Source organism: Mytilus californianus, unplaced genomic scaffold, assembly GCF_021869535.1.
Source record: "Mytilus californianus isolate M0D057914Y unplaced genomic scaffold, xbMytCali1.0.p SCAF_5, whole genome shotgun sequence".
In the NCBI taxonomy this organism is placed as follows: domain Eukaryota; kingdom Metazoa; phylum Mollusca; class Bivalvia; order Mytilida; family Mytilidae; genus Mytilus; species Mytilus californianus.
This window is the reverse complement of record NW_026262701.1, coordinates 19,360,004-19,432,092: the sequence shown is the minus strand read 5'-3', so window position 1 is coordinate 19,432,092 and position 72,089 is coordinate 19,360,004. Positions and strand designations below refer to the sequence as shown.

At 31.7% G+C, this 72,089-nt stretch overlaps 1 protein-coding gene across 1 annotated transcript; it reads right to left on the bottom strand.

Annotated features, from left to right (window-relative positions):
- Window positions 1-13,453: 13,453 nt before the first annotated feature.
- LOC127701880 (coadhesin-like) lies at window positions 13,454-59,753 on the bottom strand. Its single transcript, XM_052205852.1, has 7 exons — window positions 59,749-59,753; window positions 59,140-59,147; window positions 54,463-54,606; window positions 48,951-49,115; window positions 20,602-20,766; window positions 19,422-19,586; window positions 13,454-14,055 (listed from the first exon to the last, which is right to left on the bottom strand). The coding sequence occupies exons 1-7, from the start codon at window positions 59,751-59,753 to the stop codon at window positions 13,757-13,759; spliced, it is 951 nt and encodes a 316-aa protein (XP_052061812.1). The 3' UTR covers window positions 13,454-13,756.
- Window positions 59,754-72,089: the final 12,336 nt, after the last annotated feature.

Below are 72,089 nucleotides of genomic sequence, written 5' to 3'. Positions count from 1 at the left end.
TATTTGTGTTCTTTTTTTTTCTTAATCAGATGTTGATTCTATACATGAATGATTTAGGTAGCCATGCATAAAAAAACATTAGAAGTAATTATTACTACGGAAAGATGTTAATTCATTATGTTATTAACGCAAGATAAGATTTGAATGATATATTGATATTGGTCAATGAGACAGTTACCCAACGACACCAATAACAAAATAAAGCTGGAAGTCAATATTCTGTCTTTGCATCAAAAGACAGATGTCTCAACAATATGTTAACATGCAAAGTCTTAAAAATCAAAATTGAGACGTTATCAAGATAAAAATTCTCCCGATGACAAAATCATTATAATAACACATGTACACTACCGACGAGGTTTTTGACTTGGAGACTGACAGATCTCAAAGATAGTGTATAAAAGATTTATTATGAAGCAAATAAAAAAATTGAAATCAAATGAAGAAAATAGATAACGAAGTTATTTCAGACAATGGCTATTGTTATTGTAATATTTCAAGTGATGAAATTACACATATAAAGATATTGGTAATTTACCAGGAAATTATTTATATAAAGATATTGGTAGTTTAATACAAAAATAACTGTAACATCACCGGGATCACAGAAGTTTGTGTTCTAAAGCATGAAAGAGTTTTTAAAAAATACGAATTTTGTAGAATATGAAAAAAAGAGGCGATAGATATCAAACGGGTATTCAAACTCACAAGTCGAGAACAAACTGGCATTGCCTTGGCAAAAAAAAACAACAGACAAAACGATAAAAAGACATACAGCAGTACACAAAAAACAAAATAGAAAACTAAAGACTGAGCAACCCAAACCCCAACAAAAACTTGATCTCAGGGTCTCTAAAATGGTAAGCAGATCCTGCTCTACATGTGGAACCCTTTTTACTCTATGGAAATATACCATTCCGTAGATATTGTTTATTTGGTGTGAATAAAAGACGCGAAGTATATTTAAATGTGACAGCAACCCAGATATTGTGCTTGACCAGTTTGCCAGACTGACAATTCTCTGTGGATGTTGTAATAAGCAAGGTTTACAAAAATAACACAATAATTTCTTATGACGATTCTGAAAAACTGAGAAATTCTTTTAGGAAGAATCATTTATTGAATTAAACTTTCTTATCGTAATAAAATGCGTGTCAATCAAAGTTTTCGACAAAATGTACCAATTCAAACTCTTTATGTCTGTTGTTTACTTTGAAATTTTTCATATGTTCGAAGATCTTTCTTTTTTTTAGAATCTCGTTAAAGTTTTGAATTATTCTAAATTCTCCTGTTTTCTAGAGTTTTCAAATGGACTGCACAATTACAATATTTCACCTCTTTGTGAAGTCAAAATAAAAAAATCCTTTCACTTCTATGTGTCATTTTTTAACGTGTAATAGCAATAGTCATAGATCAAAACAATACAAAGCGAACTTTCTATCTAAACTTTTCTTTCTCTGTGTTTTCTTCGTGAGAGTTTCCAATTATTAAGCTATTACATTTTATTAGGGATGTCAACTCGGTGAACAATTACTAATCGAGTACTCGTTGGTTTTATCGAGCGATACTCGAGTAATCGCTCGGGAATATATCTACAACACGGAAACACCAAAATACATATTTTAATTACATTCTGTGGTTTGTTGTTCAACGGACGAAAAGCCATCTACATAAGTATCTAGGACAAAGAATTACACACCATCATTAATAGCTAATTACCTACAAGTACTAAGTATGTGAAAACAATACTCTAATCAATATAATTTAATGAATACCTATTTGAAAATTATAACACGGAAAAACCACACCAAACAATAGTATTGGGTAATCGTTAAGAAAAACATATTTAATGTTTACAAAGGATTAAGGATTAAAAGTTTAACTATTCACTGACGGTCGACCTAGGATGCAATGTTGTTTTTTTTATTTGGAAACAGTTTCTTGTCAACTATTATTTTGGACAGTTGGTTTTGCAACTTTGTAAATTACAGTCTTGCAGACATGTTTAGTTTAAAGTGGTAGCCTAGGTATAGCACACTTACTTTTGGAGAATTTTTAATGACAGTTTAACACAAGCATTCGAAACAAAATGTATTTTATTTACTAGTTTGATTAATCAGTGATGCCTATTTAATTTTCCGAAAGAAGATCAATTTCATTTAAAGAAGACGGCAATATTTTACGGGAAACCGAGTAGTCGAGTATCGTTTTGGTATTCGATACGTGGTACTACCGAGCGATTCTTGAATACTCGAGTACTCGTTGACATCCCTACATTATATGGTCATATGCTCAGGATTTCTTGCAGTTTACTGTCACCTCTTACTCATGTCCAACTCAAAAGACGGGGACACTTTTTGTGACGGATTTATATACTCGGTGGTGTTGATACTAACGCCTTTCTCTGAATTACCAAAAATTAATTTATCATTGCGGTTGGTCGTACATTTTTAGATACGTAAAAGGACAACAATTTAAAGACTTCATTTTCAATGTTTTTTTCCATTTACCTTTTTGCTGTGCATTTCTGATATTGTAGCCAAATAAGTGCAAGGTTTCTCTATTTTCAAGGAAATGGCCATTTACAACTTTTGTCAAATATTTTGAAATGTTATTTCGCATCTCGCTAAAAAGTGGTTGCTTTGATATGAAACAGAAAAGTTTCAAGAATAAAGTGTCTCATGATAATAGGTCTGGTTAGCCTTGATCCTTTTATCATTTATATCATACTTATATCACCAGTTTTCTAGTCGATATGACCACTAACCGCGTTAATCCTCATAAAGATTATCTATCTTCTGAATAGACTGTAATAAGATATGGAACAAACAATATTAATACAAATACTAGGCAATAGGATGAACGGACATGGAGCACAACATACTTATCCTTAAAGATTTTCTTTTTTTCTGAATAAGTTGTTGTTCTGTTTGCATCTTATGGTGCAAGAAATGGAACAGGACAGGACTAACCGTCAGGGGCAACTGTTTTACCCATAGTTTGATTGGTATGAGTATTGCTTTGAATCTTTATTCTAATACTCAAACTGACACTCTCAAGATGTGTTATTGATATATATGTGCGTTCACACAAGGAAGCAATGGAACATGGGTATATTTACACATGTTGCGAAGAAAACAAAAGTACAAAACAAGTAATTCAAAATTCACAGAAGTTGTTTGTTTTGTTATGTCTTTTACTTTTGTTCCTAATTGATGGAATTGTTTGTCTTTATTCTACTAAAGGTCTTGTATTGGACTCAATTGGTATCTTCTTGACTTTTATGAATTATCTTCCATGAAGGTGCATAGCTTGTCTACTTAAATTTTAACACTCTGTTTTTCGAACTTGCGAAATATAGTTGAGGATGTCACTTCCTAACCTACTAACTGGTAGTCGTTGTATTATAGTGACAATATAAATTTTGTGGTAGATCGCATTACACGACAGTCATAAACGAGGCAAAATTGACATGCGTGCTGCTAGAACAAATTGAAACTAGTAGTGTTCATCTATAAAACAGGTATTCCGTTTTGTTATGCTGTTGCTCGTAAAATTGTAGAAGAGATGATTGCAGTTTATCCATCAAGCAGTATTGGTTATACATTTTTTATTGAAAGCAGCTACCTTCTTGCAATGCATCACTAACATAAAAAACAAGCTCTTTATTATCTCATCTTAGAGATATAAACTACTGAAGTATGATTTGAAAAGAAGTTCTAAGATAGCAGCTTAAAGGCATTCAAATTTTTTTCATCTCCTATGAGTCTCTGTTTTCTACTCACACATATTTTGTCAAGTATCTTTTTAGAAATTTAACTAAGAATAAAAGAAATGTTAAGTAAACGTAAATGTAACAGTAGCATACACAGCCTATACATATACAAAAAAAGAAAGGGTATATAAAACATGTTTAAATATGGATGTGTACTAAGGATCCCATGAGCCATAAAAGTTGAAGTATTAAAAAATGAGGAAGTTGTTATGAAAAGATATAACTGATAAGTGTCTGGATATACCTATAACTTTATTTTCTACTAAAAATTACAAAAAATGTAAATTTTTACACATTTTGGTGAATCGGAAAGATTGAGCACATTATGGTCTCAAGTACATATCTATATTTTATTTATTTTATATGAAGAGGTGTTATTCTTGTAGACAAAAGATATAGTAAATTATTAAGTTGGTACTCTCATGTGAGCTATATTTGCGGCTCAGACAAATATTTGAAAATTAAAATGAATGCGTGTTCACAATGAATGCGTTGCATAGAAGGACTTTTTCAAACACCACCACTACATCTATTGCGACGACATGTATCGTATAGTATATGTCTTTTTATGTAGTATGTCCTCGTTTTAAAAAAGCATGTACATGTAACTGGATAATAAACTCATCATAGATACAATGATTAAAATTGTGTACGCCAAACGCGCGTTTCGTCTACAAAAGACTCATCAGTGACGCTCGTGAATTTTATTTTAAAGTGGCAAAAAATAGTACGAAGTTAAAGAGCATTGATGACTGAAAAATCCAAAATGTTTTGCCAAATACAGCTAAGGTAGATAATATGGATTAAAAGTTCAAATTTCAGTGACCTAAGAAGGTTTATAGTAAAACATTTAAGTGGAATCATTAAAAGTTTATCAGATGATACTATTTTGTATGAATTTTTCAATCACTGGAACACCACGACCGCTCTAATTATTATTAAAAAAAGGAGGGGGGGGGGGGGGGGGGGGGTTCCAACAACATCCGGACCCCCTTGGATCTGCCAATGATGTATTGATTGAGTAAACTATACTTGAGGCCACGATATAAATGAGGAAACTAGCATCTTTGAAAAATATATATTACAATGTTTAATAGTTTTATAGGACAACGAAAAACACAGTCAATTTATGTACACATTTCAAATTACATGAGTTAGGTTTTGGACAAATAATTTGAATAAAGATATTACAAATTGCATGAGGAAAAAATGTCCGAATTTTCATATTCAGTATCTATGATAAATATTTACAGCTTTGTTTTCTGGTTGTAATAAACATCTGCACAAAAAATCGTTCAAGGGATGTCTCTCCTTTATGAGTTCCTATATTGCGATTCAGGATTCTTGTTGTGGTAAAAATTGGTTAAAAGACAACATTTTGCTCATTTTTTTCCAATTGAGGATTTGCTATTTACACAGATTTCCTTTTACAAACTTTTCTGTAAATATTTGCTACTACGGCAAAAAACATTGAAGCGTCAAAACTAATAATCATTACCAATGGAATCAATAGCAGAGCGACACCTACATAACCTACAAATGCAGCAGACGGTCTATCGTCAAGTGCTGATATGCGTTTTCTGATATTAGCAGACATGTTTCCTGATTCGATTGTTAAGTTGGTCTTCATTTCATTCAACTCTTCCTTCATCATTTCTTTAAGATCATCCTTTGTTAAGTTTAGCTCTTTCAAATGTCCCCATTTATAAACTGAATGAAAAATGTATCTTGTAGATTCGATTTCAGGCTGGTTAAAATTATAGTAAATATCTAAGATTCATTAATATACAATATAATAATCTTCTAGCATTCATTCAAACATCTGCTTTATATCATAAACATAAACTCGCCAGAGAGCAATTTTTATTGTTGTCGTGAAGCATCCAAACAAGAACTTTGATACCCTACGAAAGGCTTAATGTAATATACTTGACAAAACAATGGTTATGTATAAAAATATTACCAAAAATACCAACTCCAAGGTAAATTCAAAAAGGGGAAGTCTATTAAAACTGACAAAATCAAACTTAAGACTATATCAACCAACAAAACAAATGGAAAACAATTGTGATATTCCTGACTTGGTACTGGCATTTCCGAAGAAAATTGTGGTTTAAGCCTTATTTTATTGCTAGCTAAACCTCCAACTTGTTTAACAGTCGTTAATAATTCCGTTATATTGACAAAATTGGATGAGCAACCTAAAAAGACATAATTGGTTAATGTAACAATAATTGGAATCCAGCAGCTAAAACTATGTAAAAATACGTCACAGATATACAACACAACTAACAAAACAATTAAAACAAACATACAAATAAATCCGACAAAGACACAAAAAAAAGTTTTGGTAGTTGATACGACATGATATATAAATAACTTATAGCTGGCAGGGTGATAGAGCAGATTGTTACCCCGAGAAAACATTGTCAACCGCAGCAAAGACAAATTATCGCAAACTGGAAGGGGTTTTATAAGAAAAGTGGGACTAGAATATTTGTTGGACGAACGGACGAGTTGTTTGTAATATAGCCCCAAATTTTAGGTATTGGTTTAAAATATCGCGATTCAAATGTACAAGTAGTTTTACTTTTTCCGTTTGGATTTCTTTCCTGTTAATTAAGTTATTGACGATTTGTACGTTTAGTATTTCTGAATGGCCAGTTGTAATTTTTGTCAGAAAGTAAATGTTATTGTCCTCTGTTTCAGACTTGTAAACATATATCTATAAGTCTATAAAATAGACCAAACACCTAATTTTATATATACCGGACCGTCTAGAATAGTCGATTTTGCCCAGATAAGGAAAACATTTTAAAAATCGTAAGATTTGTGAAACGGTACTGATATAAAATAGTAAAATAGGAAGAAAATTTGATGAAATCGAATTCAATTTGAAGAATGTTTTTGCACAGAAAAAAGCAGTGTCAATGTCTCTATCAAATGTGAAACAAAACTTGGTGTTTATGTTTGTAAATAGCTCAGTAATACAGGTAAATTTAGAACTATTGATTTAATCCGAAATCATGTACTTCATAACACAGATTGTATTTTGTGCCATACCATTCGGGTCTGCTTCAGACATTTACAAATCCTTTTGAAGTGAGTAATATGACTTTGAACAAAAACAAAATAATGTGATGTTAAACCGAAATATAAAAATATTATAATGGTGTGTATCGTTCCCAACTTGTTCGCTATGTCTGTGGTCACGTTTTAAATTACAATGAACGTAATCTATGTATATATAGTAAATCATCAAGTCAGGGATTTTGTTACCACAAATTACTTTACAATTTTACTAAATGTTTTCATCGATACAAATATTAGGTTTGGAATATTGACTGTACATGTACCTTAAGATGATGTCTTATTGAAAACTGGATATCACATCATAATGTTCACGTTGGTATTGTTTATATAGCCCACAAATCAAAATACAATCCATGTAAACTTGTTGATCTTTTGAATAAACTTATCATATATTAAGTTTACCCATTTAACACCGTAGTAAGATATTTGAATATTGTTTAATCAACATTACTAATAAATTTAAACACAACTTTTTATTTATTGCTATACAATTATGAAAATGTATGGTCCCGCATCCTAATTATTCTATTCACTGATATTTCGGAATGTAACAAGGTCATATTCTTGCACACCTGTTTTTGACATCTTGACACTATTTTAGTTAGATGTGTACTGATTTATATTTTAGTCATGAGGAACATAATGTATTCATTAGTTATGATTTGCGTCCAATATGTTAATTTTTTCTAAGATCAGTTCTTCGTGCTTTTTGTTTTTTTATGTTTGTATGTAAGTTGTTTTTTGTGCATCGTATTAATCTTCTGATTTTTACGGGGTAGGGGAGTAATGAGCACTCACAAATATATATACCCCGCCACATTCTGAATAGATATGTCTCAAAGTAGAAGCCTGTTATTCAGTGGTTGTTTTCTGTCATTTGTCAGTCGTAAGTTTCCTGTCTAAACTACCCCGGCAAAACATTTTTGGACTCAATAGTATTTAATATCCGGTACGGTGACCGACCATCAACAGACATAGAGAAGGTAGGATTTCTGTTTATTTAATTGTTGTTTATATGATATTGAAGAATATCAATACACATATAACTATTTTCGATAGTAAGATGGTATATTTTCTATATTCGTTCTAGATAAATGGAGAAATAAGTAAAAAGGCACGCCAAAATGATGAATTGAGCGTACTTTGCATCGAATTTGTTTAATTTCTCGTTGAATTTTGCACATTGTACGGAAAAAATGTTACGGAAAAAATATATTATAGCATGGAGATTGCAATACATGTCACTTTGAGCACCTCAATATTTGTATTTCTGTACATAGAACGAAAGAAATGGGTCATGGATTATTTTGATTGGTCCTTTTTTCATCCGAGTGAGTTTTGGGCAGAACACATGCGTATCCGCTTTTATCCTGAAACGTTTTTCAAAATTCAATCAACTTTTTCAGAATATTCACCATACAATGGCAAAGTGCACCTTTTTGTGTTTTGGATCGAATTTTTTTGGGGTTTTTCCAAAGCAGATCAAGGACCTTGCCAATAATTTATCCAAGAGTATCCTGTTTGTATCCCCATCTACTCCTAAACCTGTTATAAGAATTCATTGACTGTGCCTTTACCATATAATGCCATTGGGCACCAACTACTTCGCCCCTTAGCAAATCATAGAATTTGTCATTCCTGTAGGTGAGCGAGAGTGTATTGCTATGATGACATTGCTCAAACTACCCCTCAATATTTGTGTTCTTTTTTTTTCTTAATCAGATGTTGATTCTATGCATGAATGATTTAGGTAGCCATGCATAAAAAAACATTAGAAGTAATTATTACTACGGAAAGATGTTAATTCATTATGTTATTAACGCAAGATAAGATTTGAATGATATATTGATATTGGTCAATGAGACAGTTACCCAACGACACCAATAACAAAATAAAGCTGGAAGTCAATATTCTGTCTTTGCATCAAAAGACAGATGTCTCAACAATATGTTAACATGCAAAGTCTTAAAAATCAAAATTGAGACGTTATCAAGATAAAAATTCTCCCGATGACAAAATCATTATAATAACACATGTACACTACCGACGAGGTTTTTGACTTGGAGACTGACAGATCTCAAAGATAGTGTATAAAAGATTTATTATGAAGCAAATAAAAAAATTGAAATCAAATGAAGAAAATAGATAACGAAGTTATTTCAGACAATGGCTATTGTTATTGTAATATTTCAAGTGATGAAAATTACACATATAAAGATATTGGTAATTTACCAGGAAATTATTTATATAAAGATATTGGTAGTTTAATACAAAAATAACTGTAACATCACCGGGATCACAGAACTTTGTGTTCTAAAGCATGAAAGAGTTTTTAAAAAATACGAATTTTGTAGAATATGAAAAAAAGAGGCGATAGATATCAAACGGGTATTCAAACTCACAAGTCGAGAACAAACTGGCATTGCCTTGGCAAAAAAAACCCCAGACAAAACGATAAAAAGACATACAGCAGTACACAAAAAACAAAATAGAAAACTAAAGACTGAGCAACCCAAACCCCAACAAAAACTTGATCTCAGGGTCTCTAAAATGGTAAGCAGATCCTGCTCTACATGTGGAACCCTTTTTACTCTATGGAAATATACCATTCCGTAGATATTGTTTATTTGGTGTGAATAAAAGACGCGAAGTATATTTAAATGTGACAGCAACCCAGATATTGTGCTTGACCAGTTTGCCAGACTGACAATTCTCTGTGGATGTTGTAATAAGCAAGGTTTACAAAAATGACACAATAATTTCTTATGACGATTCTGAAAAACTGAGAAATTCTTTTAGGAAGAATCATTTATTGAATTAAACTTTCTTATCGTAATAAAATGCGTGTCAATCAAAGTTTTCGACAAAATGTACCAATTCAAACTCTTTATGTCTGTTGTTTACTTTGAAATTTTTTATATGTTCGAAGATCTTTCTTTTTTTTAGAATCTCGTTAAAGTTTTGAATTATTCTAAATTCTCCTGTTTTCTAGAGTTTTCAAATGGACTGCACAATTACAATATTTCACCTCTTTGTGAAGTCAAAATAAAAAAATCCTTTCACTTCTATGTGTCATTTTTTAACGTGTAATAGCAATAGTCATAGATCAAAACAATACAAAGCGAACTTTCTATCTAAACTTTTCTTTCTCTGTGTTTTCTTCGTGAGAGTTTCCAATTATTAAGCTATTACATTTTATTAGGGATGTCAACTCGGTGAACAATTACTAATCGAGTACTCGTTGGTTTTATCGAGCGATACTCGAGTAATCGCTCGGGAATATATCTACAACACGGAAACACCAAAATACATATTTTAATTACATTCTGTGGTTTGTTGTTCAACGGACGAAAAGCCATCTACATAAGTATCTAGGACAAAGAATTACACACCATCATTAATAGCTAATTACCTACAAGTACTAAGTATGTGAAAACAATACTCTAATCAATATAATTTAATGAATACCTATTTGAAAATTATAACACGGAAAAACCACACCAAACAATAGTATTGGGTAATCGTTAAGAAAAACATATTTAATGTTTACAAAGGATTAAGGATTAAAAGTTTAACTATTCACTGACGGTCGACCTAGGATGCAATGTTGTTTTTTTTATTTGGAAACATTTTCTTGTCAACTATTATTTTGGACAGTTGGTTTTGCAACTTTGTAAATTACAGTCTTGCAGACATGTTTAGTTTAAAGTGGTAGCCTAGGTATAGCACACTTACTTTCGGAGAATTTTTAATGACAGTTTAACACAAGCATTCGAAACAAAATGTATTTTATTTACTAGTTTGATTAATCAGTGATGCCTATTTAATTTTCCGAAAGAAGATCAATTTCATTTAAAGAAGACGGCAATATTTTACGGGAAACCGAGTAGTCGAGTATCGTTTTGGTATTCGATACGTGGTACTACCGAGCGACTCTTGAATACTCGAGTACTCGTTGACATCCCTACATTATATGGTCATATGCTCAGGATTTCTTGCAGTTTACTGTCACCTCTTACTCATGTCCAACTCAAAAGACGGGGACACTTTTTGTGACGGATTTATATACTCGGTGGTGTTGATACTAACGCCTTTCTCTGAATTACCAAAAATTAATTTATCATTGCGGTTGGTCGTACATTTTTAGATACGTAAAAGGACAACAATTTAAAGACTTCATTTTCAATGTTTTTTTCCATTTACCTTTTTGCTGTGCATTTCTGATATTGTAGCCAAATAAGTGCAAGGTTTCTCTATTTTCAAGGAAATGGCCATTTACAACTTTTGTCAAATATTTTGAAATGTTATTTCGCATCTCGCTAAAAAGTGGTTGCTTTGATATGAAACAGAAAAAAGAATAAAGTGTCTCATGATAATAGGTCTGGTTAGCCTTGATCCTTTTATCATTTATATCATACTTATATCACCAGTTTTCTAGTCGATATGACCACTAACCGCGTTAATCCTCATAAAGATTATCTATCTTCTGAATAGACTGTAATAAGATATGGAACAAACAATATTAATACAAATACTAGGCAATAGGATGAACGGACATGGAGCACAACATACTTATCCTTAAAGATTTTCTTTTTTTCTGAATAAGTTGTTGTTCTGTTTGCATCTTATGGTGCAAGAAATGGAACAGGACAGGACTAACCGTCAGGGGCAACTGTTTTACCCATAGTTTGATTGGTATGAGTATTGCTTTGAATCTTTATTCTAATACTCAAACTGACACTCTCAAGATGTGTTATTGATATATATGTGCGTACACACAAGGAAGCAATGGAACATGGGTATATTTACACATGTTGCGAAGAAAACAAAAGTACAAAACAAGTAATTCAAAATTCACAGAAGTTGTTTGTTTTGTTATGTCTTTTACTTTTGTTCCTAATTGATGGAATTGTTTGTCTTTATTCTACTAAAGGTCTTGTATTGGACTCAATTGGTATCTTCTTGACTTTTATGAATTATCTTCCATGAAGGTGCATAGCTTGTCTACTTAAATTTTGACACTCTGTTTTTCGAACTTGCGAAATATAGTTGAGGATGTCACTTCCTAACCTACTAACTGGTAGTCGTTGTATTATAGTGACAATATAAATTTTGTGGTAGATCGCATTACACGACAGTCATAAACGAGGCAAAATTGACATGCGTGCTGCTAGAACAAATTGAAACTAGTAGTGTTCATCTATAAAACAGGTATTCCGTAACGGACAATCATGTTATGCTGTTGCTCGTAAAATTGTAGAAGAGATGATTGCAGTTTATCCATCAAGCAGTATTGGTTATACATTTTTTATTGAAAGCAGCTACCTTCTTGCAATGCATCACTAACATAAAAAACAAGCTCTTTATTATCTCATCTTAGAGATATAAACTACTGAAGTATGATTTGAAAAGAAGTTCTAAGATAGCAGCTTAAAGGCATTCAAATTTTTTTCATCTCCTATGAGTCTCTGTTTTCTACTCACACATATTTTGTCAAGTATCTTTTTAGAAATTTAACTAAGAATAAAAGAAATGTTAAGTAAACGTAAATGTAACAGTAGCATACACAGCCTATACATATACAAAAAAAGAAAGGGTATATAAAACATGTTTAAATATGGATGTGTACTAAGGATCCCATGAGCCATAAAAGTTGAAGTATTAAAAAATGAGGAAGTTGTTATGAAAAGATATAACTGATAAGTGTCTGGATATACCTATAACTTTATTTTCTACTAAAAATTACAAAAAATGTAAATTTTTACACATTTTGGTGAATCGGAAAGATTGAGCACATTATGGTCTCAAGTACATATCTATATTTTATTTATTTTATATGAAGAGGTGTTATTCTTGTAGACAAAAGATATAGTAAATTATTAAGTTGGTACTCTCATGTGAGCTATATTTGCGGCTCAAACAAATATTTGAAAATTAAAATGAATGCGTGTTCACAATGAATGCGTTGCATAGAAGGACTTTTTCAAACACCACCACTACATCTATTGCGACGACATGTATCGTATAGTATATGTCTTTTTATGTAGTATGTCCTCGTTTTAAAAAAGCATGTACATGTAACTGGATAATAAACTCATCATAGATACAATGATTAAAATTGTGTACGCCAAACGCGCGTTTCGTCTACAAAAGACTCATCAGTGACGCTCGTGAATTTTATTTTAAAGTGGCAAAAAATAGTACGAAGTTAAAGAGCATTGATGACTGAAAAATCCAAAATGTTTTGCCAAATACAGCTAAGGTAGATAATATGGGTTAAAAGTTCAAATTTCAGTGACCTAAGAAGGTTTATAGTAAAACATTTAAGTGGAATCATTAAAAGTTTATCAGATGATACTATTTTGTATGAATTTTTCAATCACTGGAACACCACGACCGCTCTAATTATTATTAAAAAAAGGAGGGGGGGGGGGGGGGGGGGGGGGGTTCCAACAACATCCGGACCCCCTTGGATCTGCCAATGATGTATTGATTGAGTAAACTATACTTGAGGCCACGATATAAATGAGGAAACTAGCATCTTTGAAAAATATATATTACAATGTTTAATAGTTTTATAGGACAACGAAAAACACAGTCAATTTATGTACACATTTCAAATTACATGAGTTAGGTTTTGGACAAATAATTTGAATAAAGATATTACAAATTGCATGAGGAAAAAATGTCCGAATTTTCATATTCAGTATCTATGATAAATATTTACAGCTTTGTTTTCTGGTTGTAATAAACATCTGCACAAAAAAATCGTTCGAGGGATGTCTCTCCTTTATGAGTTCCTATATTGCGATTCAGGATTCTTGTTGTGGTAGAAATTGGTTAAAAGACAACATTTTGCTCATTTTTTTCCAATTGAGGATTTGCTATTTACACAGATTTCCTTTTACAAACTTTTCTGTAAATATTTGCTACTACGGCAAAAAACATTGAAGCGTCAAAACTAATAATCATTACCAATGGAATCAATAGCAGAGCGACACCTACATAACCTACAAATGCAGCAGACGGTCTATCGTCAAGTGCTGATATGCGTTTTCTGATATTAGCAGACATGTTTCCTGATTCGATTGTTAAGTTGGTCTTCATTTCATTCAACTCTTCCTTCATCATTTCTTTAAGATCATCCTTTGTTAAGTTTAGCTCTTTCAAATGTCCCCATTTATAAACTGAATGAAAAATGTATCTTGTAGATTCGATTTCAGGCTGGTTAAAATTATAGTAAATATCTAAGATTCATTAATATACAATATAATAATCTTCTAGCATTCATTCAAACATCTGCTTTATATCATAAACATAAACTCGCCAGAGAGCAATTTTTATTGTTGTCGTGAAGCATCCAAACAAGAACTTTGATACCCTACGAAAGGCTTAATGTAATATACTTGACAAAACAATGGTTATGTATAAAAATATTACCAAAAATACCAACTCCAAGGTAAATTCAAAAAGGGGAAGTCTATTAAAACTGACAAAATCAAACGTAAGACTATATCAACCAACAAAACAAATGGAAAACAATTGTGATATTCCTGACTTGGTACTGGCATTTCCGAAGAAAATTGTGGTTTAAGCCTTATTTTATTGCTAGCTAAACCTCCAACTTGTTTAACAGTCGTTAATAATTCCGTTATATTGACAAAATTGGATGAGCAACCTAAAAAGACATAATTGGTTAATGTAACAATAATTGGAATCCAGCAGCTAAAACTATGTAAAAATACGTCACAGATATACAACACAACTAACAAAACAATTAAAACAAACATACAAATAAATCCGACAAAGACACAAAAAAAAGTTTTGGTAGTTGATACGACATGATATATAAATAACTTATAGCTGGCAGGGTGATAGAGCAGATTGTTACCCCGAGAAAACATTGTCAACCGCAGCAAAGACAAGGTTGAAAATGTCTTTTCAAGGGGTAACAATTTGCACTATCACCCTCTGAGCTATGTGTTATTCAATTTATATGTTATTACTGTCATATAAATTTCATAAACTATAACGTCTTATACATAACAACCATCCGTATTTAATAAAGCTCACTATGTGGTTAGACATCCTAGTACTCGGTCTAGTAAGAGCAACCCAAAAAAGTAAAATCAAACATATAATCAGTGCAATTTAGGGGGAAAATTTACTGTTTTCCGATAATACTGTCGTGTATAGAAAACATAATACAGGCAATTTTCTCCCTTAATTGTACCGATTGTAAGCGTGATTTTACTTCTTTAAGCTGCTCTTACTTGACCGAGTACCAGATCATTGACAATTGATTAAGCGTCTCCGTCAATGGTAATAGAGCATTTGGCATGGGATAGAGTATATTGTCTCCTTCGTAATAACCAATCAAAATTTCGCATTTTGACTTGAAGTATGATAAAACATAATGCCATTCTAGTATACACTTTCCAGATAAACTACAAATTAAGTAATATATACTCGACAAAACAATCGATGGACGAAATGATGGCGCATTGATGTATTCCTGACGTGATTGGCTGATAATATTACCTTCATCGAGCCGACGACTCGTTGAAGGAAGTTTTATTTTACCTAACATTGCACTTGTATGACAACTTAAACTACTTCGAAAGCCATCTCAGTTGAACAGAAAACGTCAGACACAAAGGAGACATAGCTGAAACCCAAAGAAAACAAATACTTAAGATTCTATGTAACATCATGATTAACACAAAATTAATCATTTCAATCTGGACATAACATACACTATATGACAGAATTTAAAAAAAAATATAAATCGATGTTAGATAATACATCAAATGCAACAATGTACCACTGATAGAACTCAAAAAATGGTTCTGCCCAGTGCTCTCAGAAAACAGTTCATTAAACTTCATCTTCTGAAGTCCCAGCCACCAGAGCCCAAATGACTTAGAAGTTCACAAGTATAAGTCCCCGTTTAGCCTTCAATCATGACAAAACCCATGTCGTATAGTAAGCTGAAAAGATCCAAAAAAACGACAAATTTTAAGCAATTTAAACGAGATAACGCTATGAATTTTATATCTGTTCAGTAATGCGGAGACCATACATGGATGTTTAAAACGGAAGTAGATAGGTCTGAAATCTGAAATTGTCTCATACTTGGTAACTTACAAATTTTTAGGTCGGTACAAAATATCAAGAAGCTCGGTTTTGTAGATGCGGTGAATAATTCAAAATGAAAGTGTTGTTGATGGATGGGATAACCTACTTTTCTGATCAAATTTATTGTTCACAGTTTATATTTTTATATTTTGTTACCCTTAAAAAAACAACTGGATAAAAATCGTCGTTTATAGGCAACAACTACAATAAAGATTCTGCTTGTCAGTGCATTGTTTTCATTATTTAAATCATTCCAAGGAATTGCTGGTTCAAACTAATTAACATCGTCTCATTTGCAACCATTCCAAATCACATAATTTTTAATGCTTTGTTATGTCTTGATAAGACACATTGAACAAAAAGTATACTATTTATCAATTAAATTATTTCAGTCCAATTAATACGCGCTTCTTCAAGGGGATTATTAAGTTACACACAAAAGCCTTTTAAAAAGACCATTTAGGCTTTTGTCATTACTAAGTGGCCGTCGTCTTTCTGTTGCTGTAAATTAAAAAAAAATCTTCCCCTATGAAACTATTGGACTAACTGTTACTAAATTTTCCCAGAATGTCCCATAGGAAATCTAGTTTAAAAGTGTATTCATGGATGTAATTAATTACAAACACTACTGTTGTTTCTTAATATCGAAGAAAGTGGCAACATGCAGTTTTTGACATCTATCGCAAAATCTAAAGCAGCTAATACAACTCTGACAGGGGTGAAATGACTTGCAGGTCAAGGTCTATCTAATATGGAATGTTTATAAAATCTGAAACTTATCGATAGATTTTCATAGATAGCAAAATACGTTGATTAGTCAATAATGACCAGAACAATAAGATCTATACAGAAATTGTCATTGTAAATCGAAATTATAATAAACAAAAATGTTCAGTAAAATACGATTTACAAATAGGTCAACATGGCTGAAATCATCAATTGAAAAAGAATTTTACCCCTATTTAGCGTTTTTTTGCAGAAACTATAATAGATAGATCCCAATTGTGAATAACGCAAATGTTCAGCAAAACAATCTAGATATAATTCAACATCTCCTAAATAGTCAATTGACTTCATTTAGGAGTTATTACCCTTAAAATACATTTTTTACCATTTTAAAAGTTTTTTTTATCTCTAACGGGAATTGTATGCGCAGAAACTATAAAACATTAAGAGACAATTGTAAATAGTCGACATGTTGAACATAATAAAAGGTTTGAAAATAGGTCCACATGGCTAAATCATGGGAGTACGTGTCCTTTAGGAGATCTATACCCCTTAATGCATTTGTGTTTGAAAAACTATTATCATGATTATAGAAAGAGAGAAATTGTAAATAGGGAAAATGCTCAGCAAAATAAGATCTTCAAATAATTCACGTGGTCGAAATTGTCAATTGATCATTATAGGAGTTAGTACCACTGAAAGACAATTTTTACCATTTATATTTAATGTTGTTTTGCAAAAATATAGTAGATAAAGAGGAGTTGTGATTAGTAAAATTATTCAGAAAAATAAGATGCACAAATAAATCAACATGGGCGAAATCAATAATTGATCCATTATCATTATCATAGTAGTAAGTGTCATTGAAAACAATTTTATCTCTTTTTTGCGTTTTTTGCCGAAACTATAAATGATAGAGTGAAATTGTGAATAACGAAAATATTTAGCAAAAATAAAATTGTAAATACCAAAATGTTAAATATGATATGATCTACAAATAAGTCAGAACGTCCTAAATCTTCGATTAACCAATTATAGGAGTTATTGCCCTGGAGAGACAACTGTTTCTCCATTTTTGCGTTTTTGCAGAAACTATAATAGGTAGAGAGAAATTGAAAACAACGAAAATGATCAGCAAAATACGATCAACAAAGAGGTAAACCTGGCCAAACTGTTAATTATGCCCTTATAAAGGATATCCCCGTTTATATCAAAAGACTATTTATCTCATTTTGTTTATGTTTTGGCCGATATTATAATAAATAAAGAGAATTTGTAAAAGGCAAAAATATTAAGCAAAATAAGATGTACAAAAAAGTCAAATGGACAAAATTGTCAATTGACCCCTCATAGGAGTTATTGTCTTTGAAATACAATTTAAAGTATTTTTTTTATTTCTTGGAGAAACAATAATAGATGGGGAGAGACACTGTAAACAGCAAAACCGTTCAGCAAATAAATCAACTTGGTCGAAATTGTCGATTAGTCCATTATCATGCTTGTGGGAGTTATTGCCCTTGAAAGTAGATTTTTTACCCTTTTTGTGTTTTTTTTTTGTAACTATAGTAGATAGAGAGAAATTATAAAAGAAAAATAATATTTAGCAGAATAAGATCGAAAAATAAGTATATTGGTCGAAATTGTCAAGTGACAACTTTTAGGAGTTATTCTATTGGAAGACATTTTTACTATTCTTACTTAGGATTTTTGCATAAAACATTTGAAGAGATAAACGGAGACTCTATCAAGCAAAAGCGTTAAGCAACATGATCTATATATAGGTCAACTTGGCCTAAACGGTCAGGTGACCCTTTTATGAGTTTTGGCCCTTGAAAGACAATTTTTGCTAATGTTTTTGAGTTTTTTTTGCAGAAACTATAATTGAGGATAGAAATCGTAAAAAGCTAAAATGTTCAGCAAAATAAGATCTCTAAATAAGTCAAAAGAACCGACATTGCAAATTGACCCCTCATATTGTCAATTGAGTTGATTGACCGTTATCGAATATCTGTGTCACAGATGCGAAATGATCTGTACTAATTATGGTTACAACAATCCCGATCTCTCTTCCTGGATTGTGAAATCACTCGATTTTTACTTTTCATAAGAAACATGACGGCTGCACACTAGTGGAGAAGGATCTGCTTATTCTCTCGGAGCACATAAGATCACCCCAAATATTGTTTTTGGTTAGTTTTCTATGAAGTGTTTTGTGGAATATTTTTGTTTTCTTTTATCTTTTTCAGTGGCGTAGTCAGTTTTATTTCGACGTTTTAATGTTTCCTTGATATCTTTCGCCCCTTGTTTATAAGAGTTAAATAGCCTTTTCCTGTCATCTCATAAGCTATAAAAGAAAAGTAGAAACTTGGAACAGCAATAAAAGAAGTACACAAATTATAAATTGCAAAAACTGCAATCATTTGATGACTGGATAAGGGGACACTGGCCTACAATTTTTAAAAACTTATTTTGGGTTTCTGCTTTTTACTTTGAAAACTATAATGATACGTAGGATTTCGACAGTAGATTAAATCAGGCTCTAATGAACCTTTTGTTTTCTTTCCCTTTTGATATTTTCCATGGTTTGTAAATCAGTTAAAATTCAAAAATAAGTTAATATTGACATCAACTTATCATTTAACTTTCACTTTTAATAAAACTGTTTCTTAGCTATATGGATTTAATATACCTGGACACTCTTTAATGATGCACTGAACAGAAGTCACATTTTCCCCAGCACATTCAACTCCATTATTACTTGGAGCTGGATTATTGCACCTTCGTTGCCTTATCTGCGTCCCATTGCCACAAGAAGTTGAACAGTGACCATCATCCTCCCAACAGCTCCATGATCCTACAAGTATTGATGATTTATCCAACAAATTGAATACTTTGGTGTAAAATTACTGTTATAAATTGAAAGTATTTAAATAAAGCGTACGGGACTAATTAAATGATAAGTCTGTGTCCTTGTTTTTGAGATATAGGACATTGAAAATTTGACGGGAAATGAAAAAATTATGAAAATATTACAAAGATTTATAAGATTTTCAAATAGGACTTTTGAACCATATGCAATAAATTTATGAAATGGAAAGTAAGGGTTAAAAGGCACAATTGTAATGGAACTACATTGATAAAACCAGAGTATTCCGAATATCTGACAAAACGTTTAAAACGAGATAATCGAACATCCTTAAGATAAAATAAGTGGCACAGTGGAATGTGTACATATTTGCGATAAAGATAACATTGAAGGAATGTTCTGACGATTTACTAATATACTACCTAGTATATATATATATTTTTCATTACATATATGACACCGCTTGAGGACGTTTTGTCTCCGCTGTTACCACCAGCTAGCTCAGAAGTCAGCACTTCTGTGCCGACATAAAATATAATTTATCATCAATAACATTGCAAAAAATTTAACCGTTTGATTGTTGTTGTTTTACGCAAACTTGAGCAACCTTGGCTTTATCATGGTTGTTAGTTTTATAGGAGGAGGATTAAAAAAGAGCTCAGTAGCCATGACTAGAAAGAAAAAGACAAACAAACAACAGGACACAAAACATAACATAGAAAACTAAAGACATATCTGTTTTTCGTTTATTGTATTATACATAAATCAGACCATTAGTTTCACTTATTTTACATTTGTCATTTCGGCTCCTTTTATAGCTGGTTGTGCGATTTGAATTTTGCTCATTGTTAAAGGTCATATGATGACCCATAGTTGCTTACTTTTACATCATTTGGTATCTGGTGGAGAATTCTCTGATTGGCAACCATACCACATCTTCTTATCTTTATATGGTTCATACGATGATGTCACTGGCAATTTAAGATACAATGTAGCTCCATACCTGGACATCCACGTAGGTTGCATGTTCTGTTTTCTATGTTTTCACCATCACAATCAGTAGCCAAATGGCCCGGTAATGGATGGTTACATTTTCTGGTAAATAGCATTTGTCCTTCGTCACAAGAAGTAGAACATTCACCAAATTGTGTCCAGTTGCCCCAAACACCTTGAATATATTAAATGAAATACCCTGTATCTCAGTGCTTCTTTTAAAAAGTCCTTGTGAACTATATACAAACTCCCAATTCATTTGTACCAGACTAATATCAATGGAGATGTCCTTTATATCGATTTTACAAGTTGGACAGTTAGGAATGTGGTTGAGAAAAACATAGTTAGATATAAGAAAATGTGGTATGAGTGCCAATGAGACAACTCTCCATCCAAGTCACAATTTGTAAAAGTAAACCATTATAGGTCACAGAACGGCCTTCAACACGGAGCCTTTTCTCACACCGAACAGCAGACTATAAAGGGCCCTATAAATGACTAGTGTAAAACCATTTAAACAGGAAAACCAACGGTCTAATCTATATAAAAAACGAGAAACGAGACACACTTATGAATATCTTGAACAAACGACAACCACTGAACATCAGGTTCCTGACTTAGGACAGGTGCAAACCAATGCAGGGGGTTTAAACGTTTTAATGGGCGCCAATCTTCACCCTACCTGAAACAATAGTGTAACATCACAACATAGAAAGACACACAATAAATATCAATGAAATGATACACAGATGACAACAGATATGTTCCAAATGTCGTAACTACAATCCCATCCCCTTTTCCCCCAATATGATCTGCCGAGTTAGACTCATCACCAGGTTTGTACTAACACGACGGGTGCCACATGTTGAGCAGGATCTGCTAACCCTTCCTCAGCACCTGAGATCGCCCCCAGTATTTGGTGGGGTTCGTAATGCCTAGTCTTTGGTTTCTATGTTATGTTTTGTGTACTGTTGTTTTTCTGTTTGTCTTTTTTGTATTTCAGCCATGGCGTTGTCAGTTTATTTTCGACTTATGAGTTTGAATGTCCCTTCTGTATCCTTCGCCTCTTTTTTCGCACTTCGCAATTAGAAAAGCAGGCAGTGTTCTTCATTATTTATTCTGTACTTATATTTACATGTACAAAGATATGTTTTGTCATTTTGAGCTCATAGAGAACATGATTACATAGTCATTTTGTATTTAGATTTCAGTATCGTTTAAATTCAAAAGCTGAAATATACAATTTATATATATAGATCTTTGTATGATCTGCTCTGAACATCTCACCATAACCTTGTTTTTGAGAGACATGTTTACACTTCAAAACAAATAAATGACACACCGTTAGCTACCGCTGATGAAATGTTGTAAATTTGTCAGATATTTCTTTTCGGAATCTTGCATTGAAATTGTTTAGATCGTCCTCAGGGAAAATATATTTACAAACAACCCAACAATGACATCGTATGTATATACCTGTACATCCTGTATGGCCTGTGCATGGTAACGTAAAGGACTTAATATCATATGGATCACACCTTGCATGAAACGTTTGAGTTCCATTGCCACAATCATTTGAACAAACTTCTAGTAAATTGTAGCACACTACAAAACAAAATTTTAATTTCATTTCCTTTCATGTAAAGTTTAAATATTTTTTTAATGGTGTTTCGTTTTGAACAAATTTTAGTAGAGTATTGTTAGTTAACTCATGTATATTGCTAAAATGTATCAAACTCTCCTTTTCAATCAATAAGACTTACTTACTTACTAACTTACTTACTAGCACACAATTTTATTTAGGGGCCAGCCGAGGACCACCTCCGGATGTGGGATTTTCTCGCTGCATTGAAGACCCATTGGTGGCCTTCGGTTGTTGTCTGCTCTTTGGTCGGGTTGTTGTCTCTTTGACATATTCCCCATTTCCATTCTCAATTTGATTCCTGTCAACACATTTTGTATACTAATATTTTAGTCTAGGAAGCCTGATTCAGTATTCAAATATAATTGGCTATGGAGTACCTTTCATTAACTGCGAGTACTCTCAAGTCGGTACTTTGCGTCTTTTGTCTCATTTTGTTAAATGTTTGTTCATTGTGTCGATCTAGTGAGGCTAACTGATTTTTACACTTTTATTATTTATTTTATGAAAATAAGAGGAATTTAGAAATATCTGTCAACCCACGACAAGTACACCTGAAGGTCAACAAACATTTACGGTTTAAAAAAAGTTCTAAAATTATAAGTATATGTAGCTTTTAATCGAGAACTGCCATCGACCCAAGATTTCCGAAATGTTGTACTGCTATCCCAAGTTGGGAATGTTTGAGCTCGCAAAAACGTTTAACTGACTCCGCCACATTCGGTAGGTGCTTGTTCAGTAGTTGTTATTGGTTGATTTTTGCCATAATTGTATTTCGTGTATGTTTTTTTACATAAATCAGGCCGTTGGTTTTCTCGTTTAGATGGTTTACTTTTCATCATGTCAGGGCATTTATAGCTTACTATAAAGTATGGGTTTTGCTCATGGTCAAATTCCGTACGGTGACCTACAACTGCTTTCATCTACGTCATTTGGTCTCTGGTAAATCTGGTAAATAGTCCCTTGGCAATCATATGACATAAAGCAAAATTTTCGCACATTCTAAAACCCATGACAAAGCTAAGTGTAATGGTAAAAGCACATATAACGTAAATGAATAATAGTGAGTGTAGGTTGTATTTGTCGCGAACTAATACATCATACCTTTTTTCTATCATCCTACTTACTAAAATATAACAAATTATGTTTTTAATTTTTCTGGATTTGTCTTTGAGTAATCAAAGTAGATTAACATTTTTTGATAGTGAAATAGTAGGAAAGGAATGTTACAAATTCCGTTTGAAAACTTATATTGTATTGCAGAATGTTGATATTTTTTGTGTTAAACTATAGTGAAATTCTAAGTGGCCTGGTAAAACATTTGCAGATTGGAAAACACAACTGACATAACAATTGGTATGCTAGAATGGTGTCTTCAACCTTTGCCAACATTTGCCAACCTATACAAACAAACAAAATACAATAGTTGTTTGGGTTAAGTATGTTAGTACTTCGCTTTGTGTAAATAGAATGACGTGTGTATATTCAAACTCTGTTTACTAGCCTCACTCAACACGCGTTACATCATTGCTAAATAAGGATATTACGTTAGATAAATTTGTAATAATAGGTGTTATTATAAAGAGAAATTATGTACTTCTGGAATTACTTTTCGCATCATGCAGACGAAATTACGGAAGTTGAGGGAAATAGTGACGTGGAAAACATTGGATAAAAAAATGAATGTCATGATGCAACATTGTTTAATTGCTTAGATATAGGCTGTACTTAATTGTATGTCTGATTTTTAAATTCTCATAGCAGTATTCTAATAGATATGATCTAAACGTCCAATTTTGTTCAAGACAATTCTAGCATAAAATGAGTAAGCACAAAAAAAAAAAAAAAAACTCCAAGGAAAATTCAAAACGGAAAGTCCTTTATCAATTGGCAAAATCAAAAACTCGAACACATCGAACGAAAGGAAAGCAACTGTTATATTCCTGACTTGGTACAGACATTTCCTTATGCCTAAAATGGTGGATTAAACCTGGTTTATAACTAGCTAAACCTCTCACTTGTGTTTAGTCTGGGAAGGACACCAACCTTATTTATTGTACTTCCTGATAAGTCAATTCGTCACAAAGGTAAGCGTCCGTTTTCTGAATAGAACTGATTTTCCGTATAAGCTTGACTGCAGTCACTATTTGAATCAATACTTTTTAAATAAATAACAAACAAAAAAACCTACAAAGAGAGACTATAGAAGGTTTGATAAAAAAAATCTGGATCTTGTCCAAAATGTTTCCTTTCTATCATGTCTGTAAGCCAAATGATTTGAAGATTTTTTAAATTTTTAACTGTCAAATTCTTCAAATCAATGTATTAGATTCACATTAAGGCCTTTAGCCCAAATAGGTGTATATAATTAAAACCATTATATTATTGTCAATTTAAAATGATAGTTTTCAATAACTTAGGAGACGGGTCTTTCAGCAATTTGACCATATGTTATTGAAAAGCATAATAAAAAGTAAAATAACAAAAATACCGAACTCCGAGGAAAATTTAAAACGGAAAGTCCCTTAGCAAATGGCAAAATCAAAAGTTCAAACACATCAAACGAATGAATAATAACTGTCATATTCCTGACTTGGTACAGGCATTTTCTTATGTATAAGATGGTTGATTTAACCTGGTTTTATAGCTAGCTAAACCTCTCACTTGTATGACAGCGGTGCAGGGTATCCAATTTCATTTAACGACATCTTGTTGCAAGTTATTTTAAATGTTTATGAACAATAATTGTTATAGCAATTTGTTAATGGAATTAAACGTAAATTTGTTTCGGATATTGTTTGAAAAATTTAAAATGTTATATGAGAATGCCTGATTTTGTCGACATGTTCATTAATTTTTAACATCTAATTTACATTTAGGGTATCAATATTATCATTACAATTTAGATGTAATCTAAAATACGTTTCTGAAAAGCAGTCCTGTCTTATTCTTTTGATAACATGTGCAAAAACACACAACATTATATGCATACCAGTGTTTTCAACTGTTTTTTTTCAGAATACTCGTATACTGGTCATATTTAATATACCATCAATATAGAATGCAAAATTGAAATTAAACAAGACTTTGACAGATCATGCATTGAGCCCTACCTTTTTAATGGTGTAAATATAAGACAAATTTACAGAAAGGAAAATGTTTTTCCCAGGCCTGCCTTCATATGAAATTAAACAAAAATATCAAATATACATCCAAAATAAATCGTGAAAAATAAGTTAAAAATCCGTTTCATTTGTGAATTTCTTTATATACCAGATAGGAATAACCATCAAAGATACATTTTACTAAGTATTAGTTAAACTAAATAGGAAATTAAAAAAAAAAAAACAAAAAACATACATACATACATACATACATACATACATACATACATACATACATACAAAACAATCAAGCGAAAAAGCCTTTTTATTTGTCAAATTCCTTATTTATCAGATTTTGAACAACTATAAAATATAATTTTAACTTATTATTTTGTTACATTTAATATCAAATTAACAGGAGCAGGAAATTGATGATGTTTGGAAGGGTCCCGCTTGCACATTTTCGTGATATATATTTATTGATACAGACAAAGCAATTATACATTTAAGTTTAATTAAACCTATAATATACCAATTGTCATCTAAATCCTAACACAAAAATTAATCGGCCGATTTTCACAAAAAAAAAATAATATGCATTATTTAAAATAATAAAAGCCTTATCTTCCATTGCTTTATTATGTTAGTTCCTAACAAAAATGTGCAACACATAAAGTTGCCTACATTTTTACCATTACATGTTACAACACTAGTTTTAGAACACTTACTCGCTAATTTTAAACAGGTTGTAAATTGATTAACCTCAATGACTTTACGTTTTTTAACACATAATCTGTTTATATTTTATTGAACCTGTCCCTGATTTTTTTATTCAATTTTATACACGAATTTTAAAATGTTAGCATAGGTTGAATGAACCGAATTCATTCATGGTTGTTATATGTTTTGATAAAACAAAGATGGCTATTTATAAAACAGACAGAGCAACAAAAGAAAACTTGTAACACACATCTATAGATAAGTATAATTTTTGCTATTGAACATCACGTACACAATCAAATGGTGATATGGGATGTCAATCGGACAGCAACTAGAAAGACTATAAAACCATTTCAGACGGCTAGAGGTTAGCTTTCGATATCCAAAAAAAGATAAGTGTTTTGAACATATGGCAAATTCTAAATCCATCTGAGTCGGAACAAAATGAAAAGATTGTCGAGAATCGGGTATCATACCCCAAACAAATATGACCAAAGCAACCAATGACGATTTTGAGTAAACATCTCGCACTCGTTTAAATCAATCAGTGGAAGTATAAAGGAATTGATAAGAAGTTGATTCGTAAACGATAATTATCGCCCGAATTTAGCTGCAAGTTGATTATCGTTTCCGAATTAATCCACTACTTCTTCTAAAGTCTCTAGCACAACCCATATCTTCTAAAACAACTGTCTATTTTATATTTTGAAAATGTATCAAGGAAATTATATAAAGACAATTCCATATTGTGTCTATTACATATATAAATTCTTCAATGGTTGGAAATGAATGTATCCACAATGTTCACGTCTATATTTAGGCATCTGACAAGAAGTTTAAACATTTAATATAACTTAAATTTGTATACATCTGTTACCAGTGGATTCTGCAATTGTTCAGAGAGTATATTCAATTACAGCTGTAAGACATTTTGTATAACCAAGATTAAATATATAAACTTGACGACTCAATTGTGCATTACTTTTGTATGTATACATATGTTAATTTTTTTATTTAGAATTAAATCGCTAATAGTAGAGTCATTGGTTACGAAAAAAAGAACGGTAATTAATAATAATACGGAGTTCGAAACTTGTAACCATAATTTTTTTTTCTCATTTTTCTTCCGTTTTTTCTCTCTTCTGAAACAGTTTTATTTTTCTAAATTTTTTCCCAAAATTGATCGCCCTGAAGATCACAAAAAACATTTTATTAAAATTAAATATGTCAATAAAGGTTTTGATTTTGTAAATATTGCCGGTACTTTTAAAGATCATTCTGTTAAAGAACAAATTCCTGGCTATTTTGATAATACTAAACTCCCTCTTATTTGTTATGTATACAAAAAATCTACCCGAAAATATGTGTTAAATTACAGCGAAGTGTGTAAAGATGTTAATATCAGTGACTATACATCTACGTCATGAAATTACAGTAATTCCGAATACATTTATGGCCCCAGTTCCCATGCATGTTATAACAGGAGAACTTAACATCGTTCGTGACCGAGAGTTGAAATCATTCCTTAGTAAAGAACCTAAATGTCGTCCCCCGTCAATTATTAATTGGAATGAGTGTCGTAACATAATCCACGTCTCACTCCGTACTTACTGCTCTAAATGGATAAAACGAGAAAAAGCTGACAAGAAATTATTAGATTCTTTTTTTAATTCGATAATGAACATAGTTGATATACGTATTCAACATTTCAAAGAACAGTTTTCTCCTAACAACAACCATAATAGCCCTATTTCTCGTATCAAACATAAGCTAAAAGAACTCGCCAAGGAATTTGTTTTTGGCCCGGCTGATAAGGCTGCTAACAATATCATTTTTGTTTGACGTAAATTTTACATTGAGGTTCTGAAAAAGGAAATCACGAATTCACCAACATTCCAACCGACTCCATTTTCGGAAAATTACATCTGTAACAAACATAAACTTTACGCTACCTCTTTACAAGCAGAACTAAATACATTGAAAGTTCCAACTATGTACTGGCTTCCGAAGCTGCACAAAACTCCTTACAAATATAGATTTATTTCGTCTTCAAGCCATTGTTCAACTACTAAACTATCTATTCTACTTACTAGTACACTTGGTACAATCAAAAACCTGGTAATAAATTGTTCAAATAAGGCCTTTGAAAGTAGTGGAATTAATTACTTTTGGAGTGTCAAAAATTAGTTGCAAGTACTTGATAAATTGCATGCTTATATTGGTGATTTCGAATCTGTTCAAAGTTTTGATATTTCTACCCTATATACCACTTTGCCTCATAATCTTATTAAGAAAAATTCACACATCTGATTAAATGGGCATTTAAAATGTCAGAATGCGAATATATATGTTCAAACTCTTTAAGGTCAGTTTTTAGTAACAACAAACAAAAGAACTATGTCTTTTAGACCTGCTTTGATACTATAACTGCCCTTGAATTTTTACTAGATAACATTTTTGTTCGCTATGGAGATTCCGTATATCGTCTAGTTATTGGAATTCCCATCGGGACTAAATGTGCACCACAATTGCGGACCTGTTTCTGTATTGTTATGAGTAACAATTTATGACTAAAATTAGCAAAGACCCATCGAAACAACATCTGATTCAAAAATTTAATAACACTTTTGGATATTTAGATAATACATTGGCTCTCAATAATGACGACTTCAGTATGTACACTAAAGAGATTTATCCTGCCGAACTGACCTTAAATAAAGCTAATACTAACAATGAACACTGCCCTTTTCTGGATCTTGATATCTATATCTTTAACGGGAAGCTTAATACTAAAATTTATGACAAAAGAGGTTACTTTAATTTCCTATTGTTTATTATCCATTTTAGATGGTGACGTTCCCTTGTCACCATCTTATGGTGTTTATATATCTCAACTTGTTCGATTCGCTCGTGTATGTAACAACATATTGGATTTAAGCGATAGAAATCTCTGTATTACTGGAAAATTATTACACCAGGGTTTTCGATATCACAAACTAGTCAAAACATTTACTAAATTTTAACATCGGTACAAGGACATCATTCGTAAATATAAATTAACATGCAGACATCTTATACGTTCAGGTCCAATCTTTTATGGTAATATTCTTTACAAAGAACAAAAATGTCGGCATTCAACTCAAAAGCTAACCAAACTTTTAAACAGACTTATTCGGAAGGAATATAGTTACGATACTGTTGTCAAGTCATTAAGGATTGCATATTTTGGTATTAATATTGATTCACTCATAGGGTCTTTGCATCGGAAATAAACACATTTATTCTAAAACCAGTTGTTTGCATGATACGGATTATGTTCCTCTCATATATTTTATGATGATATGATACTAAAACCCTAACGGGAGGGTTTTGTACTTGATTTTCATATGACGAAAACATAGTCTTTCAATCAGTTTAATTGAGGTCTGGAGCTGGCATGTCAGTAACTGCTAGTAGTCCTTTGTTAATTTATGTATCATTGTCATTTGCTTAGTTTCTTTTGTTACCTATTCTGACATCGGACTCGGACTACTTTTAAACTGAGGTTTACTGTGCGTATCGCTGTGTGTTTCTTTATTCTACATTAGCTAGAGGTATAGGGGGAAGGTTTAGATCTCACAAAAAATTGTTTAACATTTTTGGGCCTGTCCAAAGTCAGGATCCGGAGCCTCTGGCCTTTGTTAGTCTTGTATGGTTTTTTTTTTCATTTAAGTTCATTTATATGTTTTTGAGTTTAGTATGACGTCCATTTTCACTGAACTAGAACACATTTTTTTAGGGGCCAGCGAAGGACCACCTCCGGGTACGGGATTTTCTCGATGCTTTGAAGACCCATTGGTGGCCTTCGGCTGTTATCTGCTCTTTGGCAGGGTTGTTGTCTCTTTGACATATTCCCCATTTCCATTCTCAATTTTATTGTCGTTCAATATTTTGTATTGCTTTTATAATTACACAGCTTTAATGTTTTTGTTCAATTGTGTTGAATTGATTTTTGATTTAAAAATGTCGAATGTTGAACGATATTTTCCATGGAGTAACGAATCCACCCTAAAAAAACACCAATAAATGTTAAAAATAGATTAAACAAAATATTTATTATACCCCGGTATGTATTTTCTTTATAAAATTATGGACGAGTAAATTTACTATTTTAATTAGTATACATTATCTGAAAAAGACTATTTATATTCTTACCTCCGTGGTGAACGATCAGTACTCGAGGGTATCATCAGCTCAGTAGTCAGTACTTCGTTACACTCTAGAGCCTAAACATCTCATAAACATGATTTATAACAAACCTTTCTAAAATTGTCAGTTTATAAATTTTGAAATTATTTAGAAACTAAGGTCTGAACTTCCTCAGGCTAAATAGACCTTAGATGGATTTGAATATTTTTCAGGTCCTTTTTGGACGTGTAGCTCTTCAAATATTTCGGTTCTTATACATCCTTGGCTTTCAAATATTTGGCATTGAGCGTTCCTGATGAAGGTAAATCCAGAAAGCGCTTCGGACGCATTAAATTTATAACGTGTTGTTTTAATTTTTTTTATCGGTTAATAGTTTCAAAACCTATTTACTAGATATGAACTGTTCACTAGAAGCAAACATTTTCCAACAAAAAGACTATTAACCGGTTTATAGTTTCAAAAACTAGTAACCGGTCATTAGTCTTTCTACGGGAAATTTTATTTGTCTCGTCAAAAAAGAAAAAAAGGATCGCGGCATTTTTACATCGTCCGCTTATTCAATCAAAATTGATTGTATACCAAATATATTTCATTTGGGACAGATGTAAGCATTGGTGTAAACAGAGAATAACCCTGCATTGTTCTAAAATATACACTGGCTTCCTTCTGTATAATAAGACACTTATTTACTGGCTATTTGTACAATATCAAATTTATTGACCTCATAGCCAGTAAATGAGTGAATGCTATTATACAGTGATTGAAACTGACTAAAAGTTGAATTGTGAAACAAACAAAAAACTCAAAATAAGTTGAAGTTAATTGGTGCAGTAAAATTTGTACCGTGAATGTTATTATGAAAATATTTAGAATAACTTAAAATTACTAAAAAATTAAACAATATCAAAGCAATGCAAAAAAGCCAAAAAAACTTTAAAATAAAAAATAACCCTAAATCTTTAGCTTTCCAAAACTTTGATTACTGGATCAACGGCTGGGAAGAATAGTTATTTCCAATATTCCGATAAAATTAAAAAAAAAAAAAACAGGAATTTAATTTAAGTTTTGCACATATCAAAAACTTTTTAAGGCATTGTATTTGAACATTCCCTGACATAATCATGATAATTAAATAGAATTTGATGTAAAACGCCGGACCAAAATATTGGCTGTGAAATAAAATTTAGTTGTAACTCAAATGTATTAATTGATTTAAACTGTAAATAAAAAAAAATATAATCCCTCACTAAAATATTACATGATTGACATTCATACTCACAAACAGGAAACATATACAATATCTACCTTTTCTTTGTACTGCTGTGTTACCTAATATATGTAACGCATTTTTTAAAAAAATATTTCCCAAAGTAAAGTCCTTTCATGACTAAAAATGCATACATCAATTATAAACATTGCACTGACAATGAAACTAATTCTTGAATACAACCAATCAAGATATCATTTGAGCCTAGAGCACTTTACTATATTCTAAGTTTGTAAGAGAATGATAATCCCTTACTTCATGATAATAACTCGCTAACGCTCGTACTTAATCATGGAGAAAGGCATTATCATTCTCTTACATATACGAGCATACGGTTAAAGTTAAACTTAAATTATGGGTCCTCGACTGTGTATCGAGTACATGGAGTTCAAATATTGATCTACCAGAGGATATTCAGCATTTTTTTTTTGATTGCCAGTTTACTGTTTCTGATCTAGCAGCTCCAGCCTCGTACCAGCTTCCGAAAGTGCAATTTATAGAAAAAATGAGACAGTACAATTTAACAAAAATCAACGTTTCAAATATTTCGTAAGAAGATAAAACTTAGATCCATTAAAAAAGAAGCAAGTTGAAGAATTTCCCTGCTACGGCGATAATATGATAAAACAACCTTTATTGCAAAAGACAGCTTTACCGGTATATGTATTCCCAACTTTGAGAATTTCCACTTTATCTTAATTTATTTCCTATACCAATTAAATCACAGTCATTCTAAAAGAAATATTTCATAACAATAGCTATAGAATTTTCTACTCATGCATAAGTATAGTAATACCGGTATTGATGATTGATTGATTAATTGGTTGATTAATTGGTGTTTAACGCCACTTTCAGCACTATCGTGCTATTTTGATTCGGTCAGTTTATATTGATGGAGGAAGCCGTTGTGCCTGAAAGACCGACCTTCGGTAGGAAAACTGACAATTCTAGTCGATTAAGATTGGAGTCGAGCTTACCTGCCTTCTTGTGCGGGATTCGAACTCACAACATATGTGTTGACAGGCTAGTGATACAGTAGTTTGACTACTTAGACCACTCGGCCCCGGTATGGATGAAAGGAGTTATGGGGTGAACTTCAACTCGGTACATTACATTTGCGCACAGCTTTTTATTACGCTTTCGTGCATTTATTTTACAGCTTCACCTAGACAGTAACCCGCAAGATAAAAAGGATTCGTAGGAGGCCGCTGATATATATATTAGTAAAAAAGACAGACAAAATGGTCAAAATTCGGTCATTGACAGGGTAATGACTCCTGTAAGGTACCGGTCATTTGTAACTCCAAAAAGAGGGAATGGGAGGAAATTAAGGGGGCCTTTGATTTTTTTTGTAATGGAAAGGTGGTATTCAACTTTTTTTTTATATAAATTTCCGTCCGTATAAAGGTATGGCGATGTCGTCGTTGTCCGAAATTTAGTTACCAGACAATAGCCTGAGAATAACATTTATAAGTGTATGGATCGCTATCAAATTGTACCACCAGCTTAAGGTTCTATACTACAAAAGGAAGTTTGGGATTGATTTTAGGGTTTTTTGTCTTAACTGTTTAGGAATTAGGGACCAAAACAAGCATTTTTCTTGTTTCAGGACAATCGCTTCTGTATGTATCTCTATGAAATTGTACCACGAGGTTCCAAACCAAAAAGAGAAGTTTGGAATTAACTTTGGGAGTAATGGCCTTAACCGTTTAGGAATTAGGGGCCAAAAACAATACTTTTCTAATACTGTACAAATTGCTTATTTCTTTACCAATTTCAATGGGGTTTAATTCAAAATCTTGAATTCTTGGGGTCCTTTAATATGCTGAATCTAACAATGTAAATAGATTTTTTATTTTGGGCCCCATTTGGACCAAAACTGAGGTCCAAAGGGTCCAAAATTGAATTATTTGCGTTCTTTGATCTCTAACCGTGTATTTAGATTTTTTATTTTGGGCCTCGTTTTCAAATTGGTCCACATTAAGGTCCAAAAGGTCCAAATTAAACTTTATTTGTTTCAACAAGAAATGAATTCTTGGGGTTCTTTGATATGCTGTATCTAACCATATATTTATATTTTGGAAGTTGGTCCATATAATAGTCAAATGTCCAATTTCAACTTTTTAAGATCTTAGACCACATTCGTTCAGTGTCAGAAACCTATGATGTGTCAACTATTTAATTATATCAAAATTCAGAGCTGTATCAAGCTTGAATGGTGTGTCTATACTTGCCCGAACTGTTAAGAGATAAACCCTTATCCTACACATCCCCCTACAGTAAAACAATAGTTTTGACTCGAAAGACATCATATTCTCGCCGCAATTGTTAAGACCTACATCATAAGTTTCCACATACTCTTCCAGCAGACTATTTTTCATCTGAAGCTAAGAAAATGAAGGTGGGGTAAATATTAATAAGACCATAACCGGCATATCCAAATTATGTTCCCTGAAGTCGCAAACAGCCTCCACACTTGAAGTTCTAGATCCACTACTGACGCCATATTTTAAACTGATAATAGCAATAGAAATTTAATGCGTTTTTTTGTTATTACGAACAAACGTATTGGGAAATGTGTGTCTGTGTGTGTATGTGTGGTGGTGGTTGGGAGTGTGTGTGTGAAATGTTTATGTCTATGGAAGGGGGGGGGGGTCTTGATATTTTTTTCCTTCTTCAAGGTGGGGACTTTCCCATGTTTCCTCCCACGTCCACCCTCCAAATTCAAGAAAATGATCCTTAGGAGTTGATTTATAATTTCAGTCAAGTTTAACTATTTATTTTCAAATATGTTCTTGTAATTTTGCAAGGAAAGGTTTCTCTATAAATAATTTATCAAGATAATAGGCAATAAAACAACAAAACTGATAATAGCCCAACTTGCCCAAATGACACTTTTGCTATAGATCATATTAAGACTGTTTTCATTGTACTCTTCTTTTTTTTTTTTTAATCAGTTGTAACTTTCAAAATAAACGCAAAATATTAAAAGCCACAGCCGCAAACTGACACTCCCCGACCTGTACCTTTATCGGGAAAAAATATATTCAAGGGTTCAGAATTTTAGAATGCTTAGAGGGACAAATATTTACAAAACATTATTTTTTACTTGAATAAATGTGATTAAATTAAAAATAAGATACTCGAGTCCATATCCAAAATCGATATGAAAGGTAGGGCTAACTATTTGTACATTGCTCTAGATCGTGTATTGCTCAGAGAAGAAGTAGAAAATGTGAACGTTTACGGACGGGTATGCTTAATGACGAAAATAGCTCACATGGCCTTACAGGCCTGTATGACAATAAAAGGTATTACACGTTCCAATGTTTATATCTTCTAAAATCTCACACCATTTTTCAAACGATAGCTGAAGATTTTTGCCGCATTTATAGTAATTCCGGAGAAGCAGATCGGAATCAGTTATGACGTAGGCAGTAATCGTTCTAATCGTAATCATGTTCATTGACCATAACAACGATGAAAGCACATTATATAAGTACGTTTTGACATCATATAATGAAGTAAACCGAACCACATAATATAAGGTCACAAGCACATAATATAATGACACACAACCACATCATATAAAGATGTTTGCACAAAATATAAGGAAAAAGCACATCATATTAGGACATTTGTACATAATATAAGTATGCTTGCACATCATATAAGTACATTTGCACATCATATAAGTATATGTGCACATCATACATGTCATATAAGGATATTTGCACATCATATAAATATGTTTTCACATCATATAAGTATATTTGCACACCGTATAAGTATATTTGTACATCATATAAGTATATTTGCACATCATATATGTATATTTGCACATCATATAAGGATGTGTGCACATCATATCAGGATATTTGCACATCATATAAAGGTAAATGCACATCATATAATGACAAGTGCACATCATATAAAGGTAAATGCACATCAGATAATGAAAATGGACATAACAAGACAGTTTTGGCGTTCCATAGGTATGCGTATAGGTATTAAATTTTATACACAAACTAAAAATTGAGAGAATAAAGTGACACACATAAGAGATGTTATCTAAAGAATAAATACATAATTGCTTTAATAATACAGAAAAGCATACACCTCAAGCACTTGAAAAACTTTTAACAACCTCCACACAGCACGAGATACAAACTCCGTTAATATAATAAAAAAGAAAGGATATGAGGTCTATTAAAAAGTAAAATAACAAGAATACCAAACTCCAAGGAAATTTAAATCGGAAAGTCCCGTATCAAATGGCAAAATCAAAAGCTCAAACACATCAAACGGAAGGAAAACAACTGTCATATATATATATTCCTGTCATATTCCTGACTTAGTACAGGCATTTTCTTATGTAGAGAATGATGGATTAAACCTGGTTTTATAGTTAGCTAAACCTCTCACTTGTATGACAGTCGCATAAAATTCCATTATATTGAAAACAATGTGTGAACAAAACAAACAGACATCATAGGTAAAAATGACAAAATTAGGGGTACAGCAGTCAACATTGTGTTATATTCTTAATCACTATAAAAACAAACAAACATGTCAACAAAGAAAAACAAAATGACATATAGACAAAGCACATAAGCAAAAATGAAGAAAAGAATACAAAAAATGACCACAGCACAACACAATGGCGGGATGCATAAGTACCGAGCCACGTCAAAAGGAGATTACCAAAAATGGACCAAGCAGTAAAGGATGATAATTTACAGAGACAAAGAAAAAAAACCCACTATAACACGTAATTAAGATGGTAAACAACGTCAGTACCTAGATTCTATACTTCAAGACCATCATGTTTTATTTGTGAAGTTGAAAAGCACTGTATCTGTTCAGTTTGTATCAATTTTCATCATTATCTAAATTTAGTTACATCCTCTTCGTATTAAATTATAAAGTTTGATACCATTAATTTCCGGATCATTTTTCAATGTTTCACTCGTTTATTGTAAAGCCACTATAAAACGGTAAGGAAATATAGGATAACCTTGAAGGACATCTCATGTAAAATGTGTAAGTCGTCAATATTATCAATGTTTTGCAATGGCCAAGTCGTTTTAGATCCGTAATAACCAGTAATCATTTAATTCAATACACGACTATGATACTGTGTTGGTTGCTGAATGGAATGTGATTCCACAGTACGACAATCAGAAAATCTGGTGAATGTAAAAAGGATGTAGGACTCTCATTAATGCAAACAAAGCTGGGACGAGATATTGATATGTTGGTCATTTCCAGCTATTTTCAATTAGACTGTTTCGGTAAACTGTACATTATCTACAGCATTCAAAGTTACCAGTAGAAACTTTTTCGTTGTTATCGGTCGTAATAATCTTATTATCTGTTGTTTTACATTGAATATGTTTCTTTGTCGACGTTGACAAAGGCAAAAACCAGTTTATGGAATGGTGCTGTTGGGCGGATGTGTTGGGAAAATTTATAGAGAGTACCTATTGTGCTAGAGGTTTCAACGCATAGCCGTAGGCCTGAAACCGCACATTAAGATTTCACACATGTTGAAGTTGTGCACCTGAATAGTTTGAAAGTAAGAAATCTTTAAGCAAAATTGACGAAAGATGATACCAGTTTTATGTCATCAAGATACATGAAACTGAATAGAAAGATTAAACACATCTTGAAGTTGTGCAACTTCTATTACATGTATTATGAAATTGTTTGAAGAAGGTTTTTCTTTTTTTTGTAGACTTGGGAACTTGGTAATTTTTTAGCAAATGATGGGAAAAGGCTGACTCAGACTTTACCTTATATTTAGCATTGACATTACTTGGGTCTCAAATAGCAAGAACAAAATCTAGAATCTGCTTAAGTTTTGGTAATTGACCTTTGGTGAGCTATTGAAGTTTTCTATGAAAATAAAAGTGGGTGATATGGGGTAAAATGTTTTACCCTGTTTCGTTAGAAAAAAATCGAACATCGGACAAAAATTCCCGAACCCGACATGACTACATCCTTAAGCTGCAAATAAGCGCTTCAATTACATTTTGTTTACGTAGCCCGAATGCTCGTTTTCTGTATTGATTTTCACAAAATAGAAATGGCATAGACCATTCAGACAAACAAGGAATTTTGAGCAAAGTACAGTTATTAAAAATATGTTTGAGGATAGTTAATCACACCACATCATCATTTTCTTTTATATGGAACGAAAACCCGTGATTCACTTAAACATAGAAAAGTTTATTTACAAATGAAGAAGTAAAAGATGAAAACACAAATAAAGATTAACAATGTGTATACACAGTACATAGCATTACTTCAATAATCGTATAGCATATTATAATTATACAAAAGTAATCAGACACCAGAATCACACGTGCACTCATAAACGTACTCTCTTTCAGGAGGATTACCTGCTTACTCACAAATCAGCATTCAGAATTAAAACATTTGTAAGAACAATAGTTTCATTTAATATTGAATTTTAAACGTCACTGGCCACATATATAGTACTACTCTCTCTAATTATACATAAAGCGCATGAAATATGTATTCACCTCCAAAGTTAAAATGAAATTTGCTCAAATTGTCCAATGAATCTTTTTTATATTTTCCCAGAACATTTTTTACTAGGAATAGTTTAAAAAGCTAAAAAAAATAACAAAATACTCATTCTCAGTTGTCCATTGTGGACGATTTCATTTAGCGATTTACCTAAATGCAATTAAATCTTATCCAATTGTGTAAATATGCATCATAGATATACTACATAACTTAATTTGATAATCTGAACCAGCATACAATTACATCTTACAGATACGCCAACAAAAAAATGTTAAGCTGTTGATAGTAAATATGATAAACATTGTAGTACAGTATAGTTATCCATAACGACATATACACACTCTCTCGATAAAATTTGATATAAGTAAAATATAATAGGAGGGTACACAAAATAAAAATAACACTGTTCAAATTTCATGTGGCCGAAACACCCTTCTGGACCTACCTGCATCAGGAACAAACAAAGCCAAAAATTTAAAGCAGGATGTTTAATTCTGCACCACGCCAAGAGTCATACGATCAAAAGGGACATAATAGTACAAAGACAAATAAAGGGAAAACTGCAAAAGTATATAAAATGAAAGACAACGTAAGCATCTAGAAACCACAGCAGCACAGGAGATTCATAAATTGATTTGAAGAGAAGAAATTTTAAATCGTATTTTTTTCATTTAAATTATTTTTAAGTAAACTATCCTAAATTTACCGGTTTCGAATGAAGTGCATGAGAAAAAAGACTCATGACACTTCACTATTATAAATATTTAACAAACAGTTTGAGGATTGGACATATGCAACTGTTTAGGTTCACTGACTATCAAATTAATAAGTCTTAATTGGTATATAACAGTCAAATTGTAATTAAAGGAAATGCTTCTTACTACAATAGCGTAATAGACTGCAGTATACTTGCAACGATTGTTAAATTAATTTGTATAATTTGTATAAGCAAATGCCATAAATAAAAAGATCCTATATTCAATTTCTAAATTCACACACCCCTTTTTTGGGGTATGAAAACAATATATTTTGTTTTCTGGCTTTTTCATTTTATTTTACAAATAGTTTTCAGATGGCAAACACAAAAAAAAAGGTCCTGGTTTTTTATCGTTGGACACGATTCTAGTATTTGTTTCATAATGGCCTTATCGCAAATCTTTTTGAGCCGTCAGAGTACGTATACAGTGATTAAAATGAAACTGCTATGTTTGTCATCTATACAAAACTTGTTTCATGTAACGTGGACATCAACTGTACTATACAGCGGTGATCGGTGATTGTATACGTACTCCAATATTACAAATAAAAGAATTAAAATAAAAAGTACTTACCTTCTGAACGAACAGAAAATATGGAGAACATAAAAATAATTGTTTTCACTTCTAAACTCCATGCTGAATTAATACATTTCTGCAGCATGCTAAACCGCTTCTGATATTTAAGTTGGATATTATAAGTTATAGTTCGTTGGTTACACTTATTTCTATATCAAATTATTAAAATGTCTTAAAATGAATAATTCAGTAAAGTGTCATTTTGAAATTCCAAATATTGACTTAAGTAGAAAACACAGTATGTTAGATTTTAAGGAAATTCTTCTGAAACGTTAATAACAGAAAGCTTTATTAACATACAAAGTTTATATTGATTTCAAGTATCATACATTATGAATCACGATACAGTTTTGGATAATTCATTCAATCTGTCCTTTTCCTCCTTTCCCATTTAAAGCAAAAATTTATACTTGACGACTTGCTAACTTCCGTTTTCGTCTGGTATGATTTAAATAATACATCTGAACATTTTGTGAACTCTATTTCAGATTTAACATTGACATGCATTTTTTACGTAGGGAACCTAATAATGATTATTCAGGAAGTTAAGCGTTGTAAACACTGTTTTAATTATCAACAATGGGTTGACACTATATCATGAATATGCAATTACTGATGAAGTAAATAAGTGGATTAATTGAATTTTAACAAACTGATATTCACGGAGTCGTTAGCTTCTCAAACGCTAATTAAACAACAATCAGTTATTGGTGTATTCTATATTCCGATAAAAAGTTTTAATGACAAAGCAAAACGATTGAATTAGTTTTGCTTGATATGTTTTTGTCGTCATGTTAGGTATTTTGTTATAAGAAACACACAGAACTGTCCAAAATGTCTTGGATATAAGCTTGTGTCTCCTTTTTCTAATATGTGGTTGAATGAAATGTTTCTACAATATAACACAAACTCCAAAGAAGGAAAACAATATAGCTTCAACTCTATAGTGGTGTTTTTTAGTCATGATGAATTTAAAAAAAGTGTAATGAACATCTGAATCAGGCCATAAGATTATTACAATTGCACGTCAGTAACTCCTCTTACAATCATTACAACAACGGTACAAGCATATGAGATTTGTTGATGACCATCTATGACTTGATAATCTGAAGTGATAACATCACATAAATTTTTGATTACGGAACGTCAATTTCGAGACATGTTTACGATTGCGACGTCAACTGCTAATCAAGTCGTCGGATATACTTTAATGCGAAAAAATCAAACCGCATAATGGCGTAAACAAACTAAAAGGTGAGACAGAGGCTAATTCAGGAGGGACCAAAAACAGAACTCAAAACATGTTCAACAGAACATCTTGACTGTCTTTCAATCATTTAAGCGTTGGTTACAGGAGTCATTACCTTCGACGGTGACATTCATTGTTAGGAGAAAACTGGGGTTTCAGGGCATACCAAAATGATTTGAACATTTAACACGACGTAATCAATTCAACTATTGAACTGTAAAAATTTTTAGACAATGAATTAATGAATGACATTTCTTTTTTCTTTCAATTATTTTACAAGAATTGCATATTCAAAAATGAGAATAAAAAAGAAAAAGTTTTAAAAGTTTGTCAGTATATGTATTTTCAAATTTTTATAATTAGATAGTTTATTTCATATAAATGAAGAAAAACATCTTAGAAAGTTTAGATATAACAATAACCTCAACGGTACCATTTTTTCTGTAAAAAATGCTTTTGACAATTAATGTCTCTTAATGATCTTTGAGGCCAAAATATTGGAAATCGGTACCTGATACAAACGTTAAAGAGATGTAAATCCATAAAGTACCTAACGTATAGCAAAATACGGACAAGGCACCATAGTTATACATGAGGGACCAACATTCCTTAATTAAAAATGATTTTCCAAACACAGGGAAAGTCAATAGCAAGCACACACACACACACACACAGACATGGTTGATTGGTAATATTTATGGTTGTATATTACACTTATTTCGTAGCTTTGTTCATTTTAATAAAATATTACAGTTTTGTTTTTAAATATTTTCTTTTCGTGGGTTAGACTGTCATGAAATAGTGGCGACTTTACACAAAATCTGAAATGGTTGTTTTAATCATACATGTTAAGAAATTAGATAAAGCAAAAATCGGCGACACATTTGGTTTATGTTTATTAAGGCAAAACGTATTCAATATTTCCCTAACTTTGATTAAAACCTAAAAAATCTTCCCTATGGCATCATTTTTATGACGTAACAGTCAAAATATGTTATTGAACATGTATCAATTCTTATATTTCTGAGGTAAAAATTTTATTAATAATGGTATTTAATTTTTTTTCGGTAAATCTGCAGGACAAAAATTTGCACAAAAATGTAATTCCTCCTTTTTTAAATTTTTTTTTAACATGGCGTCTGTCGTTTGTCGTCTTTGTCGCCGTCGTCATCCGTCTACTTTTAAAAAAATCTTCTCTTCTAAAACTACTGGACCATATTTAACCAAATTTGACCATAATCATCATTGGCATATCTAGTTAAAATAAAACTGTGTCCGATCATTCAGCCTGCCAACCAACATGGTCTTCAAGGCTTAAAATAGAACATATGTGTAAAATCGATGTTTTGTCTGTTATCTTAAAAACTGCTATAAATAGGGAAAATCAGAGAAGACAGAAGTGTTCAGAATTTTCAGCGTTTCTACTGTTCATTCACTGTTCTTGACAAAACTTATCGAAATTTGGGGTCCTCAATGGTCTTTAACTTCGTACTTTATTTGGCCTTTTCAACTTTTTTTTTATTCGAACGTAACAAATGAGTCTTTTGTAACATTTTGAGATGTTTTAATCTATCATCCTCAAAACTATGCATGCCTCCTTTTCTCCTGGTATCTTTTATAATGTAAATATGCAACCAAAGCATTATCCAATTTTCAACTTTAACAAACAACTTCGAATTAATGGTATTTAACCCGTTTAAGCGATAATTTTAGAATAAAAAAAATAACTCTTTCGGATTAAAAAAAAAAAAAAATCTAATTGTCACTGGATTTGAACATCAATATACTACGGTTTCCTCCAATCCATTGCATTATCTTTTCCTATTCAGAACGATAGTAGTAACCACATATTTTATCTCGTAAAATGTAAATATGTGCATATACATTAAATATGATCCTGCAATCAGCCAACTATTGTACAAATGACAGGTACACGAATACATTTTTGTTTGATTTATACTTGTACAAATAAAATTTCCTGTTACTCCTCTTCCCTAATGAGTAAACTGTAATGCAAATATTTGTTGTTTTTTTTTTTGGGGGGGGGGGGGGGATGGGGGGATAGGGGGTGGGGTATTTCATTTTGGGGTCCTCTTCGCGGTCCGCGTTTACACTCTGTTGATTTTTATAAAAAATCAGAGACACTAAAGTGCCAGGTGTAAATTACAGGATAAAAATAGTATATGTACATTGTCGGAAAATATAGAATTGATTTGTACTTTCTACGCAACAGGAGAAAAGATCGGCGAGCATCGCTTTTCGTCCTGCTTCTTAAGCTCGTTCAAATACTTAAAAAAATATGACATTATCAAATTTTCACATGACATTGAAAATATATATATATATATATATATATGAAAAGAATATTTTCCAAATCAAATAAATTGATGTCGTTACTCAATAAATTACACGGCTAGAACTATGAAATAATTAGGGACTGTCTTAACATTTCTAAATGCTTTGATTCGAGTGCTACTTGCGAGTCTTATGTAGACGAAACGCGCGTCTGGCGTTCCTTATTATAAGCATGGTATCTTTGGTTAGTATAAAAAAATGCTCCACATCATCTAAAGTTAGGTTTGAATTCTCGGCATATTGACTTAGCGAAACCTGATTGTTGTCTATCTTGATTTCATTAATGTCCAGGTCATGTTTCATTGCTGTACTTATTTATTTGACAGCAAATTTGAAAAAGAAGTAGAGGGGATAGATAATTACTTTTACGGACACCTCTTAAAAACTTAATAACATGATAAAGGTAAATCCATTTCATTTTTTTTAAGTATAAGTACATAAACAGGGTACTAATATTATTCAAAATAAGAAATATGGAAAAATTAAAAGTACAACACAAACATTATTTGAAAATCTTTTTCGAATTTTGTGACGCATATATTCATTCATTCAAAATTGAAAGGAAAACAACGACGAAAAGTTACGAATTCGAAATAAATTTAATCTCCTTGTAATAATCAACAGAAGTCTGACTATTTTTCATATTATTGTAAAATATAATACACCATGGAGGTACTACTTACCTAGCTGTTTGTACGGTTGGGATTACAACAATATGAATATTAAAAAAATCAATTTAATTAAAATCTTTTTAGGTGACACAACATGAAAAACATTAAACAATATCACAACATACGAAACATAAAATCTTAATGAAAAAAAAAAGATGACAAACCAAACAAACAAATAGTGCTGAAATCGTCTTATCTAAACCACTAACTTCCACTGGTTGTTGTAGTATAGCTTATGAGAATTAAAAAGATTTTTATGGTAAATTGCATTCGACGACAGTCATAAAGGACGGAAACAAATATGATAAATACTAGGACAAATAAAACATAGTAGTTTTCATCTGTAAAACAGGTATTCCGTAACGGTCAACCAAGTGATGATGTTGTTCGTAAAATTGTGGGAGAGATAAATCCAGATAACTCCAGTGTATTCGTAAGGCAGCATTGGTTCAATAGCTAAATTTTAAGACTCAGTCTACTTTCAAAGAATCATTAACATGAAATCAAGCGTTTTATTATCTCATCAACTTAAAGATATAAGTACCAAAAAAGGTCCTTATTTAATGTTCAAAAATATTTTTGGAAGGTGCACAAAAGAAACAAATAATACAATCATTATAAGAAAGAGCACACCATAGAATTTACATGAACAACTTAAAAGCAATAAAAATAATGTTCATCTCCCATAAACAATAAAAGAAGTTTATTCACTCATATTTTTTCAAGTTGTTTTTTAGAATTTTTACTGAGAATAAAAGATATGTTGGGTAAACGTTAATGAAACAGTAGCATAAACATATACAAAGACGAAAAAAATATATGAAATATGCATAGATCTGAATGTGCGCAAAATACAAATAAGAAGATGTGGTATGAATTCCAATGAGACAACACTCCATGCAAGTCACAATGTGTAAAAAGTTAGCAATTATAGGTCAGAGTACGGCCTTAAACAAAAAGCAAAAGATCCTATTTGGTCTAAAAGTTGAAGTATTACAAAATGAGGATGATGATGATGGATGGCTGCTTAACGTCCAGCGGCAAATCAATATTGATATTCAGGACGAGAACATGTTAATGTAATATGAGTATTAACACTGCTTTGTACTTGACCGACTCACTGAGCCGGATTTTTAACGTGCTAGTTCACAAGTTAACAGTCCACAGGAAGACATGTCACCTTACCTGGACACATTATTCTAACTCCGAGCCGACCAGTATTTGCTCTACTCCTGAATGCCGCGTGATTAGCGGAGAAGCAGCAATACCAATTTTAAAGTCTTTGGTTTGACCCGGCTGGGGTTCGAACCCACGACCTCCCGCACTCGAGGGGAACACGCTACCAAGAGACCACCGAGGCGGTACTACAAAATGAGGAAGTTGTTATGAAAAGGTCTATCATAAAGCAAGTCCGTACCGAAGTACTGACTACCGAGCTGATGATATCCTCAGGCCTGATAGTCTATCAACAGAGCTATTTGTATTTTCTACAAACATTTTCAAAAATTACAAATTTTGTTACATATTTGTGAGTCGGAAAAATTGAACAAATTCTGGTCTCAAATAAATATCTATATTTAATTTATTTAATATAAAGAGGTGTTGTTCATATAGACAAAAATCAAAGTAGTTATCAAGTTGCTACTCGCAAGTGATCTATATCTGCAGCTCATACAAACATTTGAAAATTAACCAAAATGAATGCGTTTTCACAAATAATGCGTTGCGTTGAAGGAGTTTTCCAAACCGACACCTATTACGATATTATGCATCGTATAACAAATGTTTGTTTTATGACCTCGTTTAAAAAATCATAAAAATGTATAATTTGAATTAAAATTCAAATTTCTGTGCAAAATTAGGGCAAAGAGGGTTCGTATCGCACCCTTCCCATTATGTACATATTTCAATGACCTAAGCAACTTTCAGTAAAACCTTTAAGTGGAATCATCCTAGTATCAGGTGATATTATTTTGTATGAAATTTTCCATTGTAGAATTGCTGCAATGGTGGAAAAAACATATACAGTATGTAAGTAATACTTAAAGTATAAAGTTTGGACTGAGTAAAACGTTCTTGAAACTACGATATACATGAAAACACTAGCATCCATTAAAAATATAACACATTTAACTGTTTTATAGTATCAAAAGACAACGAAAAAAACATTCAATGTATTTATACATTTTTTTTATTTTACTTAGTCCACTGTGAAATAGTTCATGCATATTCAGAACGAAACAAAAGGTTAGCCTTGCAACAGGTTATAAAGGAGCCTTTAGAGAGGTGTGGTAAGGGTTTTTTTACGTGCAGAGTTTGTGGTGTGTACGTATTTTGTTTTCTCCTAACAGAAGTTCCTTCTGAAATTGTGTTATTACAATGCTGTAATAAATGTTTCTTTTTAAATACATAATCTTTTCCCTTTATTCCGTGGGGAATTAATACTGTAATATTTCTTTCTGTGGAAACTTAATTCCACAATGTTTATTTGATTTGGAACTTATATCATAAAAGATACCATGACATGGCAGCCCTTGTTCTAGGCATGGAACGTACCGTATCAATCCCGATCGGACTGAGCTGCGTATTTATACATCCCGCACAGCCTAATGTACGCGTCACGTTTACTGGAAGACGGGGAAGACCACGGATGACCATATTACTAGACCCCAGTTAACCCTTACGGATTTTTGACAGTTAAAGATGCGAATTTATTTGTACCATTATTGAAATAACTAATGCAAAAAGGAAGAAATCAAGCCAAAAAAAAAACAACCTGCAAATACTGAGGCAAATTTAACACAGAGTTATACATTGACTTGGAAAGAGTATAAATGACAATTGTCAAAAATAATTAATTAAAAAACTGAAGTTTGATAATTCCTTCATGTTAGAACTTATTAATTCAAATAACATGAGTTAGGTTTTGGACAAACTATTAGATTAAAAAGATTGAAAATTGTACGAGGACAAAATGTCCTAATTCTAGAAGATCTGTGAAAAAAAACGATTATACAATAAACCATATCAATACGGTAAGTGGAAAAAAGAGGATGGGAAACTTACTCACACTAGAACACCTACTTGTTCTTGCAATAGAAAGGTCTGCATTGTGATCAATATTTTTAATATATCTAGATTATACATAAAATTTACATTCAGCATCTCTAAATAAATGTTTACATTTTTGTTTTTCTAATTAATAAATTTCTGCACGAAAAAATCGTTCAAATGATGCTTCTCTTTTAAGAGTTCCAATAACAGCGATTCTGGATTTCTGTAGGGGTCAAAATTAATTAAAATATAACATTTTGCTCATGATTTTCCAATTGACCATTTCCTATTTTAACTGACTTTCTTTTACAAACTTTTCTGTAAATATTTGCTACTATGGCAAAAAACTTTGGAGCGTCAAAACTAATAATCATTACCAATGGAATCAACAGAAGAGCGACACCAACATAACCTACAGATGCAGCAGACGGTCTGTCGTCACGTGCTGATATGCGTTTTCTGATAGTAGCAGACAAGTTTTTCGAGTCGATGGTTAAGTTGCTCTTTATTTCATTCAACTCGTCCTTCATAATTTCTTTAAGATCGTCCTTTGTTATGTTCAGCTCTTTCAAATGTCCCCATTTATAAACTGAATTAAAATAAAATCGGTCAGATTACAATTTGATTTAAGTAATATATAATAATAATGGAATCTGAAGTGAGATGATGTATCAAATATATTTGTTTTACGTTTTCTAGACAAACAGTAAACACTTACACGCCTGAACATAAAAAAGATGTAACCAGCTTTACTTTTGCAATGAGATCGTTGCCCATTTGAAGGATTTGTTCCCAAAAATGAAATGTTGCTGGGGGCAGAGATACAATTTAATGCTTTGAAGAGATCATTCTTTTATCTTTTGGTGTAATTTTTCGTAGAATTCATGCTTATGCACAAAAAAGATCCTCATGTATTGGTACCTACCATTATCGAGTGTTTCGAGAAAATTTATCTTTGATATTTAGGTTTACAAATATCTCGATACTCTATTCTATAATATAAGTATAAACACGTAAGTAAGATACAAAACATTTAAATTATGCACTTACATTAAACCTTTAAAGGCCGTAGACATAGAAACAGATGTAAACAATTAAAATATACCAACTTGGCCATTTCTACCCTCTCTAATAAAGAGTTCCATTTCTTTTGTTTAATTTCAACTGGATATCAGCATGCAAGGCATATGGGAACAAATATTTAAGTATAAATGCATTAATGTTACTAAATTTATAAGACTCATTATATCTTTTTAACGAACCATCGATGTATATCCCTAAAGATACAGATATAACTTTGTAACGTATGGAAAATAGCTGACTTAATTATGCCACTTTTATTTAAAGAATTTAAATGTAGAAAACTGTTGAATGATTTCACACAAACATATTTCTAAAACCGATAAAAATAATCTACTGATTTTACTTATTTTCAACCGTTGGTATATAAAGTTAAAATGATACCTGGACATTCTTTAGTGTTACAATGCACGTTGATCAGATTATCACCAGGACAGTTTTCTCCACCATTTTTTGGCGTTGGATTATTGCATCGTCGTCGCCTTAATTGTGTCCCATTACCACACGAGGTTGAGCAGTGACCATCATCCTCCCAACAGCTCCACGATCCTACAAATATTTCAATTTATCTTTTCAAACAATCGATGTTGTCTTTCAAGATCAAATGATACTAATAAAAGGTGTTACATGTCTATTTGGATCTTTTTTAAATATAAAATACGTAAAAAGCTTAATACGCATTAAGAAATCTTTCTGTCAATAAAATATGATAATGTGGCGTTAAAATCATAAAATGTATAAGCTTATGGTACTGTGTAAATATTCTGTGTAATGAGAACATAACGGTATAGCGTCTTTTTTTTAAAGCGCCATACCATTTGTAGTTAAATTGTTTCACTTCAGATTGTATCTATGAAATATACTTTTGTTTTCGATCTTTAAATGTTTGCTATTGTTTATCATTCTTTGAAATGAAATTAAGGTATATATTTTAAACTTTCATTGCAAGTCCATTCAAACTTTCTTCATTGTTATCAATTATTCAAAAAGACTGTTTCATTTGAATTTGACACTTGGAAAAAAGTAAAATAAAAAAAATACCGAACTCCAAGGAAAATTCAAAGTGGAAAGTCCAATTGGCAAATCAAAAGCTCAAACACATCAAACCAGAGGAATTTATAGTGCAATGCAGCATTATACCTGGGCAACCACCCATGTTGCAATATACGTATTTGACGTCATCACCATCACAATATTCAGAATCACGACCTGGATATGGATTATCACACCTTCTTTTAACCACCTTTTGTCCTCCGTCACAAGTTGTAGAACATTCACCAAAAGGTACCCATTCACTCCAACCACCTAAAATATATTTTAAAATTAATTTTCATTCATATAAATCAAAATAATCTGTCGATCTAGAAAAGAAACAGGAACGCTTAAAACCAAAAATGTGAAAGCTAAGGATGAAACGAAAAAGGATCCACAATTATAGCCAAATCCATGACAGGTCACCTTTGTCTGAGATGGAACCTGAGTTTTTTAATAATTTATAAATTTATAAACGGACAATTTAAGAAAAATATATTGTAAATTATGCTTGTAACGAATCACTGACGTCTAAGCTGATGATACCTCCGTGGACAAATAGTCAAGCAAAAAGGGTATCGACGCTGTGTTATATAAAATAAAAATAACACTTTATGATAAATTGTATGCGTCGAAAGCGTTTTCCCTGATTAACCGTCACCAGGAATGCTCAAAACCAAATATGTGAAAGCAAATAATCAACAAGAACTGTAAATAAGTGAAGAGTAATAGAACCAAAAGGGACCAAGAAAAATAGCCTCTCAATCTAATGCCAGAGGAAGTATATAAGTTAGCAATAGCCCATAGTTTAACTTGTTGAATTAGATACCCAAAGAATGATTGTGTTCAAATTTTGTTCAAATTGGCTCAATAAAATATGTTTTGATGAACGGACTAAAATTGGCGATAGAAGACGCCAAATGATGGCAGCAGTGCACATTTACCCCTATCGACTCAGTCTTTACTAGTCTTGACCTTTAAAGTTAGTCTCGACTGGTCTTGACTCGGTCTAAATTTCAATTATATATTTATTTTACAAAATGCTAGGTTATTTGGCAGTTCGGTTTATTGCTGTCAAATTTAAGGATTTAATAAATAGGTAAAAAATAAAAGCTAGAATTTTCAGTTCGGACTAAATTCAGATAGATACCTATTTATTAAATCCCTTCATTTGACAGCAATAAACCAAACTGCCAAATAACGTGTCATTTTTAAAAATCCATATATAATTGAGATGGATTGGCTCATTCTGACCGAGTCAATACCAGTCGAGACTAAATTTAAAGGTCAAGACTGAGTCGATACTGGTCGAGACTTGTCGAGAATGGTCAAGACTGAGTCGATACTGGTCGATATTTGTCGAGACTGGTAAAGACTAAGTCGAGACTGGTCGAGACCATATTTAGACTATACCAAGATTATCAAGTACTCAATCAGATTTATTAAGTAAAGTATAGACCAAAGTCAAGTACAGTTAAGTACTGTTAAGTACTGTCGAGATTATGTCGAGTCTTGTCAAATAAAATCTGTGCTCAATAAGGTTGAGCACAAAAAATGGCCTTTTCAGACTCTGAGCAGTTTGTAGTGAAACTAAGCGGAAAAAAATGGGAATACATTATAGCAAAAAACAAAAAAACAAAAAAGGAACGAAACGACAAGACAAACAACAGTCTACAAATCATAACATAAAAGCTGAAAACTGAGTAACTCGACCGTCAACAAAAACCTGCTTTTCTCTTCATATTTGAACCTCAATGTCAGAAGTCTAAAAGCAGTTTCGAATGTAATTATGTTATCCCATCCAATTTAATTTCCCTCCTCTAGCTTCGGTTTTTCCAACCTCTCACCTATCTTTCCCTACATTATAGAAGTATGACGTTTACATTTCTACATCATAAAAATTTCGAAGATGAAATCGCTTTTCCACAACATTAAGATTTATCCATGATATTATCTGTTAACTTAGCCGTAAGGTTTTTATCGATTATAAGTACATTGTTGTTGTTCATCTTTTTTTGTTAGTGGTAGTATCTGTCTTTTATAGATTTATTAATATAAGAATAAGATGTGGTATGATTGTCAACTCAGGTCAAAGACTGTATATTATACTTTTGTGCGTTAAATTTTCTCGTTTGAATTGTTGTTTTGTTTGGGGGGGGGGGGGGGGGTTTAACAACATAATTAAATATTTATTTTAATTACTTGCTTGTTACAATATCCTTCAGGAGTCCAAGCTCCTGATGTTCACTGTTACATTTCACTTATTACCCTGGGCAGTGATTAGTTGTAAAATTCATATTACATCAAATATATATTCAATAATATCACTCATTGTTCAAATTTTTTCTAATGGTTACTAAAATATTTTGAACTGTCACACTTACTCTTCTGATGAATTCATTAATGAAAATTGACATTTTGTTGTCTTTTGATCAGGTAATGTAATACGTTTTGTATATTGAAAAACTAACAATTGTTAAAAAGTAGTAAAAGCCAAAATACTATTCTTCGTCAGAAATTTTACATTCAAATACTAAATGTTTTAATAGGATCTTAAAAGTTATTTTACTCCTCTTTAAAACTTCATTCATTTTATTCCAAAAGTGTTCTAAATACAGACACAGTAAAAAGAAGTGATTGTTTTCTTCTTCTTGAGTACAAAAGTTACAAAAACTATTGTTTGCAATTTTTCACCTGAATAAAAGTTTCTTTGTAGATTGAATATGTTGTAGTAATTTCCACCTAAAAGTTTTATGTTTATTTTCTTTCAAATATTGAATATAAATTTATATAAATTGTTTTGATATAACACATCATCTTTATTAAGTATACGCAGCCATTTTTAGGTCCAATAGATGGTTCAAATTAGTTGTTTATAACGGGCTTATATAACATTTTGTTTGATAGTGATTCTAATTTTATAGGTAAACCTTTCCATATAAATTGGTTTCATTTTATATTAACTTTGAATTCTTTTACTTTCGTCATATCGTGGTCTTTAAAAGCTTGCTATGCGGTAAAGGAGATAAGTGGAATATAATCTTTTTTAAATGTGTATAATTATATGAATTATCATTCAAATCAGTTGAGTATCTTGTGTTTAGATATGAATTTAAAAAGACTCTGAACATAATCTAGTTGAGAAACTTAAACATTTACATTCAGTCAGACATGCTTTATGATTTTGATTTTCCAATTGTGAACTTTTCATTACTGTGAAGCAACATTCCGGCAGCGCTTGCATACGAAGTATATAATATATCTATCTTTTAATCCGATATTCTAGGACTTGCGTTTCCAATCATAATTTCATTGATAGAGTGTTAGCCCTTACAAGGAGGCTAATGCGTTAAGGGTTCCAGGTTGAAAATTCTAAGTCACAGCCTTCGAAACACGAACACCATCATAATTTAGTTGAGCGTTATGGAATAGTACCCGTTCCTACTCGCTTATTAGTTGGAAAATTGGGAGTAAAATTCATAATCCAGAGAGGGGGACCGACTAATAGACGAGATCTAGCGACCAGAGGAAAAATCCAAGCTTGAAAAAAGTGGTCAGGAGTGAATTTCCTGGTCAAAACTACGTTTTTGATTGCCAAACCTACATAAATCAATAAATAAAAAGTTTTTGTTGAAAATAAATGACTACAATACTGTCTTTGTGTTTTATTTGTTCTTTGCTAAACATTTTCTGCAAATTCATGTTGAAATTCTACTGTTTCCGGTTTGTGTATTGATTTTCATGGTCACATGGTTTTCCTATAAACCAAAAAGAAGAGCCAAGAACCAAAAATGAAAAGGAGATAACAATGTACCAAATATGTGAAAGGATGTTTTCAGCGGAGTTATTGTGTCATTATTGTGATATCATGATATCAATCCAATGCTTATAAATCATATAATAATCAAAAAATAATTTTAAGAATCATTCCCAAAATCAAAATATTATTCATTAAAGTGTCTCAGGTAAACAAAAATTACAAAATTGATTGACAAGCCAATATAATCCATAGATAACCCCAATTAAGAGACAAAGAGTTGTATTTACTAAAGGTGTGAAAACTATCAGTGATAGGTAAACAGATGACACTAATGAGTTGGAGTTAGTTATTTTAATATATTGATTAGCTTCACTTAATTTTTTTAATCCTTTAATCATCACAATATAATAAGAATTATGAAGTGTACATGCTCATTTAACACCGAGTTATGTATGCTGTGAAAAATATTTTCATCAAGTGTTGATTGACTTTAAATTTTTCAGGTTCATATTGGTTTATATTCGCTTTTCTCAAACAATAGGTTGTTAGTCATACCCTACAAAATCATTGATGCATTACGTAAACAACACATGGCTAATCAAACATTTGAACAGTGAACAAAACAAGAGAAATGAATACATCTTTATTATTAACAGCAATATAAATTATCATGATGAGCATCAACTAAATTCAAACCAAACAAACATTAATGCAGAAATGAATATTATTCCTGGATTTGCATTGGTTTTACCGGCGTTCAGATACTGTCAGCTGAAAAATAAAATGCCCAAATTTTGTCCGACATATACGAGGGTCAAGACTAAATCCTTAGAATTTGGAGCTGAAAAGGGCACCCGACTTATAGTAAATATCTACGGATATGTTTAACTTGTCGTAACCACAATCACGCCTTTTTTTTTATCTCGATTGTGACATTGCCGAACGTGACCTATAACTAGATTTTTAATTGCTTTATCAACATGATGGGTGCCACATTCGAAGCAAACACTGCTTACCATTCCTGAGCACCTGAGTTCACACGGTTGTGACGAGGTTCGTCGTTAGTTTTCTTTCTTAGTTATGTTTGTTAGTATTGTTTCTCCTTTCGTCGTATTAATTTTTAGCCATGGTATTGCCTGTTTTTATTTGACTTTTAAATTTCGGATGCCCCTTAGTATCTCCTCATCCTTTTTTCTATATAAATGATACATATAAAAGGTTACAGGAATTATAAAATAATGGCTTGTATAAAGGCACTAAATTTGATGGGGTTAAATCAGTTTTACATGGGCACAAACTTTCTCTTTGACGTATATAGGCCATATGACGTAAAAATGAAACACACAACAGAAAAACTTGCACAGTCCAGCTATAAACAGGATGACCACTAACTTATACACAACTTGAAACGACTTTCATGTCAAAGTTTACATGCATTACTAATAAAGGAATCATTATATGGTTTTGAGAGGGGTTACAATACCAAACTTTTTGCCAAGCAGACAAAATAATTTCAGGTTTTTCAATATTAATAGATATACTAGTGTTAAATGTTTAAATTCCCTGCTAGTTTGACAGTAATTCCTCCTTCTTTTGGGGGTATACGTCAATGAAACAGCAATCTAATGACAAAACTAACCAAAAACGAAATATTGAGGGCAACATAAGACAAAAGAAACCTGCAAGTGCAATATGTTTAGCTCTAAATCAACACGAATCTATAAAAGTTCTAAATGCATTATACAGAAACAATCAAGTATCAGCGGTTAACAAGTAGCTCTCCAAATAACTAAAAACATTGATAACATAAATTGATTCAAAAACTAAATAAAACAACTTATTGATTCAGACATTTTTTACCTTGACATCCGGTACTGCTTTCACATGATAATTCAAATTCATCAATAAATTCTTCATCACTATAATCTTCACAGAATAACTTAAACGTTTGACGTCCAGACCCACAATTTGTTGAACATGGTCCTAGTCGTTCAAGGATGCACCCTACAATTAAAAAAACATTTGCCATTCATCTGCCTTCATTTTCGGAATATGTTTGTGGTAAAAAGTTTTATTTTGAACAAAACAAATTATTTTCCCTCACGTTGGTCAACAGTTTCGTCTTTTACATAATAAGTAACACTGTGTATATTGTGTCGTTGTATTCGTTTTTGTTTTTGTAACATTGGAAAGTATGACGTTAATTATAAACAGAATAATTATACTTAAAGGGGCACTAGCTGTCGAATTCATGTTCACCGATTTGACTCATATTCTCATATTTGATTTATAACCATGTAAAACATTTATACAAATTATAAAATATCTAAAATAAACAATTTACAGGGCATGGGCTCGATAATATGTAGCTTCGTTTCGTGTGTTTTTTAGTCTTGACGCCATCTAATTAACTATTGAGTTGACCTCCGGAAACCTCCGATGGTCATATAAACGGTATAAACATAAACACAGATATAGATAAAAAGCAAAACTCGTGCAATTGGATTTTTCTAGGTCTCTTTAATTTCATATTAAAGATTAAAAATATATGTTAATCATCGTTTTTACCTGTATAAGAATGATTTTTTGTGGATCGAATCAGTCAGTCAAATGATTTACCTTTGTTTCACTTTCAATGTTGACATTCGTTCCCTTTAAATAACCGAACACGCACAATGCATGCGTTATCCAACTCTAGCTAAGAGGTTAAATTGAAGTTCACATGCATACGGATTCAATGAGGTCGAATTATTCACTTGCAAGTGAATAATTCATCATCAATTGTTTTTAGCTTAATTTGACAAAATTGAACCATACTGGCTGCTAAAAGCGAATTATTATTTCATTATTTCACTTTCATTAATGATTGAACGGAAAAAAATCATACTTCATAGCTAGTACCCCTTTAAACAATAACCTTATCAGTTACATCTTTAATTGTTATACTGAATACATTCAGAAAGACAAAACAATATCATACAAGCTAAGATAAATATTTCTGACATCTATGTTTAAAATAAGAACATTATTGAATGCTTATTGGAATGAATAGTAATGAAGTGTCATAAAATATTACACCACTACCATTCAGAAAACAAAATAGATTATTTATGCTAACATTTTCATCAATTTTATATAAATCAAAATAGTGGGAAATAAATGTTTTAAATTTCGTTCGAAAACTCAATATTTAATGCATTATGAAAACAATGTTGTTTCTAAACTATATAAACTATTTCAAGAAGTTTCTTCAATCAAAAGTATTTTAAAATGATTGAGTAAAATGAATGACAGTATCACTAATATACTTTTACCCTGGTTTGTTGTATATATTTTGATAAGAAATTTATGAAATCGACTGGGCAAAATTAAAAAAAAAAACATTATTATATAGATAAGTATAATTTAAACTAAGATATAAGATATATTGATTCTTACATTGGTACCAGTGGATTATCGGATTTATCCAATTGCAATAGTTAAGTTATCTAATTTAAAGTCTGAGCCTCGGCGAGGACTTTAGAATTGATAATTTAACTATCGAGATTGGATAAATTTGATAATTCACGAGTAATATGTAAGAATCAGTTACTCTAATGATTATACAATAAATTTTTATTTGTGATAAACAAAAATCCCCTTCGATTGCCTTCCAAATTCCAAGAGGTTGTCAATTTCTCTAACACCTGTTTGCACAATTCGATTCATCCAGTGAGCTAATAAAGGTTATGACCCTTAAACTGAGCCAATTGTCTTCTGAGATCGGCGTCAACCACACGTTGATTAATTTTTTTCATAAATGGGTTCAGAGAGAGTTAAATTGTCGTAGAATTAGAGAAATATGGGTGGACGTCAATGATGCTGTTATTCCAACAATACTATAAAATCTAAAAGGTATCAAGATGTTTCTTAAATCATAAAAAGTGTATGATATAAGGGGGACGGTTTGGCTACAACAAACTAGTTTAACCCCGCCACATTCTGTATGTGCCTGTTCCAAGTCCGGAGCCTTTTATTCAGTCGTTTTCGATTGTTGCTGTATATCATATTTGTTTTTCGTTCATTGTTTTGTACATTAATCAGGTCCTTGATTGTTGAAGGCCGTACGGTGATCTAAAGTTTTAAACTTCTAAGTCATATGGTCTCTGGTGGGGAGTTGTTTATTGGATATCATACCATATCTACTTATTTTTTTAAATTAACCATATGTAAAGCTCATAATAGCTTTGAGACTGTAAAGCTTTTGTTTAAATTTAATCAAATTACTAAGGATCTGCTGTAAAATAAAATAAAACGATATGAACAATGACAAACACTGGTGACATACATGACTTCTGACAGGCACAATTGCCATACTCAGCAAGTTTTTGAAGTCCTGCATCTTTATTTGTTTTATCTCGCTTGATCGGTAGAATACTAGTTTAAGTAACATAAAAGGTATTGTACAATATAAGGTCAGAAAAAGATCTTAAACTAAACTCTAAAATATATACTTTACTTGCAAAAAAATGGCAAATCCCAGCAAAACAATACCACATAATGTATCGTATCGAAGAAAACAGGAATTTACGAAAAGCAAATTCAAAGTTACATGGCTGATACAGAAGTCAAACCATTTTACATAAATTGCCGTAGAATTAACAAATGTTTCCTCTGTTTTAGTTTGTAACCCGGATTTATTTTCTCTCAATCGATTTATGACTTTTGAACACCGGTATACTACTGTTGCCTTTATTTACAGTCTAAAAAAGCGACCTTAATATCTGAACAAACGTCCATAAACTGTGCAGAAAAACATACTTTAGTACAATTCTCGAGGACATTTTTTCAACTAAAAGATAAAGGGCTTCAAAACCTTTTCGAATAGGCTCAAAATATAGAGAAATGTATAATATCAAGAAATATAAATGAATTAAGATTACAAACAAAAAATATATTTTAACAAAAATGCGAACAAAACGCATGGAAAACAAATGTCAAAGTAATGACGTCATATTTACATCATAACATGCAAAGATTTTGTTAAAATAGAAATGCAGATTCTATGCACCTGTTCATATGACATTGCTTGAAGCATAACAATAATTTCTCAAAATATCCAGCTGTTAAAGATGTGGACCACTACTTGTTTCAATTAAAAATGTACTCAAAAGTTAATACAAAACAAGGAAAATTCACGGTCAATACTGCCCCTTCTTCTGCCAATAAGGGAAAAAAATTTAAAGGCAACATTAAGGGAGTGAAAATCTATTAATAAGATAATCAATATTCATCTCAAAACAACGTTATAATTATTGACTTTATCAAACCTTTCTTTCTTTTGTCAATTTGATTTGATAGGAACATCAAGATATTGAGTCATAAAAATATAATATTATACAACATATAGGTTGCAATTCTGTAAATACAGACAATGCAATTTCCCATAGGAACTCCCTTTGCGGCTAAAACTGTGACACTTTTACTATGAAGTTTCGTGAAAAATGATATCCCAGAACGGAAAGTTTATATGCACTACTATTTTTTTCAAAGGTCAAAATATAGGGCTGTGCGGCATATTTTCAACATTTATATGCCCTGAACTTCTAAGAGTTTAAACTTATACTAAAATTCTATACTACCCTTACCTCCATTTTTGGACCTCCTAAGAATTAAAATTTAGCCGCTACCATGTTTTTCTATACTGGTTACATTTCCAAGTGATGTCTCTATGAGATGAAACACAGAGATCATCAATTTGAACCAGTACGTTAACAAATTAACATACCTATGAATATTAAATATCTCCCCAAAAGAGGCGTGGTTTGAGAAACAGCTGTATTTACAAAGTGCAACCTATAAACACAAAATTAATGTGGAATGAATGTAATTGAATGATAACAAATCCAATAAATTAAGTACAATGTTATATTGATTTCACTGAGATTGATTTTTTTCTGGTAATAACACAATTTAACAAGTTTATCAAATATTTTTTTGTTAACCTCTGCCTTTAAGAAACAGTACATTTATTCACATCAAATAAAAATAGCAATCCTATCTCATGTCAGCACAAAAGTTTTGACTCTGGGCTGGTGTTAATGTCGTAGACGAAACGCCTTCCAGCAGATACATCGACCTTCTAGTTGTTGTATTATATCATTAAAGATACCAGGCGTTTGTTTTGTGTACATACGACTCAGTAGTAGCAATGGAATCAAAACAGATAAACAAGTAAACAAGTAAATAAATACACATTAGAAAGCATTAAAATCCTAAAAGTTGAGCCATGGAAATATCCTTCTAAGGGTAGAAAACCTTAGTGTTATGAATATTTCAGCAGTTTATAAACAATAAATATACAAAAATAAACATATGAATGATCTTTTAAATACTTCAAAACTAAATGGACTTAAATCCATACTAAATGGGCGTTTTAATCCTATATAATATGGAAGGGAGGGAATCGAAAGTAATTGTAAATCGGATACACAAAATAACCACAGCAAATCAGAAAACTTGAGTAAAAAATCCAATACATAATTATATTATTCAAACCTGAAGTCCTAAAAGTATAATTTAAAGAAAAGTACATGTATCATACATAAGTTTCTCCATCAAAGTACTTACAAAACATTAATATATTATAGTAAAATTATGTAGCATAAACAAATGGTTATACACTAATGACCTATTATTGTTATTTTTGCGGACAATTTGCTTGGTTTTTTTTTATGTTCTGCAGATTTATTGCTTCATAAGCCTTTGAGTGGTATAAAGCCTCACTAAGAAATCGGCAAACATTCAAAATACACGTTATGCTTTTAACATGTATAAAACCATCAACATTGGTGATATGAAATCTTTTAGAAACCTTATCATAGAATCTTCTATAATTATTACCAAAATCAAGAGAAGAGAAATGTTTTAACAATTGTTAAATGTTATCTTTCCTAAAAAGTCAAATATTGCCCCAAACAATTTCCAAACAAATCCCCTTGAATTATCCGATTTACCTCTTTCCGAGGATTACATTTTACCTTTATCACCGATGTAGAAACTATTCTAACTAAAAACGACTGTACTACAGGAAACCAGAGATGTGTAGGTTGACTTTTAAGGAAAAACGAAAGTACAAGTTATGTTTTGCTCCATATCGAAACTTACCTCATGGTGATTAGGAACTCAGCAAAAGCCCACACCCTTTGTCTGATTTTAGTGTCAAGTTTCGACAATTTCCCAGAATATACATATGCTGACGTCAGTGGCTTATGTATATACCTAATGCTCAAATGACAATTGTATTGGAATACAATTTGAAAAGACTAACAAAAACCTTTTTGTTTTAGAATTTCGATTATTCTATGCAGACATAACTGATTGGTTGTCAACACCAAGACACACTTGCTTGTTAATGATGTATGCATGAAGACTCGCGATAGCTTGCATAAAGCCCATTTATTCGTTTATCATAATTGGAAGTTTTAATTGTTCATCTGACCAGAAATCTAAATATGTAATATGGTCCCTTCATCCATATAGTGAGGAACAACAAATCCTCCGTATTTAAAATCAATGAAGTCAGTCCAAGTTATCCAGGAAACAAGAAGAAAGTCATTTCCTCTTTCAAATCATCGTCAATTGAAATTATTGCGTTTGGTTTATTTGAGAAGGAAAAGCTTTCGAAAGAGCTCTAAGGAAAAATGATCTTTACAGTTTTGATCCTGGTATAGCTAAAGAAATATAATCGACATCCCACAAACTCGTGAATAATGTAAACCGGAAACACTTCAATATTTAAAATTCTCCTTATTAACAAACTTTTCCTTCCTGTTATCTGTGAACAAGAATGACGGTTTAATTGTAACAACGATTATGTCATGAAATATCAATTTACGTGTTGGGTCAAATACAGATTTAGACACTTTTAAGTAATAAACTAGGCAAAAGCTTCCCAGATAATTTATTAGACATTTGTGCCATTTTAAATATTTTGTCTATGCACCTATGTGGCAAGTCTTCATTGAATTGAGATGTGAGTATATCATCTATATCTAATAGGCACTGAACAGTAGTTGTCTTAAATGTAAATCTATATATAGGATGATATACACAAGGTGAATTGTTCCATCTAAATAAAAGGTATTACAAAAACAAAATTCCTTCCCTATTCGAAACCTAATATACGTCTTGAGTTCTGAGATACCAACACCATGTCAACCATACATGATACACAGCATTCTCAGTTACCAGTAGAAACTTTTCCGTTGTTATTGGTCATAATTATCTCACTATCTGTTGTTTTACATTGGGTATTTGTTTTGTCGGCGTTGACAAAACCAAAAACACATGTTGAAGTTGTGCAACTGAAATAGTTTGAAACTTAGTCATCTTTAAGTAAAATTGACAAAAGATAATTCCAGTTTTTTGTCATCAACTTCTTCAGGTTTCAACTAAGATCCTAGAAACTTAATAGAAAGATTGTACACATCTTGAACTTGTGCAATTGTTTATATGGAATTGTTTGAGGAAGATTTACCTTTTGTGTAGACTTGGGTAATTTATCAGCAAAATATACCAAAAATGGGACCAGTTCAGTGAAATTATCTTCTTCTTCCGTTTTCAAGCTAGATCCCTTATAGGTTGCACTTTGTAAATACAGTTGTTTCTCAAACCACGCCTCTTTTGGGGAGATATATAATATTCATAGATATGTGAATTTGTTAATGTACTGGTTCCCATTTATGATCTCTGTGTTTCATCTCACAGAGACATCACTTGGGAATGTAACCAGTATAGAAAAACATGGTAGCGCCTAATTTTAATTCTTAGGAGGTCCAAATATGAAGGTAAGGGTAGTATAGAATTTTAGTATAAGTTTAAACTCTTAGAAGTTCAGGGCATATACATGTTGAAAATATGCCGCACAGCCCTATATTTTGACCTTTGAATAAAATAGTAGTGCATATAAACTTTCCGTTCTGGGATATTAATTTTCACGAAACTTCATAGTAAAAATGTCACAGTTTTAGCCGCAAAGGGAGTTCCTATGGGAAATTGCATTGTCTAAATTTACAGAATTGCAACCTATATAGGGTTAAAAAATAGAACATACAGAATTTCACAAAATCTGGTTTATCGCAGAGATTTTAAAGAATTTAACTCAAATATGAAGTTTTATAAATATTTCATAAAGATTGAGAAAATCCTGAGCCTTAACTATGATGACTCATGATAAATTTACAGTTTACAATATGCATGGTTTACTTAAAGCCCTGCATTGAAAATAAATTCATAATATATGCCTATTTGTGATTTAAATTGTTTAGAAAAGCTTATATTTACTCTACGCAGTCATTGCAACTCATTGATCCTTCCTAAATAATTTTGTTGGGTTATTTTTGTCCTGTCGATGACCCAAAAGTAAGCCGTAACACCTAAATGTGTTTTTTGTGACCGCGGCATTAAAAAGTACAAGCTAGAATTACAAAAAGACCTCAATAAAACTTACAATAATGTGTTCTATCCTAAATATATACTAGATATTCCACCTTGCTAGAAACAGGGAAAATATTTAGGAAATGTAAGGTCCCAGGGAGCAAAAAACAGAAAAAAAATGCCTACTCTGGGTCATAAAACAGATAATTTAACTTGAAAATGCTATGATTGTATTATTTTCAAGGTCTTTTGTAAACAAAACAATAGCTGTGCTGGAAAGTTATGCAAAAATAAGATGTGAGCAGTCATTTCTTTCAAACTTTTAGTCAATTTATGCACCAGACTGATACCTTCTTAAATACAATTTTGCAATTATGGCTTTGTTTAGACACTTCTAGTTCATACATTAACTAACTTATGTTTGTTATATAGTTAGAGATGATACTGTTGTGAATAGAATTCTTAACTGACCATTTGAGACAGAAATTGTGAACTTTCATTGACAAATAGGCATACAGTAAGATGTGGACTAAAGACACAGGCAGGATTGGATACTTTGTATATTCTTGAATGTTGGAATGATAAGCTACTAAACAAAACATTTATAGTATTCTAAAATGCTTTCAATTTGTTATCAGAATAGTTTCAAACATGTTTTAGACTTTTCATGTCAGAAAACATGCACATAGGGTAAGCTGGCAATGATAAAAGTCTTGTTTTCAAATTCTTTAAAAAACTGAAACAAGGGTAGGGGTATACAATGTACTGTAAAAGGAAACTTAGAGTATATGCAGTGATTTCCTGAAGACTATAATTCTGATAAATAAGTATTGTTGTGAGAAAAAGTGTTTTTAGAAGGTTTTCTATTTGAATAAATGTTTGTATATGTTGCACTTTGTAAATACAGCTGTTTCTCAAACCACGCCTCTTTTGGGGAGATATATAATATTCATAGATATGTTAATTTGTTAATGTACTGGTTCCCATTTATGATCTCTGTGTTTCATCTCATAGAGACATCACTTGGAAATGTAACCAGTATGGAAAAACATGGTAGCGCCTAAATTTTAGTTCTTAGGAGGTCCAAATATGAAGGTAAGGGTAGTATAGAATTTTAGTATAAGTTTAAACTCTTAGAAGTTCAGGGCATATAGATGTTGAAAATATGCCGCACAGTCCTATATTTTGACCTTTGAATAAAATAGCAGTGCATATAAACTTTCTGTTCTGGGATATTATTTTTCACGAAACTTCATAGTAAAAATGTCACAGTTTTAGCCGCAAAGGGAGTTCCTATGGGAAATTGCATTGTCTATATTTACAGAATTGCAACCTTAAACACCTTTCCACACTTGGGAACTTAGTCTTTCTTTAGCAAAATTTACAAAAGACAACTCCAATCAATATACTTTTTTAATCCTCATTTTAGAATTATAAAATAATAATATGTTCACCGACTTCTTTTTTGGTGTATTAACCAATCTGTTACCTAGTTGGTAGTGCAAAACGTAAAAAATCGACGTTTCAAGGTCTACATTACGATGATGTTACGCTTATTTCGACGTTTATTGGGATATTTTGTCACGTAGAACACAACTATGAATGATGTATACCGTAAAAACGAATTCTGTGACCCTATTATTATTTTACATTATTAAAATAGAAATGAATGTACAAACAACATATATTTAAAAAAAAAAATCTATGGATTAAAAATTGAAAAGTTAATGATTTTAAGACATTTTTTTTTTAACAAAAATCGAAATTGTATTACATATAATTCAATATATTGTCTTTTAGTTACAAATTAAATTCGTGTTGGGGTATTATGTCATTCGATAAAAAATATAATTGCGTGAGCAACCCAAACAGACATAATTGGTTACAATAATTGGGATCCAAAAGCCCAAATTGTGTAATAGTCCAGGGAATCTGGGGTTTTACCTCAAACAAATTGCCACAGAATTCATTTTTCATGAAAAACGAAGGTTACAACTATAGAATTGACAAGTCGGCAAAAATCGGACCACGGCAAAGTTGCATAACTTTGCGAAATAAAAAGTTTAAATTCTACTGAATTCCATGCAACGTAATGCGCGCCATACTCCAAAAGAGAAATAACTTGTCTAATGCAACCATAGTGTCAACAAGCGGCATTTTTTTACTTGGATTTGACTCTTTGGAACTATAATTGGTGAGTAAAGCTTGACTAATAAAATAACTGTTTAAATATAAATACATTTATCGTGTTTTGAATCTTTAAAAGTACTGTTTTCCCCCGAGTAGTTATATTTCGCCGTATCCCCCTTCACTTGACATTTTCGATTCCAACATATTTTACATTGATTTATTCAAAGAAATCATAGTCTTGTAAGTGGTTTTATAAGTAATAACAATTGTTTAGCGACGTGTTCCACTGTTAACAATGACATTCCATAGGAGGCTACGTCAAAAAAAAAAAAAGTATGGAACGCCATTGGTGCCAAAAGGAATGAACGAGTGGATACAAGTATTTGTATTTTCATTCCTATAAATGCTTCTGTAGTAATTTTTTTGATGTTGTTAAGTATTTTATAATGGTCCTCTGTAGGCATCGGGGTGTCAAGTGTTCTATTACCCATGTTTGTCCGTCAGGATTTAGGTTTCCGGAGCATAACTTATGTTTGAATTGACCATTTTTTTTTTAAATATTAACACAGTGTGTATATCCATTAAACTAGATTTTTAGCCAGATATCATGTAATACATCCGTGTCTACACAGACTAAATAATTCACTAATCGATTGAAAAAAAATAGTTGTGTTTGACTGTTTAATTAGCAAATAAAATATGAAATACAATTATTTTTCCCTTCAACCTATCCATGGGCTAATTAAATAATTTAACTTTAAATCGAATTAAATTTTTATATGGTAATGATTGAAAAATCAAACATTCCGTTTCAGGATAAAATGGTGACCAAAGAGAAGCCTGAAGAAAGAAAGCAATGGTTATTCATCACAATATACCACTAGAACACCAACATTGAGTGATAGTAATTTTCACGACAATATCTTTTTCATTGAATGATGAAGCTTAATTTTTCTATATGACCATCCGTTCGTCCGCGCACGCGTTCATGTGTTGTGATAAGTGAAGTTAATGTATTCATGATTTCTTCAAAATTGTACTTCTTAGAACAATTAAAAAATATTCATTTTGGTTTTGGTTATGTCACTATCAATTGTCGTTTTATGTAATAAGTACTGTGAAGCAACTAGAACACAATCTTACCGTCAAACACGTTTTGAAAGTCTGCACAATTGAGTATTTACTAGCGAATTCGCTTTGCTTCCACTGACGAGCTACAGTGATTAAGCATGATATTGTTTTAATGATATTGATTGTGGAGTTTATGAACAATATAAAACCAAACATTTCAATTTATTGAAAATCATTTTATTTGTAGAACGTGAACGTAAAAAAAATATTCTTCGCCAGACTGCATTGAAACTAAATTATATTCTTCATTCATTTCAGATGTCCGGAAGTAGCTGTGTGATATGCAACTAACCTTTGGAGAATGGACAAGTTCTGATAACGATAAGAGAAAAAAGGTGCCAAAACAATCAATGAAGTAAGCAAACATAGACAACAAAACGTATGTGTCGTAGCCGGCCAAATACTACACTAAGAATGTCGAAAAAATAAACAAATGCTAAAGAGATTCAGAAAATTGGTAAAGCTCAAATGTCAGATAGAAAATATGGAATAGAAGTATATCCAGTTGGAACTTTTTAATTCCAACAGAAAATTGAGGCAATATGCAAAGATCGAAAGGATTCATGGGCTGCTGACGTTTTTGCAAAACTTGAGTATGCACAGGACTTACCTGCAGCAGATGCTATTTACCATCAGAAATGTAGCGTTAACTTCAGAACAGGGAAAAATATATCATTTGGAACACCAGATCAAAAACAAAAAAAGCAAGGTAGACCATATCACACTGAGGCAAATACAGCTTTTCTGAAGACCATGGATTTAACTAATGTAAAACAATCAAAGCTGTTTTGTTAAGGACATTCCTTTTAGATGCCTCCGAATATTTTATGAATTAAGCTTCCATTACTTTCTAACGTAGTTAACAGAAGCACATATGGTGCGCACTGAACCTATCAAAATGGCTGAGATAAAGTTTATGTCTGCTTTTCTCCTGATCTCTTTATAATATATTATTGCTATCACTGTACAGTTCGCCCAAAAACAAATTCTCCCATTTCGAACTTAAAAATAGCATTATTTTTATGGTTTGTTAACCATGCCTAAAACTTTTCACGTTCTTATTTTTTGTTCTCAAAATTAGACGATCATCTCTTTCGGCAAATGCTTGTTTTTACGAGATTTAAACATCAGTAAGCAAAGTTTATCTCTAATCTAATGCATTATCTATTATTACCAGGAACGATTGCAGTAAGCTATGGAACCGTAGCGTTTATGGTCCTGCTGATATTTTTTGACAATTTCCTATTCGCAAATTGTCACAAATTATCATAAGGACCATAAGAGCTACAGTTTCTTAGCTAGATAGTAGTAAACACATATTTATTTTTTTTTTAAATGTAGATATGTGCACACTGAATACATATATGTTTTGGATTACATGCTTTTGTACATTAATTTGAAAAATCTGGTTGCAGATTTATATATTGCAACATATATAGAGCCTTCTTCTGTGAGAAAAAAGGAAAATATGCTCGATATACTAACAGAAACTGTGTTGAGATGATTTAAATTTTCTTCTAGACGACATCGATGTACGTTTCAGCTATGCAATTCATCGACAGGTTGTAAGTATCCTATGGGCACCAGTTGCACCCCTTTAATAGTAGACTAGTTTTCTGCTCTTTGGTTGGGTTGTTGTCTCTTTGACACATTCCCCGTTCAATTCTATTGTAATTCTATTGTTATGCGTCACAGTGTATGGCCAAACTCAAAATAAAAAGTAGAGATCTGTCTAAATTACAGTTAATTGATAAATTTAAAAACACTTACCGGTACCTTGAGAATATTTTTGCTTTAAAAAATCAAGAATTTTCTAATTTTACTACGGAAATTTACCCAATGGAATTTACTTTAGATAAATCTAATACAGACAGAAATACTTGTCCTTTTTCTAGATTTGCATATTTCAATTTCACACGGGAAACTATAAACAAAATTTACGACGAAAGAAACGATTTTTCGTTTTCCATTGATAATTTTCCCTTTTTGGGCTGTGATGTTCTTTAGCCCTTCTTTCGATTTGTATATTTCACTACTTGTTTGCCATGACCATGTCTGTATTTTGGATTTCAATGATCGAAATTTATATTTAGCTGATAAATTATTATGTCAGGGATTTCGGTACCACAAATTGATTACAACCTTTACTAAATTCTCTCGTAGATATACAGATTTGGTTGTACCTGGTTCTTATTTAAAGCCGAATATATCACATCCTTATTTTTACTACGATGTTGTTTATTAAGTCCATCAATTTAGATACGCTTCATGTAAACTAATTGATCCATTGAAAACACTTATTCTTAAAGGTTATCAATTAAACACACTAAAAAAATCATTAAATTTTGTTTTTATTGCGTTTGGTTTTAACATTGCTTTTTATTTATAAAATAAAGACATAAGTATATATTGCTATATATGATCGATAATGTTTACTTATATTTTGGCATTGCACAAGGTCGTGCATTTCTCAGACTGTTTATGACTTTTTTACACTATATCCGATGGATGTGTAATAATTGATAATTTAGTCTGGGAGAAAATGATTTATCTATTAGTTGAACTTGACTTTGAACGAGCTTTCAGCAACTGCGAGTACCTCTTTTTCTGTGTTTTTATGTTAGCTGTGTTTGTGCCTCGTACCGATCTCATGAGTTACGGCAATTGTAACGATTTTTTTCATTTGTTCCTATGTTGTGCTGTAACACCACTGTCCCAGGCTAGGTGGGGGTTGAGCGCTCACAAACATGTTTAACCGCGCCACGTTCTTTATGTGACTGTCCCTATTCAGAAGCCTATAGTTCAATTGTTGTCGTTTATTCATGACTGTCATATTTGTTTTCATAAATTGTTTTCTTATCAGTTAGGCAGTTAGTTTTCTTTATCGAATTCTTTCACATTTTTCATGTACGGGCCTTTTATTGACGACTATACGGTATGGTTTTTTTCTCATTGTTGATGGCCGTACGGTTGCCTATTATTGCCTACATCCACTTAGTTTGAACTTTGGTGGATAATTGTCTCATTGGCAATCGTACCACATCTCCTTGATTTATAATACTTGGTTTGAAAATGTACCGAAATAAGTTGTTTTTCTTCACCGCCCTTCTGGGGACGTTTTTAGTTAAGTGTCAGTATATGAGAAAGATGTATAAAAAGGACTTTCTTAAACAAATGAAAAATCTGTTACAAATGATTCAATATATTGTTTTTTAGATAAAGATTAAACTCATTTAGGGGTAAATATGTCATTCGATGCAAAATCATATTACATAGACCCTCCAAATTCATGTAGGTTTTAATAATGTTCTGATTTTAACCCTATGAGTGAATTAATGCAGGGGAAATTAGCCCTACCTCCTTGTTCACATTTTTTTCTCAACTGGAGGCAAATAAGAATTTAAAATATTGTATAAATACTAATTTAATTTTGTGCTTTTTGTATCATATGTTGATGTCCTTTGACGTATATCCCACATCATCTGTTATTTATATACAAGTAGTACTCAGTGAGTATATGAATAAGAATTCATCGATGTATTTGGTCTTTTCCCTCGTAATATAATAACCTCGTTTTGTCCTGCTTCGACACATGATTGTCCCCTTTATTAACTTCGTTTTTTAATTAATGGTGATTGATGACTGGTTGTTGGTGTTTGACGCCACACCGACACATGAAATTATTTCATTCATTCAAGCGGACGAAATGCATTATCTGTTTTTTTCTAGAACGATAGTAGTTAGCAGATGTTCAAATTTTTTCTAAAATGTAGATATGTGCACACACAATAAATATATATTCCGGGTTATGTGCTTCTGTACATTTATTTCATAAAAGTTATAGTACAGTATGAAATGTTCGTTAAACATAAAAACAAAAATAAAAAGTGTGTTTGGCAATTCAGTCACGGAAGGGGTGGGGTGGTCTCAACGTACAAATTTGAAAACAGATGTCTGGCTGGAGTTTTAAAAACACCCCCCCATTCACTTGATTTATGCGAAAATCCATACCCATTCATTTATATCATTGGCAAATCACAAATCACTTATATATATTATCCCAGACAACTTATTTAAACGTTATCCACATGGGAGCATTCATATTATTAGGTGAATAGGATATAACTCTATGTTTACAGACATCTTAGCAGTAGGTGACAATTTGTAACCAATTGAAATTTAAATTGCTATCCATTGGTATATATTACCTCTGTGAAATTGCATGCTATGATACATTTGACATTCTAAAAAAGTGACCTATATCAGCGGCACGTCTATGTATACCTTTATTACGGAAGAGACACCCCCGTAAAATCTTTTAAAATGATCTCGTTTACTCATCAATAACTATAAAATAAATAGCGACCGACTTCGATTCGTGTGCCACTTTTGTGTCTTATGCAGACGACACGCACGTCTGGTGTACCTAATGATACTTGATCAGTTTTAAAATAATTTTCCTCATATCTAAAGTTAGGGGTGAATCCTCGGCGTATTGACTTAGCTGTCATTAATGCAAACATAGCGTGATTAAGATAATGACATATTTGACAATTTGTATGAGACTTTGTCGGGGAACCGTACATTAATGACAGCATTCGAAGTTATAAGTAAAAACCTGTGTGACCATTTATCCGTTGTTATTGGTCGTTATAATCTAATTATTTCATGTTTCATATTTAATAACATTTGTTGTCGTGGTGGACAAAGTCCAAAGCCTGCTTAAATTGTATGGTGATGGCGGGCAGATGCGCGGGAGTTTGGGGAAATGTATTAACCTATTTTTTGTAATCAAATCCTCCGACAGATTTCAACACAGATTTCTGAAACTTCACAGAAAGATTGCGCACATGTATAAGGTATTAATTTCTATGTGGAATTGTTTGACGATTTTTCAAGACAAGGGAACTTAGTAACTTTCTCACAAAAACTTACAAAAGTTAGTACCAGTTTTGTATAATCATCTTCTACAGTTTTTGAGCTAGATTCCTGAAACTTCACCGATTGATTGCATACATGTTGAAATTGGTCAACTGCTATTATGACAATGTTGAAGGAATTCCCAACCCTAATTTTTTCCAGACTTTGGAACTTTGTCATTTTTCAGCAAAAATTTACAAACGACGGTTCAAACAAATATATGTTTAGATTCATTTTTAACATCCATTTTTTTAGAAAAGAGAGGCGAAAGATACCAAATGAACATTCAAACTCATAAGCATTCTTCTATGCATTCCGTCAATTTAAGTCTTAAAAGTTTGATCTATGTATGTAATAAAAAGTATATGCATGTTAATGTTGTTAAACTTAGATTGTTTTGCAAATTTTCATTACACTGATAAAGTGACGAAATAAATCATTCTTCCTTACAACCTTTCTGATGGAGTTTCTAAATAAGTGTCAGTGTATAAGAAAGATGCATAAGAACAAATTAAACAAATGGAAAATCTGTTACAAATAATTCAAGATATAATTTTGCAGATACAAAGTAAATTCAATTAAGGGTAATGATGTCATTCATTGCAAAATCTTAACAAAAACATAAACTTTGTAAAATGGCATTGAAATTGTCTTCAACAGCAAATCTACTATTGACAAAAATGTTGTTTTAATGGAAATATGTATAATGATTGAAAAAAGATTAAATATTATTATATAGACTCTCAAAGTTCCAATAGGTTTTGATTATTTTCTGATTTTAAACTTAGTGACATACATGCAGAAGAAATCACCCTATTTCCTTAATCTCATTGTTTCTTAACTGGGGGAAAATAAGAGCTTAAATTTTGTATACATTCTAATCTTTTTTTGTGTGTTTTGTGTCATTTGCCCAACATTTCCTTTTATTTGTATACAACATATAACAGTCCAATTTTAATAAAAGGAAATACGTCTGATTGCAGTACATGTGCAATAAATGTTAGATTCATTTGAATAAGCTAAGACATCATGTAAAAACACTTACTGTAAACCAACTTATTTTCGCGAGCGATTTTTTTTCTCGACTTTTGCAAATTGAAAAATAACGCAAATATAAATCTTCACGAATTTGTGAAACTTTTTTCTTCCCATATATTTATACGTCAAAATAATTTAAAAACCGCCGCAAAGTCGGCTACGAAGCGCTTAACGCGAAATAAAGTATCTGCGAAAATAAGTTGGTTTACAGTATACTCTTATCCCCACGCTCCAATGTTATAGGGAACCAAAAAAAGATGCATTTTGTTAATTTGCTATATTCCTTTCTTTACATCCTGGTTAGCGACTCTATTATAAAAAAATGCACCAAATGCTATGATCAGGATTGTTTTAGATTGTATATGTACTCCTTTATTCACTAATTGCACAACAAAAGTTGTAATAATCTAATGTACTTACCGCTGTCTGAACGAACAGAAAAGATGGAAAACATAAAAATAACTGTTTCTTCTATTCTAAATTCCATGTTGAATTAACAAATTTCTGCAGCATCTAAACCGCCTCAATAAATTTAAGATGAATATATAAGTTATAGTTCGTTGGTTACACTTATTAATATTTCAAAAAGGTTGATACTTAATAATTCAGCGCAATGTCATTTTAAAATTCTAAATAAAAATACAGCATAAAACGTTAGATTTCAAGGGAATTCTACTGAAGCGTTGACTGAATCATTTATTACAATAAACAAAATTGTATTGATTTTATTTATCAAACATCGTGTAAAACGATGCAGTTTTTGGATTATTTATTCATTATGTCGTGATGTTCCTGCTTTTTCCTCATTAAGAAATAAGTCATGGATGACTTGCTAATATAAAAAAAAAAAG

Bases quoted from the DNA above. Each gene is read 5' to 3' on its own strand.
- LOC127701880 (XM_052205852.1), bottom strand. The intron at 49,116-54,462 runs GTAAAAAATGTC...AATATATTTTAG, and splicing joins AAGCAGTACCGGATGTCAAG to GTGGTTGGAGTGAATGGGTA. The intron at 20,767-48,950 runs GTATAATGCTGC...AATATATTCAAG, and splicing joins CAACATGGGTGGTTGCCCAG to GTGTTTGGGGCAACTGGACA.